Raw genomic sequence first — 71106 nt, 5'->3', positions numbered from 1 at the left:
AGGCAGGCCGTTCTCTTTGTTTATGCTGTCTTTGGCTCCTCGCTGATTCGGGTGATACTATAACATACTCTCTCACTCCGCTGAAAAATGAGATTATAGCCTTTACTCCTCACATACACCCAGCATCATCCACAGAGGAGACCGCACCATGAACTCTTCACCCGGCCACGGCACGGTGGCGAGACGACGCACGAAGGAGGAATATCAGAGCAGGCAGACGGGTAAGACAGGACGCGGCTGCGCGCCCCCTGGAGCTCCAGGCGCGCTCCCTCCACTCCTGCAAGAATTATCCATTCAAGTGTGCCATCTACCGGCGGAAAAACGTAACAACACTGTGACACATGCCTGTTCACAACATTCCTATAACATACAGGGTTCATAAAAAAATAAGATTCATACATGCCAGTATCCCAATAATGCAAATATTACGTCATATTATTGTGCATATATAGTATTGAGCATAGATAGATAGATAGATAGATAGATAGATAGATAGACAGATAGATAGATAGATAGATAGATAGATAGATAGATAGATAGATAGATAGATAGATAGATAGACAGATAGATAGGTAGATAGATAGAGAGATAGAGAGATAGAGATAGATAGAGAGATAGAGATAGAGATAGAGATAGATAGATAGATAGATAGATAGAGAGATAGAGAGAGATAGAGATAGATAGATAGATAGATAGATAGATAGATAGATAGATAGATAGATAGATAGATGATAGATAGATAGATAGATAGATGATAGATAGATAGATAGATGATAGATAGATAGATGATAGATAGATAGATAGATGATAGATAGATAGATAGATAGATAGATAGATAGATAGATAGATGGATAGATAGATAGATAGATAGATGATAGATAGATAGATAGATAGATAGATAGATAGATAGATAGATAGATTGATTACGCTACATACACAGGAAAGAAAGTGCTGCAGCAGGAAAGGGAGAGACAGAGGGCCATTTTATTGGGCTGGTTTTATTGCTCTCACTCAGGACTCATATCCTGAGTTTAACAGGGCTGAAGGCAAAAGGTTTTAAGTGTGTGTGCCTGTGTCTGGGGGTGGCTGCCTATGGGGGGGGGGGGGGGGGGGGGGACACATTTGGACCAAGGCCACTTTATGTTAGCCTGAGTTGAGGTATGTTTCATAACAAATGAGCAACAATCCCTCACACTATCAGTTGTATTCACATTGCAAATGAAAAGACTGGCTGGACAACATTCATGAATTAATCTGGCTTTGCTCAAAATCTGTTTGACATGAGCTTTTCCAACAGCTCCGATAGCCTCATATTTACATGTTGTGTTATTAGCGCGAGGGACAGTGTTTCCCAGATGGCCTGACATGCATCTTGCGCCGGATCATTTGTTTATAAGTCAAGCAAACAACATATTCGTCTGTGTTATTCAGTCTGTCGGAGGATGATCAGAATCACTCTGGAAATTAAGCTGCATAAACTCATTGCATCGTTTCATCCTGAAGTAATGAGGGTTGTGTCAGTGGAGCAGAGGATGGGCTCTTTTGGAGGTCCTGAGTAAATCTAGATGCAGTTTCAATGCTCGAATTTGATGTTAACACGTCTAACTGGTGGAGCCTTTGCCTACATTTAGGTTCACTCTTGCTGCTTCCATGAGGTCAAAGTGCACATTAAACACAGGAAAACACCCAGAGCTCATCAATCATTAATGAATAAGGTTTGACTTTGTGCAGCAGGGAATAAACAAATATCATAGCTGTGGTGATGAAGGTGTAGCTAACTTGCAACTTGACAGACCTCATGTAGGTTCTTTTCTGAAAGATTCTGTTTGAACCCAAACATTGATTTAATTAAAATATCCTATTGCTGATATTTGTGTTTATTTATTTATTTTTGGCTTATTGTCAGCAATGGCAGCATGGCTCAGAGGTAGGGTGGCCGTCTAGCAAACGAAAGGTTGCTAGACATGGTCATGCGACAGACCGGCGACCCATCCAGGGTGAACCCCGCCTCTCACCATACGTCAGCTGGGAAAGGCTACAGCTGCCCCCCCCCCACCACCACCATGCCCCTAATGGATAAACGGTATAGAAATGTGTGTAATGTGTAGAAATAACAATGTTCGCATAATTCATGGAATTTTACCCAAAAAATCTAATTACTTTTTCAAATTAACAATGTTTACATGTCTTTTTCAGTGAACATCATATTATATCATGATTATACAGATTATAAATATAGGCTACATCAGTTCAGACATAAAGATATAAAAAAAATACAGTATCATTCATCCCTTTTTATGACGATGATGCTGAGTCATCTCTTTCTCTTTTGTTCTTTTCCTCTTTTTCATACCAGCATTAAAAACAAGAATGGGTGTCACTGGTGAGAGTAAGAATACAAAGTAAAAGAGAGGCCACGGATTACAACAAAGAAAGAGAAGTGAAACAGATAATAAGAGTGGGTGCACCTCAAAAATTCAAAAGCTGATAGAAATAAGAGAGCAGACAAAAATAGAGAGAAAAAAGTTTTTCAAACATGGATTTATTTATAACAGCAATTCCACAGCACAGACAATTCCACAAGTTAGATGACACCAATATGCTGTAAGGTTCATGATTAAAACAGCAAACAAAGAGGTCAGAGAACAGTCTATACCACCACAGTTGGGTCAAAATGCAGAAGGTAAAAAAATTGAGCCATTCGTGTAACCCTCCAGTGGTGGTAGTACCTCTGCCTGGCCTGTAGATGGCAGTAGAAGACAGTCAATCGCTGCTTCACGCATTCAACCAACCAGGAGGCCGCGTGTGTGTTGTGAAGTTCTCAGCGCGCTTTAATTGTGCCATAATGTCTCATTTAGGTTCGTGAAAACCAACACATGGACCCCGAGATCACATTTATAGAGATTCCACACCGAATAACCAGCGCAGGTAATGTTTTGATAGCCTAGATAAAACTTCCATTACTAGCCCTGCTTTAATAGGCATGCATCATTGATTTCCCATATAGGTGCACACAAAGGACCTGCATACGGCGTCATTTTCCAAGTGTGAATTGTTTACTCGTCGTAAATGCACCTCGTTTGTTGATGATAAAATTAATAACAATCTCTGCCTCGCTTTGGCTTTCAAATTGATTCCGTCTAATTCTATTACAAGCCTGCATCCGTGATCATCTCGCCTCAACATAAAACTGTAATTGACAATCTTCTTGTCTGTCGTCATATTAGGGTGAATTAAATGCAACGTCGAGGCGCGCTTCGGGCGCACTATAATTAATATGAACTGTTTACTGCGTCGACGGGGCCACGATGGTTAATGGTGTTGTTTATTGTGTTCCAGGAGCCACGCGTTTCCGGTGCATCAATCCTCGTGTCAGTGCCTGGGCCCCGGTGTCGCCGAGGAGTGATGGCCGTGCGGTGATTATAACGGAATAAAAGGACGTAATGAAGTGCTTTCCGCCCCGTTATTCTCGTGCTGCGGCTGCTGTCAGCCACCTCCACGCTGCCATGATGCTGCACTCCTCCCCCTCACCATCTCTCACCCCATCACACTCTTGCCCCCCCCCCCCTTTCATTCGGGTCACCTAAAGTTTCATTATTTAAAATGCTAATAAGTAGACAGGGGGCCGCAGTGTGTCAGTGTCATTACCACATCTACTAGTATTCTTCATGTTTCTGTATCTGATGCGTCCACGTAGCTGTATAGGCTGAGCACACCAGAGAGGAAGGGAGAGACTAATGGAACAGGTTGGTGGTGATTAATTGAAGAAATAGAGAGTTGATTGTAGTAATTAAACAAAACAAGGTAAAGCAAACGACTGGGCTGCCATCTGGGCCCGCAGGCTGAGAGCACACGCATTTACCCACTGCCAAGCACGCCATTTATTTATCCATGCAAAGATGCTAGGGGACCGTCTGGGGCCCACTGGGCTTCCGTGTGTGTGTGTGTGTGTGTGTGTGTGTGTGTGTGTGTGTGTGTGTGTGTGTGTGTGTGTGAGAGAGAGAGAGAGAGAGAATAGTTCTGAGGACATATTTGGCTTCTGAATAGACCTTCAGAGGCTTGGTTTTAGATCTCAGTTTAGGTTCAGGTTCAGTGTAAAGAGTTGGGTTTAGGACTGAGCAAAGTGGACTAATCAGATTCACAATAGATTTATCCAAATACTTAGATATCGATGTTGTGACGGTGTTGTAGAGACGACTATTGGTGCTTTCACAGTGAGACTTTTGACAAATAATTAGCGATGCACGGCACCGGACCTTTTTTTTTTTCAGTCATTAGTAACGTGGATATGACAGCGAAGTGGGTTTTACATGTTAGAGCAGTCTGTAAAGTTAAGAAGTCATCGATCAATGCAGAGTTTAAAACCTGGAAAAGACAAAACTTCTGTTATGTTACAGTATTAACAATATCCGAAATCTACCACAATCTCTCATCCCATATCAGGCTATGAATGTATTACTCAGCCCCAGTCAGGGCGGGTTTAGTTTTCAATCAAACCCTTACAGGAATAAATAAATCCTAAAACCTGAAAATGAGTTTGCATTTTCCAACGTCCGGTTCCCTCGTCTCAAAGTCAGTGAGGTTTTGGTTAAATAACTAACATAAAATCTGAGTGTAAGGTATTTCTTTTTTTAGTTCCATGGCATTAAGTGTTTCTATAAATACCACAAACTCACATTTTGAAGCATTTATGCATCTTAATATCAGACGTTGCTAACAAGCAGCCAAACAAGACTGTAGAGCTTGTTTTTGAACTTTATTGCACAGAAAAAGAGAGGCGTCATCACTCCGGTGCTCCACATGTCAGTGAATGTTTCTTCCAAGTACATGAATATGAAGATGTTTGTCGGACAGAACGTTTTACTTATAAGGCAGCATTTTGTGATCGAAGAGAGTGTTTGTCTCACAAGATAGCGATGTTTGTCCCATGTTTATAGGTAATTGGATGTGTGATGGGAGACGTTCATCCGGCGTCACTCTGCTGATCATCCTGGCTGCTTTGGTGGATAAACACCACAATCGAGTGATGCTGTGATAAAGAGTAAATGTGTATAGATGCATAACAGAAACACAGATGGAGCCAAAATAATTAACACACGCATTCAAAAACAAAACGCGCAGATTCAAATGCTTAGACGCACACAAAAAACAGGCAGATTCTCTCTCTCTTGCGCGTGCACGCGCGCACACACACATACACACACACACACACACACACACACACACACACACACAGGCTGTGTGTTATTTTTTAAGTCAGTCAAGCATTGGGTAAATCTGGTCTCTTCATTTTTGCCGGCCGCTTCAGAGGGAAAGCTGTGAGGAGTGGTGTGCGCATATGAAATTGCTTACATTATATGCTGCAATGTTTTTCCAATGGGCTGGAACATATTAAGCTGAAAATGAATAGCAGGTCTTCTCGACACCATGTTGCGCGGTGGCTTAGCCTTCACTTCCCCTTCTCTGAGTGCTCCATCATAACGACAGCTGTCACTTTTATAGTGTGTGTACGTGTCTGCCTGTGTGCACATAGTGTGTTTGCACCATATGTTTGAATGTGTCTGCATTTATGTGTGTGCCAGCTACTGTAGAGAGAGGGTGTGCACTGGCCCTCTCCGGCAGGTCATGTGTTGAGACAAAGAATCACATCTGCCTGAGTCCCTGTGGAAGGGAAGCCGTGCACATCTATTTGTTTTAATGTTGCTTGCACAAAGCAGGGAGACGCTCAAATGATGTGCATACAGATGATTATCATAAATATGACATCTTTTATATTCCCCAGCAGGTACATACGGTATGCATCTGAGCTTATACATGTGTTTGTGTGTGATCTCGGTGTGTTCATATTTATGCCTGCATGTGTGTGTGTGTGTCAGACAGTGGCTCATTGGTATGCTGAGTGTCTCCAGTTCCCCCGTGGTGCTGGGTGGGATAGGAAGCATCTGTCACCTCTGCAGAGATCCAGCATGCTGCCGACTTAACCCTTAAAGTGCTGCATCACCTGAGGGCTTGATGGAGAGAGAGAGAGAGAGAGAGAGAGAGAAAGTGAGAGAGAGAAAGTGAGAGTGCAACAGAGAGAGAGAGATTTCCATTGGTTGATCAACCCAAATGGGAGGGTCTTCTGTCAAGATTCTGCTTTGATCGATTCCTTCAGGGGAGGAGCAAATGCAGACAGGCATGGCCTATCACAGCGGGAGGCGGAGCACGGTTGCCGCAGCAACCCAACACCTTGACAACCTATTGGAGGGCCAAGAAAATTGCTGACATATAGCCCTGTCTCTCTTGCACTCTTTTCTTACCCCTGTATATATCCTTTTGCCTCTCACTCTCTCCATCACTATGTTTTTTATCTGTGTGTGTATGTGTGTGTGTGTGTGTGTGTGTGTGTGTGTTTTTGTTAGGGATGTTTGACACAATTGGTTACATACAGGTCACACTCACTTCGCTGTGGGAGCACATAGTCAAATGATGTTCTTGTGTTTGTGAAGTGTAACAGTAGGAGAAGACACGGACAGGTGAAGGAAACTATTTTATTCTAACTTGCCATCAGTCACAGCAGAGACATCATGGAGGTAATTTAGTTAGCATGTCATTGTGTGACGTAGCTGACAGGAGCTAATCATGCGAGGGAAATAATTCATTTCCTACCAAAGAAGTGGTAGAGTGCTAGCATTCTCACCAAGTATTTGTTTTTAGAGGTTTGGTTGGCATGCAGGACTCAGTGGTAGACTGCTAACAAGTTTGTCAGCTGTTAATATCGCCATTTTAATCGAACAGGTGGAGAGGGGTTCTTGCCAACATATCCAAAAATCATTGTGTTTCCATTTTATTGTTGAGGAAATTTTAAGCGAACATTGGAATAGTCACAAAAAAGAAAATGTAATTTGTGCGCATTCCAATTGGTTTGGAGAAAATAAACTAGGAGTACAGGGTGTGTATGTGTTTAGTGTGTAATTTAAGTTAGTGGTATAGGCCATGTTATGTGAGGCCATTACAGATTAGTAGAAGAAGGAGCAGGGAAACTGTAGAGAAGTCAGTAACTTTAATGCTAGCATGTTGCGTGTTACATGTTGTCTGGAGACAAAGTCAGCTTTGGGAATATCCAGAGAGACCGGAACAGCAGAAACAGCTGGTCTTTCACCTGAGGTACGTTTGTCCAGTCGGTGATGCGAATGTCGTCTTCTTCCTCTAAACCAATAGACTCCGTCTCAAAGGATTTTGTGACAAAGGTCAGGAAAGATGAACTAGTAAAAGAATCTAGCATTATATACCGTCTATCCATCCATCCATCCATCTTCTACCACTTAGCCTATGTACAGCCTTCTGGCGAGAGGCGGGGTTCACCCTGGACAGGTCACCAGTCCATCACAGGACCAACACATAGAGACAGACAACCATTCACACTCACAGTCACACCTACAGTCAATTTAGAGTATCAATCAGCCTCGTCCCCTCTTGATGTCTTTGGACTGTGGGAGGAAGCTGGAGTACCAGAGAGAACCCACACAGGAACAGGGAGAACATGGAGACTCACACAGAAAGATCCCGTGCTGGAGCTGGGGCTCAAACCTGGAACCTTCTTGCTGTGAGGTGACAGTGCTGACCACTGCACCACCGTTTTGCCGCATTATATACCAATATTACCAATTAATACTACTATCAGTATGACCAGACCTTAGCAATTAACCCTTTTAATGACAGACGCACCACAGTGTGTGTGTTTTGTTTAGTTTTTTAAACCATAAACAGCGTTACACATTCAGGCAAATTATCAATATTTTAGATACACTCAGTAAAGGAAAAGACACTCTTTCAGTCTTTCTTTTTCCTGGGTTCAATCGTGTGTGTGTGTGTGTGTGTGTGAGTGAGAGAGAGAGAGAGAGAGAGAGATTGAGAGAGAGAGGGAGAGTGAATGTCCTCTGGGTGTCATTGAGCTCTGGTATAAATCAGCTGGGTGTGCGAGCGTTGGGCTGCTGTAAATTAGCCAGGTTTTAATTGTGTCTATAATAGATGACTATAATTAGTCAAGGCTCTTCCTCAGCCACTGCTACCCTGACATAATCATCTTCTAACCAAACCACACATCCCTTCATCTCTCTATACTTCATCCAACTGTAGCCTGGAGGGACAGGAGGGATCTTCTCCTCCTCTCAGGATCCCCCCTCTGATAACTTCTCTGAAAAACCCACCAGAGAAAGACCCTCGTCTTTTGTCAGTCTTAAGTGCTCGCTTGCCTTTGCTGCACGCCTCATTTAGAAACCCTGTTCCCAGAAAAATACTTCAAGTTGTTTGCGTTAGTTTTTGCTCGTTGATCTCAAGAACACACAAGCACATCAGTCTGTATGGTCAGTATTCTATAATTGCCACTGGTAGTTAGAATTAATATTGCATTCATATTTAGGATCAACTAATGTTGGACAGTCAGTATGGCCCCCAAACACATTTGATCCCCAAAGCCCAGTAGCACGTGCACTTGCACAAACATGGACAGGGAATACGGACATGAGCTCATGATAAAAAGGATCACATCCAGTTGTGTGGCTTTGTCATCAAAATAATTAATCTTAAACCAAGAAGAGAAACTGTAGTTTTTGAGTTCAATTCAGGAATGCCATCTGCTCCGCCAGGCAGCACTACAGGGACCATCAGGGACTCCACTGTCCTCTTGAGCCCCATCCACACTGGCCAAAAACCAACACTTGCATTCTCCCAGTTTTTATTGCAATGGGAAAAGTTTTAATCAGCATTCGCTCCCGGGTCAAATGACCCTGCTGTAGTCTCGGGTATTTATCGGCTTGGCTCCAGTTGGCGTCAATGCGAACACAAAATTTGCAGCTGGCTTCTGCCGCTTCCAATCTTGAGCGCACATTCAACAAGCAGTTGGAGCACAACTATCAATAATGTAAATGGAGAAATGAAAGCTTGTCCAGCTTCCATAATGTTGTTTTGTCTTCACTGGTAACTTTCTGTCATTTTGTCCTAATTCAACCTTCCTTTGTTCAATCAGTACTTCTTTAACACCGTTCAGTCTGTGTTTAGTGTCAAGAAAAAAAATGGAGTAAAATATCAAACTGAAACACCGTCACTGTTCTCCATGCTGCTTTTACTGCAGCTACCAAAGATTACACACCAACTCAAGATGCATCACTCTGGTGCTATTTTGACACCTTTCACTTCTTTCCAGTGCAGCGACTGTATTTGTTAACATCAAACGTGATGCACTAAAAATAGGGATCAACTGGTTTATGATCACATCAACTGGATTTTAAAAACAGCTTAAAGAGCTTTATATGCCTCAGTCCTGTAGAAGTCTACAGGACAAATAAACACTGTTCTCCCAAAAGGTTTGAGATGTATATGAAGGCCATAATTGACATAATTCCCATAGGTGGAGCTCCATTTATTGTTTTTTTTTTTATTTGTCCTGCAAACATTAGTCAAGATTTGTTCAGAATGACCTGAACAGTCAAAAGATCATAACCACAATGACAGTCTTGTATCGGAGTGTGTACACACATGTAAATTTACACACAAACAGCCACCGTTTGATAATCTGTAATGCACCGACTCACTAACGGGTGTGAGTGACAGAGAGGACGGACCAATGAGATCTGACATGGCTGACGAGCTGCACCTGATAAGGCAGGACAAAACTGAAAAATGTTGCTGCAGGAGGATCCATGCGCTGATTAGGCTGGCGTTCGATTCCTCTGAGTGCCGATTCATCAGTGTCCACCGGCAAGCGTTTCCCGGGTTCTTGGGTGTCAGCGTGGTCACATAGCTGCCGGGACCTCGCCAATCTCTGTCGCACAGAATTAACATTGGAGAGAGTAGGAGCTCACCCCTGCTCCATTTAACACACACACAAATGCAACAGAGTGAGTCATAGCAACAAACATGATAAACTGTGTACACGGACCCTTTATGTACACTAAGAGGCCACACACAACTTCAGTTGAAACTGATCACACACAAGTCCGCTTTGAGACCCCCCCTACACACACACACACACACACACACACACACAGAAGTGCCTTGGTCACCAATCAGGACCACTTTGTCAAGGCACAGGTAACCGTGACGACTCTAATCCCTCGGCAATCGGCCGGTCATTCATCACCACTGAGGGAAGGAGAGAGAGAGAGAGAGAGAGGGAGGAAAGAAAGGGGGGAGGGTGACAAAGACAGGGGCAACAGAGCAGACAAATGGCCCCAAAAATTCAGTATTAATCAGCAACTGATTTGCTGCCCCTTTAAAGCCAATACCACTTAACAACTAGAAAGAGGGAGGAAGGGAGAGAAGGAGGAGAGATGATCGTTGGAGACAAAACAAGAGGAGGGATAAAGATGAAAACAAGAGAAGGAATGATGGAGAGAACGTTGGAAAGAGAAATCTACTGAAAATCTACTGTTGCATGATATGTTTGGTTTGTAACATAGTAAAACGCTGTGTAAGGTGGTTCCCTCACAACACACACACACACACACATACACACACGTTGCCCCCTGCTGATTTGTCGCAGGAGTTGATCAATAGCTGTGATGGAAACAGAATCAGCTCAGATGGATTAAATGTCCCAGTGGCTCTGACGTTATTTTCCCATTAAGAGAAGGCTAATCATTACACAAACACACACACACACACACACACGGAACAAAGCAAACAAGTACATAAACTCTCTCTCTCTCTCTCTTACACACACACACACACACACACACACATGCATATGTTTCCATCACTTTAAGCTCAGTTACCAACATAAACATTCCTTTTATACACATAACATTGTGTCTGAAAACACACACACACACACATCTAAAGCCTGTTAAAGAAGCTGTGACTTAAGCGCTAACAGTGTGACTGTATTGATCCCAGCTTGTTTCCCTTGACAACACACACTTTGGCCTGAAACAAACCCCTAAGTATCACTAAATGTGACAAGAGTGTTTTAAGAAATAGATTGGACTATTATTTTTCTAGATTACTGCCACATGGAAACATTTATGTGATGTAGTGATGATTAGAATTGGGAACGAATAAACATAAAAGATTAAACGGAACTACAATCAATAAGTAAATAACAGAAAATGGAAACTTCACACAAACCTGCAGTGATTGCTAAGAGTGCATATAGGTTTATGTCCAATTTTTGAGACATCCATCTAGAATATAAAAAAAACTGTTGTACGAAATTTGCATGTATATAATAAAGTGTTTGTTGGGGATTTAACTAGATTTGCTGATAGTGGTGATGGTGATGTGAGACCCAAATCTTGTTAAGATGATTTTTTAAAAATCCAACATAAAAAAAAATGTATTTTGTGTTGAGTTAAAGACAAACAGCAACAACTAACAGCTCAAATCAAGAGTTTGATGACTGGACATTTATTCAGCTGGAGAAAGAAAATCTGGTGATGCGCTTGAAATTTTGTAAACAGACATTTTTTGGGCAGTGTAGCGGTTGTTAGCCATCGACGTCTGTCAGCTCTTTCTGCTTTCTGGAGTCACAAAGAAGTGATGCATGGCAGCGGGGGGGCATCTTGTTGATCTCCACACACTCATTTGTGTGTACTTAAAAGGCAAAATGCTCTTTTGGGGTGAAGTATCGCATTAAGCAAACAGAACTCCAGCAGGAATAAACAGTGCCTCTGTCAGTTTCATCCATGGATTAATGCACATTCATGAAGGACCAACAATCAGTGTGTGTGGGAGAGACTGAACATAAAATACAGTGGCCTTGTTCATCATAATGGAGGAACATATCACCCAGTGCAGGAGTGTGACTCTGAGGTGTGTTTTTAATGGCTTTTGGATGCCAGCAGAGGTTCTTTCACAAATGAATTAGTTAAGTGAGACTTTATCTACAAAGGCAACCGTGTTGGTTTTGGACTTTTCATGAGCTTTTTCCTTTCGTGGCAAGAAAAGCTCAAATATACACGCGGGGGCATGAGAGCTGGAATATTAAATGTGAGCATCTTAAATAAAGTTTTACAAAACCTTGGCAACAGAAGCCAGTCATTTCAGGTAAGTGTGTGAGATCATAAATAAAGCAGTGTACATAACCAAGGACGCTGAGGTGAGATGATACATTATACAGAGTGATGCAGGAGAGAACACGAGGTAGGAGAGCAGAGAGAAAGAGGAGGAGAGTGATTGCTCTGCAGGGAGGGAGTGTGCGACCATCTGCTGTTGGCTACCTGCTGTTTTCTCTCTCTCTCTCCGCTCACCTTCCCTCTCCTCTTTCTCCCCATTTCCCCACCACTCTATGAGGGTAGTCAGTCAGTTCGGGTCTGGACACTGGTGCACACACCAGGGACTCCACACACCAAGCGAGCAGCACAAGTTTAACTTCATTTGTGACTGTACTTTTAAAGTTACTCCTTTACTGGTATATAACAGTTACTCCTCTAGAGCTCAGCACACCTGCCACCTCTTCTCTCTGTCATACACACACGCATACGCAGCAAACACCACCTACAGCCCCTGTGAGAGGGTCTCTCTAATGGATTCTGAAGATTCCAATTTCCCCTCTGCCACCAAAGACAGAAAACCCTCTGAGCTCAATTACCCTTGTCTCTCTCACACATACACATACACATACACACACACGCACAAACACACACACTTGGATGCATCTTCACTTGTAATCATGCGCACACACATATCCATGCACACCTTAAACCAGTGTGACATGTTGAGAATCACACAATCAGCAAACAAAGTGAGAGGAGTATTTGTCTAAGGTAGATTTTATGTGATGGGAGAGAGTGGGTTGAGGGAGATGAAGGGGGCGGGCATACACGAAAAGAAATGATGATGATGTGAGAGAAGAGTTGGGAGGATAGGATGAAGTTAAAGATGCGTAGACAAATATGGGAACTTGCAGAAGCAAAGCTAGATGTTGAGGAGCATGGTGGAGAGGAGGTGCTCACCTCTGGCTTATATAGAATCCACTCTTCCAGAAACCTTATTAAATTCTACAATTAGCCGAATGTCTCAGACTATAAATAGGCTCACTTTTCCCATTCCGTGATGTCAGTCAGCGCGGCAGGCTTCGGCTGTGGGGGGAAACAAAACAATTTAAATTATAGCGAGGCTCTCTCTTTGTCTGGCCACCCTTTTAACGGGATAATTACTAGTCTATTCATTCGCGCTCTGCCGGGGCGATATATCACCTCACTGCGCAGCAGCCTCGCTTTCTGTGATAAACGTCCTTTACTGGGGGGAGTAGGGAAGAAATGGGGGGGGGGGGGGTTAACGTGTGCCCATTGATATCAGCTCACTGTCTGTGACATAGGGTTTCACCAAAAGCCTGTGCGCTAGATTGAATAGCCTCCTGCCAGAATCTGGAGAGCACCAGGAGTGCTGCACCTTGGTTCCTAGAGTGACACAGACACCTTCCCATGGGGCCTGACAATGAAGAAACAAGCAAGAAAGAGAATAAAAGGGGGAAGGCGAAAGGCATCTATTATTCAGCACAGCCCTGACCCCTGCATACGCGCACCATTAAAAATAGGAAATCCATAGCGGAGACAAATGGTTTCCAAATGAAGCGCTACAGGAGGAGAGCGGAGATAGGAACCCCTGTCACATGTGCTTTAATTGTCTCCCGGGGCGATAAGGGGGATTTATCAAATTCATCGTGCCAGTACGGGCTGTTAGGTCTATGAGAGCGACTGGTTGAAGAAACAGCACAGCAGCACGTGTTTGTTCGTTCAAAGAAACGCGCCATGAGACGGAAGCGGTGAGCAATTAGCGGTCATAAATTGTGCCAAACTAAAACAACAGCGGCAACTGATTGTTGGATAAATGAAAGTGGGTGCGTGGGCGGGTCCGCTGTAAATATAAACACAAGAGCATTCAATGCACACAGAGCAACACATGCTGATCAAAGTAAGTGCTGGTGACGTCATGAAGCGTACCTTCAGCGCAAGTGTTATTGTCTTGATCGACAGCACAAATATGGCCTTGTCATCCGCCTCAGAGAGGACTGAGGGAGTTTGAGGTGCTCACCTGCAGATGTCAGAGTCCGTTTGCTATGTGACATCAATAGTTTTTATAAGTAATGGCAGAAGATACAAGGTTAAACTCAGCACCCACAAAATGCTTCAAATAGCAGAGAACCAGAGTTATGAAGCGGTAAGTGTTTCAGGGCTGTTTCACATATGGCTGGTATTATTTTCACCTTGAGAGTCTCCGTGTGTGTGTGTGTGTGTGTGTGTGTGTGTGTGTGTGTGTTGTCATCAATATGGTCCTGTCCTACAGCCACAGTTTTGATTACTTTGGCAGGTGTTTACTTATCTTTTTGACAGTTTTTTTTTTTGATTAAAATGTAATCTTTTAAACAGCAGCTTCAGGTCTTAGTTAGCACTCAGATCACATGATGGTCGAGGCACACAGTTTTTCTTAGCTTGTCTATTTATTGTCAGATACAACTTTTAAAAAATCACAAGTAAATAAATAATCACGTATGATTCTTGATTATGTGTTGCATTTATCAAAAATATGATTATTCCCAACTGTCATAGATCTAAATCTATAAAACAATCAGAAACACACAGAAGTAAACATCCATAATGTTTGCATTTCTTCATCTTTCCTTAAATGTTCGTGCACAAGGTTTTTAGTTGCGTGTGTTGATCATCACCCGACGACATACAGTACACATCGTTCTGTTGACATTATAAATGACCCCATTAAAATTAATGACAAAAATAATTAGATTTTAATTAGGAGATGAACACTTTTAATGATTGCTACAATTAACCCTAACTGATGTTACAACTGACCCTTTGGTGGAGTAGCGTTTAGCAGTATACCCCACCGCCGCCACCATCACCATCAACGCCGCCACCATCACTGCTTTGGATACCAAAACTATTCTCTCGTGAGATTTCACAGGATGCTTTGAATCCGCTGGATATGTGTGCTCAGTATTAAAGCTGATGTCTCAGGGTGAAATAACTAGGGATTAATGGGGTAATAAACCAAATATGTTTATTACACAGCGATTTTTGCTCCCATTCAGACGTGAATCTGGAAGGTAATTACTTCTCTGTAAAATAGGCTCACTTTTGTGACAGTTATGGTGGAAGTGACAGACAGACAGTACAGGAGAGAAAGCAAACAGGAAGATAAAAAGTGATAAGAAGTGTAGATTAAGGGAGTAAAAAGCATGTAGATTCACTTTGATTCCAGGTTGGTGTTTACGTGAATAACCTTGGGCTCAGATGGACTTCTTTGTAGGGCCAAAATGCTGGTCCCCACCAGGTGACATGGTGGTATGAGGGTTAAGATTTAAGTTCAAGGTTAGCGTTAGGTCCCATGAAACTGTCAACACCTTTTCCACAGTTTTAATCTTGTGTTATTGCTGTCTGGTCAATATCCCCAATCATATGTGAAATGTCCAGTTATCTGCTCAATCGTATTTTAACATCAAAATCTTCATCTTTGCTCCTCCCGTAAAAAGGACCCATCCTGCATCCAGGGGCGTGTAGTAATTATGCATCCAATGACAAGGCTCTCTTGGATTTTGGCGATGCACCGTGGGCTAAGACTTATATTGTGGAAAAAAATGGTGTAAAAATGGTAGCCAGCAAATTGATTCAATCGCCATTGATCCATCTGGTCTGACAACATCCCCTACAGAGCTGCACAATTACGTTATTTGTCCACATTCAAGTTAGCAGAGGGCAAAAACAAACGTGACTGCCTCTGCTGTCACGCCCAAACTTTCTAATGTTGTGGATATGCAGTCGAATGAATTATACTGTGTCACACAGGCCAGGATAAAAGATTCATTTCACTGACGAAGTTTGATCTATTTGGTCTGACAAAATTTGGAAAGTCTGAAGGGGATTCATTCATATTAGTTAGCAGAGGGCTAACCAGAATGAAAGGATCCACATGCTTTACTGTGTGTGTGTGTGTGTGTGTGTGGGGGGGGGGGGGGTCGTTACACACGTTCAGCAGTATTTGCTAATGTAAAGAGGAATCAATATCCTCAACAAGTCCCTCCCTATCTTCATGATTTTACTGGAAACACGTAAATTTATGGAAACAAATAACACTCTGGCATCAGGTTCAAAGCCCTTTAAGGTGAGAGATTTGTGTGTGCGTGTGTGTGTGTGTGTGCGCGTGTGTGTGTGTGTGCTGTCTTTTGTGATGGATGAATGACAGTAAGCATGGCAGCTCATCTCCTCTCAGGCGGCTGGGTGACAGAGAGAGATGTTACAGCGCAGAGACAGCACAACCACCATACTGGCAGGCAGGTCTCTCTCTCTCTCTGTCTCTCTCTCTCTCTCACTCACTTTCTCTCTCTCTCTGGCTTTCTCTCTCTCTCACTCACTTTCTCTCTCTCACTCACTTTCTCTCTGTCTCTCTCTCTCACTCACTTTCTCTCTCTCTCTCTCTCACTCACTCACTCACTCACTCACTCACTCACACACACACACACACACACACACACACACACACACACACACACACACACACACACACACACACACACACACACAGGCATTTGCATGCAACATTAAGACCCCCTCTTCCCTGTCTGGATTTCACCTGCCTCCCATCTCACAACCTCTGTCCACCACCTCTGTCTGCCCGCCTCCTCCACCCCGTCCATGTTCCCTGTAAGTGAGCTGTCTCTTGGTAGGTGGCAGCCGCCTTGTCTTCCTCACAGCCTGAGACCTGAGCCTGTCAACCCCACCCCACCGCCACCACCCCACTTTCACCAGTGCCTCCCATTCCAATCAATGCGAGCGCCATGAATATTTCACACACCTCAGGCAGCCATGAGGCAAACAGGAGGAGGAGTGTCCCAGTCGCCTGGGGGGGAGGAGAAATAGAGGAATGGGGGATGGAGGGTTTGGGAAGGAAGGAAGGTGATTTAGGCTGTCAGGGCGCCAGTGTGGTAGAGAGATGGGGCTTCTCTTCCTGAGTCAGACAGGGCCAATAACTCATTAGAGAGAGGGAGATGTAGAGGTGGAGATGTGACAGAGAGGAAGTGAGGAGAAGTGGGAGATGAAAGGAGAGCTCCTCAAAACAAAAGATTTTTATTTGGTTTCTTCTCATTTTGCCTCTCTCAACCCATTTTCCCCTTCCTTCCTATCTCTTCTTCTTTCGTTCCTCTGACCCTATCCTCCTCATATGTCCTTTTTATTACCCCTCCCTCAACACTCTCTCTCACACACACGCGCACACACACACACACACACACACACACACACACACTCAACACCCCTTCTTTCCCTCGGCATCTCCCACTCACCCCTCTCTCCTCCTTCCTCCTCCCCCCACTCCTCCCTCTTTCCATCTGTCTTTCTTGCTGCAGTGCCCATGCTGCCAGGCAGTATAAATCACATCTCTGGGCTTGGCTGCAATGGGCCTGAAAATAAAAAGGCATAAAAATGTCAGGATGAGCTACGGGCTGGGGGGGAGAATTCCTTTATGATAGGTCTAAATCCTCCTCCACACACACACACACACACACACACACACACACACACACACACACACACACACACACACACACACACACACACACACAGATTGCTTGTAGATGCATACACATGCACAACATATGCCTCTATGTTGCACAAATGCCCCCCCCCCCCAAACAGCAGTAGTTTGGGTCTCTCTGTCTCATGGACAACTCCCAAAACACTCTGCCACACATCATATGAAGCTCTTTGTTGGTCGTGATCAGAATGGAGACATCTTTCCAACACACACACACACACACACACACACACACACACACACACACACACACACACACACACACACACACACACACACACACACCTTGTGTTTCATCTTTAAAGAGACACTCCAACCAAAGCTACAGCGGTTGTGGATGTATCCCTGACTGTCATCTGCCCTTGCTTCTCTTAAATTTTTTTGGTGACCCCCACCACCTCATCCCGAGATAAACTGCCCCTCTTTTTTACACGATGTTCAGGATGAAAGGAATGTTTACTGACTGGTACCATTTTTTCATAATTTATTTAAATGTGTGTACTGAAAGAAGAGCTGGAATAGTCGTCTGATCACTTATAACTATGATCCAAACATGTGTTTTGTTCTTGAACTTAGAAGGTGATAAAAGGATAATGCTCGTGCTGAAAGATATTTTCACATTTTGGGGCGTCAAATACTAAATTCTGTCAACAAATTTGGCACACAGAGTTTGTCTATGCTTTATTCTTGTATCAATGAGGGTTAAATGCAACGCACGAGAGTAAATGGGTTGAAATCCATCCTCCCTTTACTGTCTAAGATGGATTTGACAAAGATTTCCCCCCCTGGATTATTGCACAAAGGAGAGTCACTTCCCTGTGTATAATGGTAATTGTGGACAATTTACGATCTCTTTCGTCTCCATCTATGTATTGTTCTGAGTAAATAAACCCATAAAAATGACTGAGGTGGCCCATAACATATTGAAATGAACCTGCAGGCAGAGATGTATGGTAAAGGTTGTCTAAATGATGATGGGAATGAAGATGGAGGTGAGCGAGAGTGAATGGGCGAGTCCATCACCTGCTAATACCAACCTATAGCTCTCCTGTAATCTACGTCCCGATGTGCACTTTGTCAATTCTATTAGATCACGCTGTGTGTGGTAGGAAGACACACACGCACAAACACACACGGATGATGATAATGGTGAGTGCCTCCCCAGGTGAAGCCTATTCGCGCACAGAGGGCGCCATCTTCGATCTAATTATGCTTGGTTTGGTGTTTTAAATGTATTGATCAAGATGCTGAAACAAAAAAGAAATGCTTATCAAGCTCAAAAAGAGGAGCCCCTAGGAGTTGGTTTGTGTGTGTGTGTGTGTGTGTGTGTGTGTGTGCGCCTGCATGCCACAGACAGTGAGTAAGAGTGATGGCACAGGTCTGAGAGAGGATGAGATATTTGCAGGTATGAAAAAAATGGCATCTACTAGCTTTGAGTTATTATTTACAGCCTCCCCTCCTTCACCACCTTTCTCCAGCCATACTGCTACTCACTCACATGCAAGCGCAACCACTTATTCCTGCACATATATGTTCACACACCAGGACATGTACACACAAATTAGCTCGTCCATACCGGCACTAAGCGTACAATATCCTGCTCTGATGAGCAAGCTCCCTTCGACCTTGGAACTCTCTGGAAAGACAATGCGAGGGGAGCCATGCTGTGAGGAGAGGAGGAGGAGGAGGAGGTGGGGGGGGGGTAGAAGTAGATAAGGTGGAGGGAGGGATGGGGAGAAGAGGGGGGACAACAGATGAGAGGGAGGGAGAGAGTAAGTGCTGGGTATAGGGCAGGAGGGCAGCGCACCCCTCCCTCTCTCCATCTCAGCTCATCTTGAATGCAAATTTGGTTTCTATACAGTTCCTTTGTGCCGCCTGTAACTGCTCCAGAGAGAAGCAATTACGACTGCTCCATTCACTCAGAGAGAGAAAGACACGCATGGATAGAGAAGGGTAATTAATAAGGAGATAGGAGGGATGAAGGAGGAGGAGAGAGCGTATCTGTAGAGGCTCCTCAAGTAGGACTGAAGCGACGTATCGATCGTTGAGGCAGCTTTGCTATTGACACGCACAGAAATTGACGTGGAACGCTGACCCGGGCCATAACGTCTGACCTATCTCTCTATGAAAGGTCAAAGGTGAGAGGCCATTACGTCAGAAATGTAGAGTGTCATATATTTGAAATATTATAAACAAACACACACACACACACACACACACACACACACACACACACACACACACACACAGCCTCAGGATTTATTGAATCAGAAGATCCAGATATGACATCACTCTGCTCCTCTGTGAACAGATAGCTGCAGAGCTATTTCCTATTGCAGTCACAGCGCAGGTGGCGCTGCAAGGTATGGTGGGAGTTTTTATGGCAGTCATTTAGGCTGCTAATATGTCATCTCCATTAGCCGACTTTTAACACTCGCAGATAGATGGCCCCGTGACATTTATCTGTGCACGGGTCATATTTTAGCAGTTAAATGGCTGGCGATGTGCGAAGTGCGTACAAAATGTGTGTTTTAGGCGTGCCATGGCGAGGGAGGGGGGGGGGGGGGGGGAGGGAGCGGGAGATGCATTGACTTTTAATGATACCCTATGCAATAGCACTTTAGAGGTAATAATCGCAAATACAATGCAAGCCGTCACCTTTGACCCCCACTCGCCCATCTCGAAAGAGACAGTAGGGGCTGCGTGGTCTCCCTCCTCAACAGTTAGACAGCTGAGGTATGGTAAGACAGACCTAGACCATCGGCAGAGAAAGAAAAAAAAACACCAAACCACCAAAGAGAATATTTAATTAGTAGACCATGGAGAGAGAAGGAGGGAGCAGAGAAAGCGAGGAAAGAGTGATGGCATGATGCAGGGCCCGGGTGAGAGTTAGCTTAATTGCATGTATGGATTTTGCCATTGTTGACTTTAGTAGGGTCAAGGAGGTGAAGCCATTCCCTGTGGTGGCTTCGGGTGAAAGTCAAAATGAGCTAATAATTCACACTCATAAACTAAAACTAATATATATATATATAGAGATATATATATATATATAGAGAGAGAGAGAGAGAGAGAGAGAGAGAGAGAGAGAGAGAGAGAGAGAGAGAGAGAGAATTTGAAAAACAGTTAGAAAAAGTCCCTCCATCAAACAGCTGTAAATCAGTCATTAACTCATCACACAGAGCAGAACCCTTCCTCTGCTGTATCAAAAACTGAGCCCCTGTCATTTTATGTGTTGCCTATAAGAGTTCGGTCACCTATCCAGGGGCACTGAAGTTGACTAATGTGACAGAAAATTAACAATTAAAAATATCACACAGGCCCAGAGCCACTGGTCCCTTCACAACTCAGTGGACACCCTAATTGCTTTGAAATACAATTGGGTTGGAGCTTTGTTTGGTGTTTTGGAGGTATGACGCGCATCAGTGCACACTGGAAATTGAGTTATAAATTACCAAGCTGAAATAGACATGTACCGTGAATACTCAATATCCAAATGCTAGATGCCTGTATACCCACACACACACAAACACACCACTTGCAGATGCATTTCATTTTGTCAGAAAATTGACTGGCGCTGAACCCAACAGTCTGGGTGTGTATGTGTCATGTTGAATGTGTGTCATAAGGCACGTTGATAAGGTCAACCTTAACAACAAACAGAGATGGAGAGTTCCAAACCAGTGGGACTCGGGGAAATGACAGAGGATGAAGACGAGAGAGAATGATCATTCATCCACAGCTTTCCCACCAGTGAGTGTGTGTGTGTGTGTGTCTTCACAGCTGTCAGTGTGTTTTCAGACACGTTGCCACTGTGTGCTCCATGTTTGCAGTGTGAATAAAGTTCAGTGGCTGGTGTGTGTGAAGTCAGTGACAGCTTCATTATGGCTTGTGCGCACAGGGAGACAGCACCATCCAGGGGAAGCAGAGGAAGAGGACAGAGACACAGGACAGGCCGGGTTTACTGTCGGGCCAGCCCACATCAGTCCAGCAGTTGAAGGGAGGGGTGCTGTCTCCTTTAATGAGCCTTTGCTTATGTTATCAGCTTTCAATTTACAGAGCTGTCTGGCACTTCTGCACCACCCCTCATCCCTGCCTCCCCCTCACTCACATGCAGTTTGCTGCCTCTAGTCTGTAAAGAGTTAATTTGCCGTCTTCTCCAAATTAGGCCATCTCACCGGGGAAGGCTGTGACAGGGGGGCTGTCATACGGCCAACACAAGACAGTGTCCCAAAACTGCAGCTAAACAACAGACATCATACAATTTGTAGATGGATGCTTCATACCTAAAACAAGGATACATACCAGCTGCAAGTTCATTTGCCAGCTAAAGCAGTGTAATTTAACGCATCAGCATCCTAAATTCAGGAAAGGCATTTAATGCAAGATGCTGATTAAAATTTGACTTATAATTGAATAAAGCTCTCAAGCAGTGCCGATCAAAATCCAAATCACACACCATACAATTTATAGTTTAAGAAAAGGGAGTATTTGGGACACCATGTCTTTGCCTGTAGAGACATACCAGTCTGTCACTCCTGAACATTTTATCAAGCCCAGCAGTGCTGAAAAAAAATAAATAAATCAAAGCAAATACAAGTATGCTACTCACTATACATGAGTACTTCGTAAGTAGTTTGGCATCAGATCATATCTTGACATCCAAGGCAAGTCTCGGTACCTACTGTACTTCCCAGTACTGTAACAACCACAGTTAGGGGTCTGGTGATGTCTACACTCCCTCTACTGGGCCCTTACAACAGTGCAAGAATGCTGCTTAGCAAGAGATGTGCATCAGCAAGATGAGGGAAGAAAATCCACCTTGGTTCTCATGTATAAAGTCAATAGACCAGCTACATTTCCTCAAAAACAGTTTTATTTATCCATCAACAATTATTAAAAGTACTCAAATATTTTTTTCTAAAAAAAACACTCTCTACAAGTCAGAATACATTGCTAACCTCAATACAGCTTCAGTGCAGATAAAATATAAACTTAGGTAATAATAATTAAGAATGCACTGGTATAAATGTAGGTGTACAATACATTTTTTTAAAACATGAAATATATTTTTCTAAGTACACAGTAAATAGATACTGCTTTGAGAAAACAAAAAGCATATTATTAAAAAAAAAAAAAGAAGTCCCATGGGAAGTAAGGAGTCAGGTGAGGGTAAAAGAGAGCTTGTTTTTTGGGAGTTCTAAGGGGATCTCTGGAGTAGTAGGTTAATTTACAACATAACACAGGACTCAAGTGCCTCAGGGCTCAATGAGCTGCTCTTTGAGTGACTGAATGACTGCTTAACAACTCTGGATCAGACAACACAAAGGAGATGGGGCTTCCTTGCGTCGGAGTGTCCACATTTAGCCCCAAGCCTGACGACGACGACGACGAAGAGCTGCAGCATGAGGAAAGGAGATGGGATCAGTTCAGGGTTATTTTGTTTGTTTGTTTTTTTTTAAAATATAAAGCAGTGTCTCAGCCTACCTTTCACAGTCAGAGTCGCAGGAGGCCTTGTCGTCCATCCTGCTGATGTAGCCACTGTTGGAGCGCTGTATGGCCTCAGCCACCGTGTAACTACTCTTACCAAGTACACACCTCGCCATCTTTGAGATGCTGAGGTCTGACTGGAGGAACAGATGGAGTCGGCTGTCCGACAACAATAGTGGTGTTTGAAGAACACTAAAGAAAGGACATCTCATGAGACAACAGCCAAAAGTAAACTAAAACGGTTCAGAGTCAAATAAAATGGCGGGGGGGGGGGATGTCGGTCATCTCACATTTCCAAAAACTCCTGTAGGCCCTTCATCCTCTGGGTGACCTGCTCTGTGTTCCTCAGACTGAAGAATGGGTTCCAGGGTGGCAACTTTGGTATTTCTCTAGACAGAAAGGACTGTAAGCATCTGCTTATGTTTGTCCCAGTATTCAACGCTCAGCAGGTTGCTTGAATTAAAGCAGTAATCACAACAGCCATGAAAGGAATGACTGGGCTGTGAACGTACATGATCAGAGCGTTTTGTTCCAGACAATGACGCAGCCAAACAAATTCACTGTAGCGGCGCCTCACGCAGGACGTTTTCTTTCGGAAACACATGCTGTTGGTCTAAGGAGGAGAGACGTTCAAATGAAGGCAACACAGTGAGCTATTAGGAGCTCATCAGCCCTCATTAAGTGGCACTCACATGTAAGCAGATCTCGTAGTCGACGTGGGTGTACCAAAGGTCATCTTTCTGTAGCCTTGGATTTTGAACACAAATGCTGATAAACTCCTGGAAAAAGTTCAAATCGGAGATTCCTTCAAAAGCAATACATGCATGCTAATGTGAATAATGATGCATCTCATCTTGGCCTCTGCCAAGGAGGTTGTGTCACTGGTGACATTTGTCAGCAGGGTTATGTCAAAAAAATATGAAGCAGATTTTCAACAAACTTTGGTGTAGAATAAGTCTTAATGTGTCCTGCCGGGTGTGTGTGTCAGGCTAATCCATCCTAAATTTGGTCAGAATTCCCTAAATAATTTTGTGATCAGCATGTACAAGCTTAATTTGTAGTTGAGGGCATATTTCAGAGTTTCAGTTGTGTTGACGTCTCGCAAAGTACAGCAACATCAGTGTGCTCTCTAGTTCCAACTCGCGGATGCAGGAGCCGAATATTTATGGCACAGAGCACACAGTCTGCTTCAGGTTTCCCCTAACTCTCACAACACAACACACAGGTTCTCAGGAGTGTGAGGGCCCACTAATCACTGCTTGTAGCCTTGATCGACGTCCAAGCACCAAGGGCTTAAAGAGCATGAGGCACACTCACTGTCTTCCAGGTGCGACTGCATGAATTCAAGTCAAATAGGAGGAGGAGTATTCTTGACAACTCACAGTTTTGGAAAAAATGTCCAGCATACCATCCATCGTGGAAACCAAAAACCTGGAAGACAAAAGTTACATTAATCACAGCTCATCTTTTCTCACTCTTCAAAAGTCACAGCACAAAGTGCAGCAGCGTGTGTCGTTATAAATACAGAATATCAGCACTGAAACAAGCCGCAGATCATTTAGGCTCAACTATTGCATCACATCTGCACTCAGGGAGCAGAATATGAGGTTTCAATGCAACGTCTGTTGTGGAGGCAATTAATTCATGAGGGTCCAAACGCACAAACATTGGAGCTGATGTAGCATAAATGGGTACAAAGTGCAGAGGAGGTGGATTTAGCTTGTGGAGGTGGGTGGGGTGGGGGTCTCAGCTCTAATAGGAGCTCACTGACCAAAACAGGATTGGAAAGAAAGCCTCTTTTGCACACAATAAGCAGTAATACAGGTCAACCAGCTCCTTATTCACTCAATAAATGCAGCTATTATGGCATGAGGAGCTACATTTTCTAATTTGCTAAATAGCCCCTTAATATCAATGACGGACAAATTGGTGTTTCACTTCGAGTCGGTGTTATTTCACATGACATTTGGTATCTCAACACTTCGAGCTGCTGGATATCTGCTCTTTGACGTGTGTCACACCCCGAGTCCATGCAGAGCGGATCAATACGGCTACATCAGAGCTACTCCTGCTCTGCAAACGTCACATGAAGTCACACATTATGGAGGACTGTGATTGATAGAGCCTTAAGTGTGCCCCATCTTCCAGCTTGTGACAGCTTATGGTTGTTTGGTGCTGTACAGTGATTCAACAGATCACAGCTACTTCAGGAAATCAATAAATACCACACCATCTACTCCATCTAAATAGAGCTGGAAGGATTATGTAACAGAAATCACACTTTATCATAGGACCCCCCCCCCCCCCCCCCCACACACACACACACACACACACACACACACACACACACAGCCACCAATGAGGAGTGGCTCAGCACTCAGGGCTGCAATGAAGCCACTGATTTGGTTCCTCGAACATTTGCATAATTTCAAGAACATCATGCCCAATTTATGTTTTAAGAATTATATCCACAATACAAAACCTGAAAAAAAGAAACTAGAAATAAATTTCGAATCAAACAAAGTACATTAAAGTCTAAACCAGCATAAACTACTAGCAGGTCCTACCTTCTCCCACTTCACCTCAGCAGCGGTCCCGTGCTGGTGACCCGAAGCAGCTCACTAGACTGGCGGAAGTTCAGCTCCCCGCCCTGAACTACCCTTAATACGCCTGGTTCACGCCTTCCGGTCCCGGCGGGCGGCACGATTAAAATGTGTGAACACAAAATAAAATGTGGTATTTAAAAATAGTTATATGTATATATTTATATATTAGTGTTTACGTTGATTTATTGCGCTGCAAGGTGTGACAATTATCGAAGGTTCCGCCCGTGAACTACGTGTTACCTGTCCATCACGCGCACCCGCGGCCAATTAGTTTAATTGGTATCACCTGGTCTCAGGGGGCCTGATAGCGGGGTCCATAAATATGCCTGATATAATAATAAAGTCGTGAACTGTCAAACCATCAATATCATTGTCAGCCGAATCTAAAATATGATTATCAACTGCAGCAGGATTTCCATTTTTATACTGACATTATAATTAGACATATTAGTATGAAATTATTGTAAATTTTAAAAAAAAATCACTCTGTTTATTCCTATGAGAATTATTGGGACATGATTTTACAAGGAAGAAAAAAAACATGATTTTGTGAAAGTCAATATTGCTACTTTCCAAATTATATTTAATATCCATCTAAAGATTTTGAAGTCTCTGAGGTCATGGTGGAATACAGAGACATTTAAGCATATTTTGCTACGGCTCTGGTGTGGAGCATATAATGTACACCTGTTCCTTGTTTTATATCATATTTATACCAAATTGAAGAGTAAAATTCATATCCAGAACCATCTAAAAACAAATAGAGTAAATGTGATACAAGGAAAGCTTGTTTGCGATAACAAATAAGTCTAGTAAGTAACAAGAGTGAAGCTCAATTCATCTCCATTACAAATTGTTGGTGTTGGTGATAAAAAAATATTATTAAATATCATTTACCAAAAATAACAAGATGTAATTTGACACTGTAGCTGTGCGGGGACTGTCCTGGAGCTGGTTCAGGTATTGGTGTTGATGCATTATCATGAATTTAAGTCAAAGCCAGCATATCATTCACATTCACTCTCTAATTAGTGTTGAATCTTGAGCTTATTGTCTAAATTGGTCTTTAATTCCTTTACCCAAACAGATAAAAGTAACTCTCACCAAGGATTAAACACACAAAAACAACACACTCACAGCTGTCTTACCAAATGTCTCCGGCCTCTATTCGAAAATCCAGTCAACCGGAGAGAAGAGTTGACCTGGGGTCAGGTATTTAAGGTGTCCTATTTGCGTACAAAGGCTTGCTTTATCATGGGAGGAGTCAAGAGAGTGACAGCTCTTTGAAACTCTAAGGAAAATAACTACTGAGATTACGTGAACTGATTTGTGCATTACAAATTTATTGTTAAATGCAATTGTCTGTAGAGTATGACTTCCAGTTCATGATAATTATATAACCCATCAGTGTTAATTTCAGTCGGAAAAATAGACTAAAAATTCAAAAAAGAGAGAGATTAAGGCTCACCACAAAGAAATCAAGCTCAGTCGTCATCAACTACCGGTAAATCTAAACTTTATTAGTGGAGGTTTTCTGTCACCAAGACTAAAGTGCACAGACATCATCAAATAAACTTAACCTAACAGGAACCAGAATTAACTTGCAACACTGAGAATGTCCAGTTGGATTCTATTTGATTGGCCTGGTGTCTGAGGAAATTAGCATAGAAGTGATGTGAATGTGCTGCACTGATTAGACATTTGATTCAATCAAGTTGCGCTTTGATGAAAAAGATGGAAACCAAAGAACTTTTTTTTTAATACTTATTTTTTAAACTAGCTTTTCTTGCACTGTTCCTTCATCTTGGTTGAATATGAATTATATCTACCTTGATATGAATCATAACAATTTGTATTTTGATAACCAGGTGGTCTCCTGGAGAGATGCTTTTGCTAGTAAAGTAGCAGTTGCACCAGTTCAGACCAGCCAGCGTCATACACTCGTCACACATCTTCAAACTAAACACTTGCAATTGTTTTTCTTTCTCAAATAATGTCGATGCCGCAAAGAGAACCTGTTGTGGAACAGTTTTGCTACCGAAGAATTAGATTACAGTTTCAAAAGGATCATGGGCCATGAAGGACAGACAGCTAGGAACATTGTGTCTTGTAATCCATAAGAACATCCATGATGCCCACTGGCCCCTGAGATCAATACCACAAGTGATCAATAGTGACCTCAGCTCTCTGTTGTCTACATGATAGTGGAGAGCGTCATAACAGATTGTCAGGAGTGGAAATTACCTGTTCAGGTGAGTCGAAGTGAACTGGTGTCTGGTGGCTGGTGCTACGGGTGCTGTGGAGACCTGACCGCCTGGTCCAGCACACACACAGTTAACAGGAAAACTGTTGCTTTTATTCTTACTAAAATCATGTAGGCATGCTAGAGTTTACTTTTAATTCTTGACTTTTTTTTTGTGCTAATGTGTCCTTGTTTGAACATTATCACTGCATTGTATGATTTTTAAATGTTATGTTTCTATACAACTGTGAAACACTGTGAGTTACCTCGTGTCTGAATGTCGCACCAGATCTGTTACTGAAACCTCAATACAGTGAGATTGGAGTGTTAACTCCTACACCATTATTCCCACCTCATGCCCTCCGTGTCTCTTGCCTAAATAGTGTAGGACCATAAATGTAATTTATAAAGTTGATATTTAAAGGACATTTTGCTACTGGCTAATTTCCAGCTCCCGCAGTATAAAATAGAACCACAGTAATAATTTTAAATTCACTTAAAATATTCATGTACGATAAAAAAAGGAGGTAAAATGCAATCGGAAGAGGTGTGTGTTATCTATTCCAGGCGAGAAAATATTGAAACCCTCTCTAAGACCTTGTCAGTAGCAGAGGATCAATATGAAGGGAAAGCAGTGTGTATTTATTGAAGCCACACCCACTCGAGCTGTGCAGTCACACAGCCCGCCGTTGGACCCCATAACCTCCAACCACTAAGCTCCCAATACTGAACCCGATTCCACCGCAGAGGTTAATGACCAATTATAGGCAAAAGGTAAGTGAAGATGCATAGTCGTTGTTCTGGGTCTTTATAATATGGTGAAGATTAGAGGCAACAACAGCGGCAAAAAATATTTTTATGGTTAATTTCATAATAGCAGATTTGTTTAGGCAGAAATGGGTGTGGCTACATGGCATTAATCAAGGTCTTTAAGAGGTAGTTCACCCCAAATCAATTCAGTGTTCCCTGAGTAGACCAACAGTGGGTTTTTCAAAACAATTTCAGAAATCTTGGAGCAACTTTAGACAAGCGGTGTGGAGGGATTTTTTTTTTGGTTTACCTTATTTACTTTTTCTTGTGTTCAAAACTTAGACACCATTTAGTTCAGTTGTTTTATTGATTACTGGGTATTTGTTTTGTCCCGAGGCCTGAGGGTGAGGAGATTATGACCGAACATGCACTTGTACTTGGTTGAACTGTCTCTTTTATCTGCCACATGCTTCATCGTGAGCAGGAAGCCGTGAGAAAAAAATGGAAAATATCTGACCCTGAGATTGTGCTGCTGTAAACATGTTTGACACATGGCCATGAAATTTAAACTGTTAATTTTGGAAACGGGAACTTTCAATTGTTACTCCCATTGACATTACAATCTAATGTTTCATAACAAATTTAATAGTGGGATTCTCCTGAAGAAGTTGTACATTTTATATTGAAATGAAGTTATTTGACACACGGTGAACTACTTTACAATGAGCACGAGTGCTGCACTTTGGGCATGAATTTATTCTCGACTTTAAACCGTCCATGTTACGGCAGCTCCAACCAGTCAGCCGAAGTTAACAACCCAATAAAAGTTCCACTCCTCCCCTTTATTTTCCAGATTAAAGCAACCAATGTAACAGGAATCTGTTTGTTAGCTTAGCATAACCTGTACTGTTTCACGTAGGTCTGTTCATGTTCCAGGACAAAGACAAGGCCTTTTTAGTCGAAGTGTAACCTGTATTTTGGACATAAGTATAAATTAGCATAACTCTTCCTAAATACCCTGGGTTAAGGGTCCACTACGCGTTGCTGGCAGACGTCACTTCCACTGACGTTGGGTGTAAATACCAAACAAAAACATAGCGAGCTCAGCCCTCCCTGTGTTTCTGTAATTCATGAAAGCGCATTGACATGGAAAGAGGACCTGTGCTGCGCTAACGTCGCTAAGATGAGTGAGCGAACTCCCAACTGTTCAGTGAGTACGTTCATATTCTAAGTCTTTATACAATATCGGGTAGAGTAACAGCTGATATGTTTAAAATTATTTTGTTAGCTTATGAGTTACCACTGATATATTGAAAATTATTTTATGAGCTTACGCGAAAGAGACACTTGTAGAATTTGTCCTTCCTACAATCGATGCTAGTGCTAGTGTCTCCGCGACTATGGAACCCTTCCTTGACTGTTACCAATTCCTCAACACAATCCTTGAAAGTTTTGAAAGAAGGCAGCGAATTTGGTCACATAAAACCTTTATTAGAACTTGAAACAATATTTACAAAAATGAGTTTACAAAAGATTACCACTAGAGTGTAAACAACAACAAAGAACAGGGTTAAAGATCAAAAACTACTTTCTGAGACTGAGATGTTGAGACAGGCGATAGAGGAACACACCAAAAGGAGCCGTTCAGATTTTAATCAGGAATGAATATAGGCATCGAAGAGTATGGCTACGACCGCGGAAGACTGGTGTGACACCGTCACCTGCTCCCTCAACAACCCAGCTAATCATATGCGACACAGCGTTCCTTAACTGCAACTCAAGTGGAACATTGGGAGAAAAAAATCTAGGCCAGCTAAAACTAGAAGGCAAGCCAGAGGAGAAAATTCAGTCCTGAGCAAAAGGTGGTGGAGGAGCAGGTGGTGCAAGGAGCAACGAGGACCGGAGGGGTGTACTACTGAGCTTCGTCCTCTGGACACGAATGCCACGTTAGTCTCTCCTCGTAGAATGAAATGACCACCTGTGGGCACTTGGTGTTGGCCTCCCGGGCGGGGACCAAGTCCGCTTCATCCGAGTCTTTCCTGCAACAAAGAGGGAGATGTTACAGCAGCTGTGGACTCTTCTCCGCTTAAGCTCCACCCCCCTCCCGGTTGGTTGAAAAAGTCAGTTGAATATTGTGATAAAAATAAACAAATAGTATCAGAAATAAAGTTGGATTATCAAGAGCAAATCCCTGCTTTTCTTGAAATGTGTACTTTTTAACTCAAACTAGCCTTGAAAGTGCGAAGTTTTATCAAAGCTGCATGATAATGTTTGCTGCCCCCCCCACACACACACCCCCTGCCAAAAAAACAAAACAAAACTTGTGTGACATGAGATAAGATTATTTTAGAGTAATTTTCCACGTCACAATATCAGAAAGACAAGTTTACCCAGAAAAATGCTGTGATGTACAAAATGCCTCCCGTCTCTGCGGTGTACTCGCTAGTCTTCAGAGATTCTAAAATACACTCACAGGGTTGGACGCCGCCACATTCACAAACGAATATCAAAACAGGCCGACATCCAACTATAAAAACTTCTGGTGAAACTTTCAAATAACTTATGATAAAAAAAAAACCTTCTGTGTAGTAAAGTTCAAAATAACCAATTATATAATTGCAAAGGCAACAGACACTGAGATTGGGTTTTGAACAGTCGTGCAGCGGATGCATTACTCGCCATTTCATCAAGAACATCAGCTCCCCGCTGCTGTCCGTGGCACCGATGATCCTCTCTGGCTCGAGGTTCCTAGCAAAGCCCCGAGGCTTCTCCGGCTGCAGGCGGTGAAATGACAAAACAGGGGCATCAGAGACGTGGCTGATTCTTTTTCCAGAGCATTGGGAGATGATGACAGTTGTCTAGTCCTAGGATCAGTCTGCAGGGTGCTGTGCTTAGCCAGACCTACTATAGCAGTTCACCATCATTAAATGTGCGTGGGCAGAGCGACCAGATCATGGGACCATGTACTAGAAATGTCCGTGACATTTTCCACACCTTTGAGAAAAATGTATACGTGAAAATACACAGACATCCAAGTCAAAATGTGCTCGCGCCACCAAACAAAACGATATTCACCAAAAGACATATTTCTCTGTTGATCTTACTGAACCACTGACACCAATGTGCAGGTATTTGAGATGCAAATTTCTTAATTTTTCCAGGCCTTGTAAATGTCATTTTCAAATTCCAGGACCTTTCCAGGTGAACCCTGCAGTTATGTTTGTCTAAATTGGAGTATTCATCTTTCCGTGGTTCTCTCCGCTTAAATTTCTTAATCAGCACACTCACGGCGTCTTTCTTCTTGGCGTCTGATTCTGGCTCGTCTGTCGATGCCTTCCTCTTCACAGGAGCTGGCTTCTCCTTCACATTCTTCTGGGATTCCAGGAATGCTGAGATCAGCTCTGGGCAGTCCAGGTTCTCCTCTGGTTCCCAGGTGTTGTCGGCACTAGACGAGCAGGGACAGGATCAGAATCTGTATTTCTACAACCTCTTCAGGGATTCCCAACACATTCATGCAAGTCGACATTGTTAAAACTATGCTATGCAACACATTGACTACGGACAGAAGCACAGCACAACCCCATACCAGGGAAGCACTTCCAGCTCAGCGGGGAGTCGGGTGTCCCAGGCAACTCACTCTGTAAATCCTTTCCACTTTAGGAAGAACTCTACTTTCCCATTCACTAAACGTTGGTCCAGCACTTTCTCCACAACAAACTCCTCAGGCTCCTCTTGAGCTCCTGGTGCATCCTTCTTCGCCTTCGTATTCTGCTTCTTGCCCATGACGTGCGCTAGAACCGAGAGCAGATATTAGGACTTAAGTTGTTCGGCAAGTGTCTTCAATGCCACCGAAATAAACCTCAGTACCCATAAAGTTGCTGGTCTTATCCACAAAACGTTAAAAAGGAGATGAAAAATAACACCAACTCGTCCCAAATCTCCCTCCGATGAAGGAGCCTCACACCAGTTCGACGTGTTACTGTAATTGTGACAAGGGAAACGCTTAACTTACACATCATTACTACAATAACTTCATGCTTACCAAGTCAGCTAGTGTTAGGTGGAGTGCACAACATGTATCAAAGCTAGCACAAATGCATCACGCGACTACGTTGCGTCAGGTTAGTTTTGATAGCGTGCTAACAAATGCTAATTATTTCAGGCCTAACCTTGGCTTGCTTGACAAGACGACGCCTCCTGCTAACCTGATTCACTAACGTGATATGGGATAAAATGACCTGGATAATCTTGAGATACGTCAGATAAGCAACGTTAGCAAATTACGCTAAAAAGAGAGCGCGACTGATACGTAACGGCGCTCAGTGGCCTTTAAAGGGCCTAACGATACGACTCAATGCTACCCATTATTTTCCTTAGCTAACTAGCAACCTAATGTAAGCTAAACATTGTAAAACAACAAGATAGTTGCAATGTAGTCAAAGAGTGTTCGTGTTTACGGGGTTTAAATGTCCCACTCTCGCAGCAACTTGTAAATCACGGTGCACACGGAACGCTGCAGCTAAAATGAATTAAATAAGCAACAAAGCTAGCTTGTTTGTATGGAGCAACGTCTTCAACACAGAGAAGCCATTAATTGTAGATATTGCGACATACGTACCCTTTCAATGGGACTTAAAAACAGCGATTGCCTCACCGACGTCTCTTTACCACGCGGTCCGCCTCCTCTTTATCTTCACCACTGAGGGGTAGGCGCCAAAAGCTAAGGGCTGACCATCAACTGGCTACCGGAAGAGGAATGCGTTACGCTTTGCTGCCCGACGCAGGAAAGCTAATCGAGCGCAGAGTCAACAGCGTGTTTGAGTTTTGTTTTTCGGGATATGCCTGCATGTGTGTTGTTTCCTTAAATTCAGCTTGCGTCCAAATGGTCATCAGTGGGAGATGATGTTCATAAAGTTTTAGCCATCCATGCCTTTAAAGAGTTACACAAGAAAGACGCACAGCGAGTATATTTACGTTTTTAATCCGAAAGAATCAGGTCTGCAAGAGCATTTTAACTTCCCTAGACAAAATCATACTATGAAAATCCAAAAATCATCATGCATCAAAAACATCTGCCCAAAACAATAAAAAAAACATGTCAAATTTATACAAAAGGTAAAGTAAACTCTTGGTCACACCAGAAAATTAAATAAAAATTTGAGTGGGACTAGGAAAAAAATAACACTTTGAGACACCGTTAACTGCTTTGTACATCTCTCAATTGAACTCACTTATTCAGATGACTATAAAGCAAAGTGCCCATGAGATAACACGGCAACCCCCACTGAATACTCAAATCAACCTTTTTCATTTAATCTCAAATATATATATGCATATATATATATATATAAAAAAAAAAACATCCACACAACATTCTTTCCTATTAAATAGAGTTGATTGTATGTTGGTTTGTTTGTTTTTAATGTGATGTCCAAGGTCCATTTAGGGCACTTTTTGTATTGAGTGCACTTAAACTTCCCTAAAAGGGATTTTAATATTTTGCCAAAATGTTCAATATAAACTAAGGCATGAGGTAGAAGATCATGTTGCCAAACTAAAATGAAAGAATTAAGCAGAATTGTGCTTCAAGCCAATTACTCAATGTCAATTTAGACGAAATCAGCCTCTCAAACACATTTATGATATGGTAATGTGCATCTGTGGGTCACACACACAAAAAACCACAACAAAAACCCTTATAGAATGCAAATGAAGGCCCAGGCAATTCAGTCATTGGTATATTGTATGTCATCAAGACATAGAACATAGAATCAACTTTTCACTCCTCTCACTTTAGATTTCTACTTAACAGTACAGGCCATCAAACATCTGAAACCAATTTGTAAACGTTAGATGTGTAATGTCTCAGTGCTCTAATAACTTTGAGATAAAGTTGCCATTTTGGAAACAAAAGATACTGTCATAGACAGTCTCATAAGTATTTCAGGAACTTCACAAACTTTAATAAATACGAACTTTATCCTCCTTTTTGTACTGTATACGTACTTTGAGAGGCAAGGCTACATTAAAACCAAACAGAACTCTCCAATATTTTTATCTAGTAACTGTCACATCATTGGCCATGTTTATACACGTCTCTTTGTCTATGCTTTTTGGTAAAAATGAACTGATCTGTTTACTTTAGAATGATAGCAGGCACATAAAGAGAGTTCCCTTCAGCACCCAGGTGCCGTGTCCATCGCTAATAAGCAAAGAATGTCCAGTGTTTAAGCTACATTGTTCCCATAATATCTTTATTTACAGAGAATTAATTTTGTTTTTAATCTATTTTTGTTCCGAGTGTCTTTTTGTATTGATCTTTTGCAGTTTTTGTCTCCCAACAGCAATGAATCCAGGCAAGAGAAGATCCCACAACCAGAGTTGCTGGAGAGTTCGGACTTGTCAAGTAGAGGTAAGGTCTGAGCTGAAAATAGAGCATCACTGCTTTTTCCCCTTCTTTCTCTTCTCTGTTTTATTGCCAGCTGATGTGGAGACAGCAGGCCTTTGTACAGGCTGAACTACAACCCTCCCATTAGCCCCGCACTGTAGGGTGTATCTGTCTGGGTCCAGGGGCTGTCCTGAAGCATCCCTCATCCGGGCCAGGACGTCTCTGGTAAGCTGCTCTATCTGCTGCCCCACAGCACCCATTGTCTTGGCTGTGACCTGTTTCTCTCTCAGGAGCCTGTCCCTCTGAGCCTGTAACCTTTCCACTTCCTCTTGGAGCCCTGTGATGGCATCTAGTTTGCGCTTACGGCAATTTTGCGCTGCCAGTTTGTTCTTCCCTCGTCTGCGGATGTCCCTCAGAAGAGTCACTTGTTCTGGGGTGAAGCTGTGGCAGTCAACGACCTCCAGGAACTCCTCCACAGGCATGTTGACAATCTGTAGGGCAGAAAACGGGATGCACATGGCGCGAGCGCGCAGTTCATCCCGACTGAGCTCCCGCTCCTCCAAAATCTGCCCATCATCATCACTCAGAGGCTCCTCTTTGAGGCCTTTGTGGGGAAGTGTTACTGCTGTCTGGTCGAAGAAAGCCGGAGATGAGTAGCTGTGGTCGTGCCACACACTCTCACTAAGATCAACAGGTGACCACATTGTGGTGTAATCCGCAAAGCCTTTGGATGGGACTGAATCCACCTCGCTGCTGTAGCCCGTAGCTCCACACTCATCTTCACAGTATGAACTGGATGATGATGACATCTCAGATGAGCCTGGAGGAGAGACACATTTATTAGTATGAACACAAGCTAGTCCTGGAAAGACATTTACCTTCGGGTGTCATGAATATGAACCAACCTGGTGAGACTGGACCTCCGGAGCTGCTCTCTAGAGACAGACCGGAGTCCGAGTCCAAGTCCTCAAGGACTGCTGGGTTGATGCCCTCCAGACAGCCCATCAGCTGGTTGTCTATGGTGTCCAAGCCCTCTAAACCTAGTTGATTGATCCGGTCAAAAATGGCCTCATCCAGACAGCCACCCAGCGCACCATGCAATGACACGTCTCCAGTTAAATTACATACTGAGGCAAAGGGGAGCGCAGCCAGGCCCAGCGCCATCCCTGGTGAGGCGCCTGAGTGGGAGGAGCCAGTGGATTCAAGCCGGAAAAGGGACCTTTGCTGTTGGGTGACTGGCCTGGCATCAACCCTCTCTGCTGGCACACCAAAGGCTCCACCGCTGTTTACCATGGCGTCTTGCAAACTGACGTCTTGGCTGATGGCGCGAGTGATGTCTGTGTCGAGGTCTGACAGACGCCCAGTCCCAAGAAGATCCAAGTCCTGCACAGGGGACACAGACATGAGTCTACTGCAGGTCTTGTAACATACTTCATAGCATTAAACTCTCTATAATAACATAGTTGCAGTTCTTTCCAGGTTTTAGACACTTACCTCAAGGTCAGTGACGGACAGTGAGAGTAAATGGCTCCAATGTTGCTCAATGTCATTTATAGGTGGGGGGCGTTGGGCTGGATCAGTCAGTGCAGTGATGCCTTCCAGGAGACTCTAAAAAAGGCAAAAAGTGAGAGGTACGTTTTATTTCCACGTGATTAAAGTCAAGAGCGTCAGAGTCAACAACCTCTGCAGATACATTTAGCCACGTGAGAGCAACTTCAAATTTTTAAGACACATAAAAAGCTGCGACATTCATGGATGTGATATTTACTGATGTATTTTATGCCATTAAAAAAATTAAACTAAAATAGCTTAGATTTGTGTTCACAACAGAACTTCCTTCAGGCAGTGAATCAAAAACCTATTCAAAGAACAGATCGACTGTGAGACGAGGGAAATGAACTTTTGATGATGGTATCCTGTTTCAGGGCTCACGCTTGCACCACTCCACTGACTCACACATAGTACTCCACATTTGATGAGGACAACTGATCAACCTGGATCATACCTCTTGCTCCAGTGTGGAACTGTGAGCCAGCTGAGTGACTGGAACAGCCTCCTCTTCCTCTTTAATGTGAGCATCATCTTCCTGGCGGGACAAAGACAGACTGATGGTTAGGAAGGGACATATTGGTCAACAAGCCTGTTAGAGGATTCAAAATACCACATAGTAGCTGATATCCACGGACCTGTTTAAGTGGCCCTGAGCTATGATTACAGATAAACAGAGATCCAAAGCAACGGTGTCTGACAGAGCAAATGTTTGTTTTAACAGGCAGTTGTTGTAACTGTAGAAGGAAAAGGACCCCAGTGAACTAACTTGGCTCTGCATTCAACTGTTTTCATCGTCCTGCCAGCGGGGATCAAGACCATTTGGGTCGCACTGAGAGTGTGCGAGCAGGTGCATTAATGTATGAAGGTGGGATTTAAAAGCTTTCAACATAATTACAGTTAAAACCCTCAGAGGTGGTCTGATTCCGCTAGACCCGTCTAATACGCCACTGATGTAGATTAGCGGCTCATTCGTGGACACAATATCAAGGATATTGTGTCAACAGAGGATCTGTCAAAGTGCAACCACACGCTAGAAAAAAGCAAAATGGCTACACTAGCAAAATATCTTCAAACAATACAAACCACTTCATTCCACGCTTTATATAAACCTGTGGACTCCAACTGGTGCACTTCTGACTTGGCTCAATTGATTCAGTGGGTGATGATTCAGGTATTGATCGGCAAACATCAATGCTGTAGTCATCCCTTTTGACACACCCTGTGTACAAGCTCCAACCAGCTCGCCCAGCAAGCTGCTAAGCTATTACTTATTTGACAAGGGATGTGTTGAGGAACAAAAGATTATCCATGGGAACAAGAAGCCAAGGAGGAGACCACTGCTTTTGTGTCCAGAAAAAAAACAACAGTAAAATAAAACAAGTTGAGGGTCTAAGCCTCACATCTCCACCTCTCAAGGCCCACAGATGGTGAATAAGTCTGGAAAAAAAGGATATATGGTTACGCAATTGGCGACGTCAAATGCCCTCAAGACACAACATCCACCAAGCAGCTGTTTCTGAACTAGAAAGGACTCAGAATTGAATGTCAAGGTCTGGGAGTGATCACAGTTTTAAAAACTATAATGATAGTACAAGATTATATATGACAACGACATGGAATGTAAAACAGTGTTTGTTATTGATGAAGGGAAGACAGGCCACACCATTTGGCATGGTGACTTTACAGCTGTGTGGAGAGCTATTACACCAGTCCTGTTAGGGCCTCCTTAAAAGTTAATTCACACCATTCAGAGGCTTTAATGTGAAAAGTTCCTCACCAAAAAGTGACAGGTGCAGCAGACAGGTGGCTACAAACTGTGCATACAACATCTGTGATGCTGATCATCAAACAAGAGCCTTGTTGTTGACTGGTCATATGGAAGAGATGGCTATATAAACAGTAAGATTGTGTTTAGTAACTTAACTACATCCATGTCAACTCTATTAATAAGTGAGATTCCTTTTAAGACACAGGACTGATTGAGAAAGTGAAAATGCGGCCAACACATGGTTTTGTCCTTGTTTCCTTGTACATCAGGTCATGTTACAACATACTCCTCACAGCATGATAACACGTTGTTTTACAAGGATTAGTGCTGCTAGTTAGCTAATGATAGCATTAGCTGTTAACCACTGACGTTTTCAATCTTGTTCGTCACATTTTAGCTGTCCAAGCAACTTTCCTGCTCATACAGCTTACTTGCAGAGTCTGGAAAACTTAATCTTTCATTACAGACACACACACACACTTGCCTCTTTCAGTAACCCGCTGGCTCCAGCTATACAAGGCCCCTGTCCGGCTTGAGGGGATGTCTGGCACAGCTCTTGGCCGCTGTCATGCAGGTGGTCACTGTCAACACTAGCTTCGTACCCAGAGTTTTCCAGCCCCGGGTTGGTGTCAGTGCTGTTGCTGGTGGAAGGCTGCCCGCAGTCAGCCTTGTCAGTGGCGGACACTTGGTGCACCAGCCATGCGTTCAACTGTGTGGGAAACCTAGGGGAGCCCAGAGCCCTAACCTCGTCTAGAAGCCGGCGACTTGCAAAGAAATAATCCAACTCAGGACATTTTGGGTGCACGGTATATCCGTCAAGAGTGTCTCTCAGACTATGGAAAGGTGTCTGGGTGTAGGCTGAGCTAGGACCCAAGTTGATCTCAATCAGAGGCGTATAATAGCCGCTTAAGTAACTGTCGATATCCACACGAACTCCAATCAAACTGAGTAAGATCGTCAACTGAATCAGACCTTCTGTGAAGTATTTTTTCGCGACTTGCATTTTCTAAATACTCCTGAACTGCAGATAACTGCGAAAGCCTGGCCTAATGGTGCCTCCTTTCCGAACGGACAAAGGGAGAAGCCTAACAAAAGAGCACGCCTTCCCCTGTCAGACAAAGAGGTCCGCCTGTACCGGCGAACTCGTTGGACAGCTAACGCTGCTAGCTGTTAGCAACCAGCTTTAATCACCAATTAGCGGAAACCTAGAGGAACAAACATAGCGAAATGCCACCTTTTAATCCCGTGTTGTGTGTAGAGACTGTTGTCCTGTGGTATGTCGTTATTAATTCCACCTAACGTCGCCAATTAAACAGAAAACTAAATTACGCTAAAGCTAAATGTTGTCACTGTAGTGTGCTGCTAGAACTTCGACAAAAAAAATCTACATAACGGATGTACATTGGGTGACTACGTTCGCCCTAGCAACCTCTGATTGGTTAAAGATAGTGTCAGTTATTCTTTTGACCAATGAGAGTGAGAGACAGTTGATAAGTCCCGCCATCGCCCGTCCTTACCATAACTTAACTTCACACGTTATTTATATGAATTTGGCAAGAAATCACAAAGATATCACGTTAGAGCTGCAAGTGAAGAAACTACTTTAAATGATTTATTTATTTATTTCTCAAACCCGATACCCTGCTGATTCCGGGAGGATTTCTCGGCATGGCAAAGCTGCAGTTCCGGATGTTTGTGCTACTGACCTGCATTCGTCCCATGCAGCATGTTTACCCCACTGGTGAGTGTGAGAATTACAGTTTGGGGAATTGTGACTCCTATTTATGACCTCCTACCTGTCATATAATCCCAATTTACAATGGTAGAAGCCCATTATTAAAAAGCAAGTATCAGGTTAAGTATGTGCTTAGGATTGGACTGTGCAAAGTATAATTACTTCATTTTTTTGGAGGGAAATTCAATTTCCAACAGTGATAAAGGCAATTTCTCCTGAACTGATACTTTTCATCAAAGGTGCAACCTACTTTGCTGTAATTCTTAAAGAACCCTCATTAATTATACATTGATGTAGTTTTGTTGATACCAACTGCAATAAAGTAATATAATTTCAAGGAATACTATTTCCTCAATCTTTTTTCCCATCACAACGAAAGAGAAAACACATCCTCCAGTAATACACCAGCAATGTTGACAAAAAATACGATCCACTTCACTTTCTTTTCCAGTTTCGGCCTAAGTCAAAGAAGTTTATTTGAAAAATAATGAACAAGATTTACCTATATAATGACTTCTTATTCTTCAGAGGCTTCATTTAAATTAAAATGAATGTTTGATTGAATGATAAGATTTCAATTTCGAGCAAACAACCAAAGCTTTATGACTTCCCAACAGAGGGGAATCCCGACAGCAAACAAGCTCCGTGGCAAACACAAAACACATGATCAGATGACCAAAACAAATCAGGTTGTTCTTTATTCATAATTTGAGGTGGATGGTTTTATTCGAGTCTGCTGCTGTAAACTGCTTATGTGCAACTGTGAGGTCTTTCTACTCTCCTTAAGCCAATTATATAATTCCATCATCTTTCTTTTCTAACCTTCTTAACTACACTGAAGAAGTACAGTTTTTTTTTTCCCCCCGGGAATAAAATCAAAGAATAGCCATAAAAATACCTAAGGTTATACATTATAATAGATCATTTCTACATCAAGTAATTGATCGTGCAGTTATACTAATCGAGTTAAGTTGATATTATGATAATGTCGTAAAGAGAACCATCGCATGTATTAAGATCCCTCAAGTCATGTTTTGGTTTTGTGAGATTTTGAACTATTTATTATCAGTGAATATAGTACAATTCCAGAGGTGGATATATATATATATATATATATATATATATATATATATATATATATATATATATATATATATATATATATATATATATATATCCACCTCTGGATATATATCCACCTCTGGATATATATATATATATATATATTGACCATAGGTGTGTCTGTGAGTGTGAATGGTTGTCTGTCTATATGTGTGGATGCACTAGATATGCTGACTTGTATCAAACCCCTCAATTTCAGGCACATTTGACCCAGAAAGTCAGTATAAAATGTCAAAAAAAAAGATAAGATCCGCTCTGTCTGTGTGATACAGGATGGTACTGGAACCAATAAAAAGTACCACTACAATTCCCCTTGGATTGTAACTTTTTTAGGGAGATTGACCCATTATAACAACAAAAAAATGACTATGATGTTGATAGTAGTATCTGGAGGCCATGAAACAATCAATTGGATTGTTTTAGGGCTGTGTTGTCAGTGGTTTTATATCTCAGGATGTTCCACCAGTTTTCAATACACCTATGACTTCAGATTTAACTCCTCATTGATTACCTTTATCTCTCACTGTTCATGCTCATTTCCTTCCCCCTGAACCTTGTGAATGAAAGGGTAGTTAACTTTACATACACACACATACACTCTCTCTCTCTCTACATATATATATATATATATATATATATATATATATATATATATATATATATATATATATATATATGTGTGTGTGTATATGTATGTGTGTATGTATGTCTTCCTCAAGCTTGGGTCCTTCACCAGAGGCCTGGGAGTTTGGGGGTCCTGCAGTATCTTAGCTGATCCCAGGACTGTGCTTTTCTGGACAGAGACCTCAGATGTTGTACCTGGAATCTGCTGGAGCTACTCTCCCAGTTTGGGGGTCACATTCCCCAGTGCTCCAGTAACTTCTGGCACCACTGTTGCCTTTACTCTCTCCATCTTTTCTAGCTCCTCTTTTGGCCTTTAGATTTTATCAAGATTCTCATCCTCCTTCCTCTTGATGCTGCTGCCACTTGGGATCGGTGCATCTATCACAACTTCCTTCTTCTGTCGTTTGTTCATCAACACTATGTCAGGTTGGTTCACCATCACCAGTTTGTCAGTCTGGATCTGGAAGTCCCACAGGATCTTAGCTCGGTGGTTCCCCACCACCTCAGGAGGGATCTTCTATTCAGACCCTGGGACCAAGGATGACGCAGCCTTAAGTGACCTTGATGAGATTAAACCAGAGAACTGGCTGACAGAATGACGCGCAGGCACTCAGTCCGCCTTTAGAAAGCACATCCATTTATTGTCCAAGAATGCATTGAAAATATACATAATCAGTGTCAATGAGGCATATTCATTGGATTATAATTAAAACATTACAATGTGTAAACGCATTCAACATGAGACTTAATGTCTTTGGGGTAGTTTCATCTATCATTGCACAGCATTTAATAAACAGTCTTTCTTTGTGAGAGTTCGCTGCACCTGACAGCTGTCAGACATAAATAGAAGATATAATGTAGCAATGTACAAGTTTGATATTCAAGGAGAAAAGAAGTGAAGTATTTGGGTAAATGTACTGCAGTCCCCTTAATTGTATACGATGAAAATAAATTCCACCAAATCCCTGTCTTTTCTTTTAGTTGTTTTTTTTTTTTTTTTAATCATAGGAGCTATCAGATTCCACAACCCAGAGGTGACCTACTGGACTGGGACCGGCAGCGTCCTGGTGGCTCAACTGCGACACCTGCTGTCAAAAGTGGGTAACGTTAAAAGATGACCACACATTTCAACAATAGTTGCATTCACGTCCCTCTTTAGGCGATTGCACCTCAGTTGGACTATTTCATTTACAGCAAACTGACTATTGAATGAAGATATAATGGATGGAAGGCTGCCAAACTACATTTAAACTGATGGGCGACATTAAATTCACAGTTTTCTCTGTGGGTCGGTTGTAAAATAACACTTCCAGGCATACAGCTTAGAGATAATAATAATGATAAAATCATAAAAAAAGCTCAACATTATTTCCTAAAATAAATACACAAAGGGAGAAAAGAAAAGGCTGTCGATGACTCGTCCTCCGGGTCTAATTGATTGTAAAAGCATAAAAATAAAACATTTAAAACACAATGAATGTTGTATTTCTGTAAAATGATAATCCACCGCCAGACTTTACGATGTAAAAATGTTCTACAAAGTCATTAATGTGTACTATTGCCCCACCAGGAAGCCTAGAAAATCATATTTATGGAAGGTTTACTACAACAACTTGACGGTTTCTGTCAGTGTCGACGTCCTGCAGAGTTGGTGCAGCTCTGGGTGTAAAGCTGCTCTAATGCAGGCTAATATGGGCTGTATCGACTCAACTAGCCTATTTTGTCAATCATCCATCAACAGAAGAAATGTTGCGTCATAAAACCGTAAGGCGGCGTGAAGCGCGGCGTCAGTCTTTGACAAAAAACATGCAAATCCAGCGTCTAAAAGCTCCAAATCGCGTCGTTTAAAAATCTGCTCCGGTTGATGTGACGCCAGCCTGTAGGCACCTGATTAATCCACCACTATTTTCATAACGATGTGAAACACATTTAAATCAACTTTGTGAAGTTCTGACAGATTTATTGGGGGAGAGCTCTTAAATCAGACCCACACGCTCCTCCGAGGATGAAGCTGATTGGCCGAACAAAACGTGACGTATGACAGACCGGTGCGCATGTGCAACAAAGCTAAATAACCGCAAAGCTTCACGGGATACCAGAGGGAACTCGGGGTGACTTCCATGGGACTGTTTAGTCGGTGTTTACTTGAGGAATTACAATTTAAATTGGATATAATTGGCCTGTGGTGAAGTGACCTGAGTCCCATCTTATTACCACAATCCAAACCGGACATTTACACAATAGAAGAACTAATAATTCAGCCTCGTCAACTTAAATATTTTATTGTTATTCTTTACTATTATCAGACTTTGGGGGTCACAGTAACTGTTCTACTTTTTACATGAAATGTAGATGAAGAAATATGTTCCATGTTTGGAATGATTGTATTTATTGCGGCCACAGCAGCTGTTTTAATGTCCTACATGAAAACTACTGAAATTATAAATGACAATATTGTAATTTATAAATTAAGTTGAAAGATAGTTCAGTTTTATAAATGTGACTCTTTAATTGCTTGAGTTTTCAAGGTATTTCTTTTTGATGTTTTTTTTTAACACACACACACGTACATATTTTTTTTCTGAAATTAAAATAAACACTAAATGGAGGTTATTCCAAAGAATTTGTATGTAAAAATATCCAAGTGTGTTAATATTTAAAAATGTTTAAATACATCTGAAGATTAAAATCCCTGTTCATATTTATATGTTAAAAAAATGCCTCTGATCATCATTTTTTTCTGTACATTTAGTACAATTTCCTACTAATTCTTTTACTACAATTACTTTTCGAGGAGTTATTCATACTCATATATAAATGCAATATAGATTCATAGTAATTGTTTACTATTAGTAACTATAAACTGCCTGTACTTTTAATTAATAAACACACGGAGATTAAATATAGGAGAATATATTTAATTTTTAGATAAAGGCTGTAAATAGGCTGTTCTCTTGATATTTATTAGAATTTGATTATTTCCACAGAGCAGGCTAAATGTAGTGGTGTGTGTGTGTGTGTGTGCGTGTGTGTGTGTGCGTGTGTGTGTGTGAATCTGTGTGTGTGACAGAACGGACTCCTCCGTGGAGCTCCGTCCTCCAGAGAGCAAAACAACGCACTGGCCGCCCTCAGCTTGTGGACCCCGTCCCGGCTTTGATTGACATGCGTGATTAGCCAATCAAATACATCTTTACATTCTATTGGTTGACCGGTACAACCACAGCAGCCTGCTCCAGCCAATCACAAACGGTAAATCTCGGGGAAAAAAAACGGTCCTCTCCCGTAGATTTTTTTTGCGCCCTCAAGTGGAGGAAGACAGCATTACCTCGAGTTTGTTGTCTGCAAATTGAGTTATAAAGGTAGTTTTATATCGTTTCCTTTTCAATGCATGTTTTGTTTAATGCTGATGGACTGAGCAGACTGATATATTATGTGTCCCACTGGTGTGTCGGAACTGCTTTGTATTAGTGTGTCTGCTTTATTTCATCATCTTTTATTGACAGTAATATGGGACTGCTGCTTTACTACCACATTAAACCATGTAAGACACACACAAAAAAATCCCATATTATTCCTTTTTGTAATCCGGAACATGCGATTCTGTTTGCTGATTTGCCCCAGAAATGTGAGTGCCGTCATGGCCACCAGGGGGCACGACTGTCCACATTTTAGGGAGCCTATCACGATGAGAAGGTTCAACAGTTCTCACAGAACGCTAATTGAATGGATGCTTCTCCATGACACTGTGCTGTTTAACTGCATAGAGACATAATAATGACCAAGCACTCCAACATGAAAAGTCTTCAACCACATTACGAGCTCTCCAGAGTGCAGAGGCTGAGCAGCCAACAGCAGGGCGAGGTGCTGACAGGGCTTTTTTTTTTTTTTTTTTTGCACGAGAGGCATTCATGGTTTTGATGTCAGAACTGAGATGGCCGCCTTGATAAAGTTGGTCTGGCTCACCGAGACTGGCAGCCTTCTCCTCAGAAAAGAAAACAGAATGGTCCTAGATAAACAGAGGAAAAAGGCCTCGGCTGAAGAAAAACAGTCGTGCATGATGTGACCTGGTAACTTTGGACACACACACACACACACACACACACACACACACACACACACACACACACACACTGTGCATGCACACTTACATCCTAACTCAGAGGGCTTCCTCAGAAATGTGCATAAATGAAGATGGCAGTGAGGTACAAAAATCGTATAGATTTCTATGTGCGTACGGGGTGTTCTTGAGGGAAACCTCCCCTCTGTTCCTACTTCTATTGTGTCTGCTTCACTAATGGACTCTCACTCTATCTCCTTTTCCTCTCTCTTTCTGCCCCTCCTTTTTTTTCTTCTCCCATATCATATCCATGTATTCCCCCGAGGGCTGATTAAAAGGCTTTCTACCTGGGGTGAGGGGAGAAGATGAGAGCAGGGGTTGGGGGGATGGCAGTGAAGAAGAGTGGTCCTTATTACCCCATATGTCTGGACAGGAGAGGGTGGAGTGGAGGTCTTCTTCCAGTTAATCAATAGAGAGACAGTTCTTCTACACTTTTCCGTGTCTCTCTCCCTGTCTCCTCTCCCCTCTACGCCAGACTCTACCATTAGAGATAATGTGTCTGGTATTGACACTGTGAGGTCTGGCTACTATGACAGAAATACTGTTCAGCGCTGCGAGGCCAAGTTCCACGTCAAAACTCTGCGGTCAACAAAACGACCCGAGTCATCGACTTGCCGTTTAACCTGCTTGACCGAGCGTTACATCTTTTCCTTGTCCGCTGTTCGTTGTGAGATTTATCACTGAATCAACGTGATGGATTTCAAATTAATAGTAAAAACATAAAAGGATTAAAAGTGGAAACAAGTGTTTCATTGTACAAATGACTATTTTTATGATGCTCACAGGAAAATCATCAAAATATACAAAAAAAATAGATTGAGCCAACTTCCTGCGATGTTCAAGTATTTTGCAAGAGTGTGTAAACACTCTCCTCCCATGGTCACGCTCACTTTTTCCATATTTTCATCACAGTCATTCCGTCAAAACTGTGGTCGGCCTCACCAAACCCCTTTTGTGAAAGAGTATAAAATTAAAAAATGTCTGTCCATCATCTGTGCCATACCTCAGTACTCAAAATTTTATGGATCTGCAAAACTCAATGACCTGGCTGACTCAAGGTTGCAAGGTATGAAAAGTCAAACACCAAATATGTGGCATAAAATTACCCATTTAAGGCTTAGAAAACAGTCGAAACCAAAGCAAAACCTTGGTTAGCACAGCGGAGGCTTATTTCAGCTAAAAGTACAAGATGCTATCTTTTTTAGGGATGACTGAGGAGGGTAAGTAGCGGTCATGAGACAAGCTTTAAATACCAGCACTCCTGTGCTGTATTTAAGTTATTCTTGCCTCTATTTTACTGAGTCAGTTTTAAGTATGTGGAGTCTGTTACTACAATGTGAGATGAGCCAAATTAATTTCATCAAACGGGAATTGCAAGATTTCTTTGTTCTCTAAATTTTCTAAATGTTTTTAGTGAGATTTTTTTTTTATTTGAACATTGTTCCTGGGATAACAGTTTCTAAAAACACGCTAGCAACCTTCAAAAAAGACAAGAAAACATACCAGGAAATAACGAACATCCTTAAAACATATCCAAATGTTACATCAGAGCATTTCTTTTGGTATCATTAGAACTTGTATGTACTGTTAAGCTAAAGTTGTGGGAATGTTCCCTGCAACAGCCCATAGCTGACAGTGGAGCAGGCATGGAAGTCCCCCCGTCCTGTGAGCTTGGGTCCACAGCACCGGTGGGCTTCACTCACACAGCCTGAAACTTCTAAGAGATGCCTGGGGTAGCTGCAGGGAGAACAACCTCTAACCTCCCTGACTTGGTAACCCCCAGGGTCACAGAGGGAGGGGCCGGCGCTACAGGGGATAGGCTGTAATTGATGTGGCGAGGGGGGCCTGCAGAGGCTTGCTGGAAGCAGAGAGAGAGAGGGAGGGAGAGAGAGAGAGAGAGAGAGAGAGAGGAAGGCAGAGAGGGAGGGGAAACCTGAGGCCCCAGTGGGGTAGGAGTGAGAGAGCTGATGAGGGCTCTGGTCTGTGTCCACGGGTCTATGGTGCTGGTCTGGATCCCAGGGGGCACCGAGGGGCTAAGATGATGGCAGATCAGAGATTCTACTGTCCAAACCACAGAGACATCTTATAAACAGACTGGTTAACCAAACAGGAATGAAGAGCAACATCTATAATGATTCAGAGATATTTTTCTGTCTATAAGACAAAACAGCTTAAATTTCCTTGCTGGCAAATGCAGTTACAAAGCTTTTAACTTCAAATTGGTACACACAGTTTGGGGATGCAGACCTTTTGGCTTTCTTCTCCATGTATTTCAAGTATACAATCCATCTAAACAGCAAAATTGCCATATTGTGCTGTTATCACTCCCAGCTGTCCTCCAGTAATGTGGAGCTGCCTGGACTGTGAACCGTGCAAGTCTTGGAGTTATTCTAACACTAATTTACCCATATACAGACATGCAACTAAATCTGTCTCCCCTTTTGAGGCAGTTGTCAAAGAACTGAACTATGCTAGTTTTTGGCAGAAAGTCACAGTTACTCTTTCTTCAGCTGAAGGTCAAAGGGCACGTTGAATTGCTGGGGTCCGGGGGAGGAGGGGTGGATGAGGAAGGCAATGGCTGACAGATGTTTACAGAGGCCTGACTGCACTTCTGTGACTATAAGAAGGGAGCAGAACGTGAGTGTGTGTGTGTGTGTGTGTGTGTGTGTGTGTGTGAGTGTGTGTGTGTGTGTGTGTGTGTGTGTGTGTGTGCCACCACTACCAGCAGCAGCAGTCCACTCTACCTCCACTGTAGGAGACATGTGCTGAGTGCTGTGCCACAAACACCCACACACTGGGCTCTTCTGTCAGCCTGCTTGGCCCCAGCCCTGTCCAGATGGCTTGGGTCTGTCTCACCAGGGGTCCAGGCCCAATGAGTTCTGTGTGGGCCCCCTATACCATCGATTTCTAGCCGCCTCAGCGTGGGCTGGTTCCCTGACTGCATCTCTTTCACAGCCATAGGATTCCTCAGTGCTCCATGTCCTCGCAGGCTGCTCTCGAGTTACCGGCAACGCTGCACAGATCGTGTCAAAGCTGTTATTTTAAAGGGCCAGAGTGAGGAGAGGGAAAATGTGTACAATGTTTGTGAGGGAGAAAGATTCAAAGTTTCCTTTCCACATCATAGCACTTGAGGATTCTAGTCCTGTCAAACATAAATATGTCCTCCCAAAACTATAAACATACGCTCAAAGAAAACAGTTTAAAGGTGTATTGGTGAAAATCCTCCAGGCTGTTCTTCAGAATGCCGGTCATGCTTCAGAATTGTTCCAGGTTTTGTATACTTCAAGGAATTGAAATTTTACAACTTGTATTTGAGTCATCTTTCACTTGTCATTCCATGCATTTTCACTTTTTCCCTAGAAAACAGCGAGTTAAATCTATCCGGTGATAGATTCACAGACCCCTAAAAGCAGTTAATGTGGAGACTGTGCAGCGAGATTTAGCGAGCGCACATATTAATGGTGATGACCCCTGATTTGCCATGCTTGACTAGGAGAAAACAGATGGTGTTAGGAGGGAAAAACTATTTGGCTTGCAGGGCATGTTCTCCGCTCCAAGACCGCTGGTTTGTTAGGCCACTGAGACAGAATAGTTGCATGTTTCCAATCTCTGTATTTAAAGATGGAAAATAGCAAAACAATCAAGCAAACAAAACCTCACTGGAAAATGTAACCAGCCCGCTAGATCAGCTTAATCCAGGGCTTTCATTGCCATTTAGTGTCAAGCATTCAAATTAGATTTCATTTTTTTCCTCTCCCAGAGACGGTAAAACAGGACCCCACAGTAGGTGTTGTAAAATGAAATGAAGTGGAAAGAATGTTTTCCTCTTTCGTAGAAGGTGGTGAAATCTATGATGAAAATGAATCTAAATTATAATAAAAACTGGAGATGATTTAAATGCATAAAAATACGGAATGATACCTCACGTGCCGGCGCGTTTTCAAGTATTTGCCCTTCTTGGGCAGCTCCGTCACGATCTTTTACAAACCAATTGGAAACTAAAGGGCATTTGGAGAGCACGTACCTCCGCCAAGGCGAACTCAGCCAAACCAAATGTAAGAAATGACATTTTTCACCATGTGAAACGGATCTGCCCCATAATTTAACGGGTTGTTCTTTGGCTCATGCTACAACCCTCCACCAGGTTTTGGTGGAATTCGGTCCTCATAGTTGTTTGTTAGCTTGCAGTCAAAACAAACGCCACCAAAAACATTACGTCCTTGGCAGTTACGGCCAAAATGACGTTTGTTAGGTCAGGTTCACTTCCTATAATCACTAGGTGGTGCTATGACTAATTCAGCTTGTCAGGCCTGCACTTTTAACAAACGTGAGAAGTCTCGTGTTCAAGGGTGTAATACGCCAATTAAAGAAACTTCAGTCTTCACAGTCAATTCTTGTTGTTGTTGTTGTCCAGTTTCCGACCATATTTGACCTGGTCGAGGGATACGACTGAGTGTTTTAACGGATTCTTCCAGTGTGTTTGGTGAAAATTGCTCAGATAATTTTGCTCAATCCTGCCAACAGACAAATAAATCAGCAAATGCCACCGTATACATCATCTCCTCAGCAAGCACAGACCTCCACCAAAGGGATATGATGGCATCACATCCTTAGACCAACCCCAATATCTGACTGAATGCTCCCTGAACTCAATCCTATCATCCAACCAGATTTGAGTTATCCTATCCTTATCGCCGGTGATCACATGACCTCTTCGGCAGCGGTACTGAATATAATAAATTGAGTCAAAACAAAGGTGTTCATCTGGAGTTGTTACATGATCAGCTACAAAAGAACAGCCGCCCTCTCATGTAAAACGCAACTGATCCCCGTAGCTAATGCCCCTGATGGAGCGCTCCTTGTGTCTCTTCCTGCGTGTCCTCCATGAGTGACACCACTGTTGACGGGGAGGAGGGGTGTGGGCGGTGGTGACCCGGTGCTGGTTTCACAAGACTGTGACCAGTGGAGTGTAACGCCGATGAAGACTTCATCCAATCTGTTGTGTTCATGATGGGGTAGCAGAGGGAGTGACCCGTATCCTCCCCGGACCTCTGGACCTCACCGCGCTATCTGTTTTCTTTGGTTTTCTTCTTTTGACTCGTGTTACTCGTCTTCTGCAACTCACATGAATACATACAGATAAAATATAAAACCCCTATCATGACTCCAAAGCTGCTCAAGCTGTGCCATCAGTAAAGCTTTTATTGTGTTTTTCTTAGATAATCAAATAAACATGAGATTTTCCTCCTTGACCAAGGGTAAAATTCTTACAAATACATATAGCACCATCTATTCCACCACCACTACCACCATCATCCTGGTGCATTAACACCATTGACGCTTGCATATACACACTCACACTACATGGAGTGTATTTCAGCCCGTCTTTGTTTGCAAATGGTAATAGAGGAACTCCTAAAGGGAGATGGAGGGGAATAAATGGAGGATTTTCAGCTTGTTAAACGGGGCATTAGAGGGCTTGTGACTGGGAGTTGTAGGCTATAAAAACCCAACCGTTCGGCTGCACTCATGTTTTAGTGCATTGGCTCACGGGCTGACAGCTTTGCTGGTGTCGTTTTGGGCCGTGCCTCGGGGCATGCTTTACGCTGCTCATTTGGCACAGGGGCACTTTCAGGACCCACCAGAGGCAGATTTAGGGAGAGGCCAAGCCCCACATGGAGACTTGCTCCCTTGCTCCAGCCAGAGAAATATAAAACATGGAGGACTGCAAAACATATATTTGCATTCATGCTATCGAGGCTGTTTAGCTCGTATTTTATTCTTTATCTATATGTTTCTAACCCAGATTAGAGCTTTTAAGGTTTCTTTGAAACAGACGTGTTGGAAATCTGCACAGTCTGTACATGCAGAGGCACACACGCACACGGGCGCGCGCGTGCACACACATGCGCGCACACACGTGAGACTTCATGCACACATTTCTATTTTTCTCCATGAGGCCTGGAGATAATTTTAGGAGTGTTTAAGTGATTGAGGCTGCCATAATGAAGTCCACATGCTGACATATTTTCATATTTTCAATGAAGTATTCCTCTTGCCTGCTCTTCATATAGCACAGAACCATCTGGAATAACAGCATCATTTTAAGCTTCAAGGAGGAACCAAGGAGGAAAAGCAGATGAGGGAAAGGAGAAGGAGCTTCATCGCTCTCAGCATATACACTCAGCAGTTCTTACAAGAAATTGCTAGTTTTTTGCTTGCGTTATATCATTTTTATGACTGCAATCAGTGCCAAAAGAGCCTGCTACTCCTTCAGCTGATACATCAGGGCATAACCTTAAGAAAAAATATGAGTCAATTATGAATAGCAGGATGTAAGTAGCGACCGCATCTAACTGTGAGCAACAATGTCCGGGCAACCGCTCTGGATCTTCTAAGCATCCGTGCAAGGCGTTCAAAGAATCTGTGGACTGTCACGTTGTATGAACGGCCTCTGAGCTGCTCTCGCCAATGAACAAAACACAGCACAGACAGAGACAAGAAACATTCAGCCGAGCAGCTTGATGTCCACAAAGAATGTCCCCATGCCTTTGTTTGATGGTGCAGACAAAAAAAGATCAGTGGGGTTTCAGAGAGACAATAAATATTTTCCCCCTAATGTCACCTGTGCAAATAAAAGAATTGGAAAACTAAGACCTCAAATCTGCGATCACAAGGCAGTGATAAAATAACGTAGAAATAGATGTTTAACATTTAGGCTTTCATCAGTATTACTGAATGAAAGTGTCTCTCTGCCGTCAATGGTTTTATTTTCTTCTTTGCAACCTCTGAAATGTCAACTTTTGACTCCGACACATGCAAAAATCCGAAGCAAGCCAGCGAGAGAGAGAATAATCAGACCCAAGAAGGCACAAGTAAGCAGAGAGAGGGATTTCCTCTCTGAGATGATACAGTCATCTGTCATAATAGCTGTCACAATGATACGGTTCAACAGTTCCCATTTCCCCATCTGCTGCTGTGTCTGCTTAAACACACACACACACACACACACACACACACACACACACACACACACACAGGCAAGAGCGTTGAATGTATATGTATACCAGCGTGCTCTCAAGGTAAACAGAAGTTTAAAAAACAAAAATACGGGGTACAATTTTATAAGGGATGGAAGACACTCAGTGTCAAGAGCATGATGTCACTAAAAGAATTCAAAAACATACAGTTTTTTCCTAGTTTTACTATAAAAGTGCGCAGGTGTGAGCAGCAAAATCTACTTAAAATATAAAAAATTCAGGCATACTGTTACATTTTTTTTGGATTATTAAAGCAATACTGAACCCACAAAGTGTATTTTGCCTTTCAAGTACTCACTCATGGACGTCTTGAGCTCACGAAGATGTTTTTTTTTAACTCCTGCATCACTTCTTTGTAACTCTAGAATGCAGAGAGGACCAGCCACATATATTTAGATTGGAGCTAATTGTGACTGACAGCTAACGACCGCTACAGCTCCAAAACAGCAGCAAAACTATTTTAAAATGTCCACTTACAAACTCTGATGTGCACCATCCGGTTTAATCCGCATCTACTTTATCCACCTGTGTGCTCAGTAATCACAAACACTTTGATTTGAGCTAAAAGCAAATAAACTAGAACACTACCACATGGGCTGTTTTACTGCTGTTTTACTGCCGCTGTAGCTGCTGCTGGCCATGCTATTGGCTTCAAGCTAAATACAGGTGGCTGGCTCTTTCTGCATTCTGGAGTCCCAAAAGGCTAAATACACCTTTGGGTGAAGTGCTTCTAAAAAACCTTTAACCTCAGTGTCACCTTGTCTCGAGTGACATTATGATGCTTATCAATTTATGTTAGAAAAAGCCAAGCCAAGCCAGCTGAGAAAGCCATGCTGGATGCAGTTGTTTCAGTTCACTTTCTTTCCTATCATTTTTTTGTTTTTGGATAACCTCATTTTGTCTTTTTGGAGTAAGACACGACTCCTCACATTGCTCAGCGGAGTTCCAGCATCAGCAGTCACTCGGCCAATTAACTGTGCTTAGAGATGATCCAGTGCAGGCATGGAGTGAACCATTTTATGCATCTTGTAAGAGGAGAAAGGTGATTCAGAGCTCCCTCTATTTTCTATGCAAAGATGGGTCTCACAGCTGATTTATTATCCAAACCAAACACTTCATTCCAGACTTTTTTCAGCCCTCCTTCCATCCGAGTCTTAGGAATCCCACTTGCTCTCCCACAACAACACCCCTGTCAGTCAGGGTAGAGCGTTAGGCACTGCCTTGCTAGTTGCACAGATTAAAATGATCAGTTCATATTTGATTTCAGAAGTCTGAATATGGAACAGGAAACTCATTTTACCTTTCAACATATAAACAATACACTGCAGTGATGTAGCCTAACAGCAGCAGGGATGATGTAGTTTTGAAGGCCAACTGGGAAGTGAGCATCTCCAAGGGTTTCCCTAAAAAACAATTTTTACATTTAGATTTTGGATAATTGCAGAACATAATCTCTACGGTCAACACAATTTTATGAGACTTACATGTTTTATTCAACATGGTATTCTTCACAAATGAGCACCACTGTTATCGTTTTTGAAGCGTTGTAGTAATCGCTTGATGTAAGAAAGGCAACAGCCTATAGAAATGAATTCACACAACCAGCTTGGCACATGTTTTGGTGTCCAACCCCTGTAATCTTGTTTACACATTTGTATCACATAAATGTATCGAAATGAAAGAGTGCTGCATTTGCTGATGCGTCTTATGCTGTAGAACAAAACAAACTCAGCAGTGATATTAGAACTCATTCCTGCGCTGATCCATTGGGACACAACCAGGACTATTAAAGAGAGATTAGTGTTGGTCGTGGTATCTCATGATCTTAGTTTGAGGGATTCTCGTGTGGGGGCACACATATTTGCAGGTATAGATAATATCCATACACTGCTGACCTTTTATTTCACTGCCATGTTACTGGTATATACAGTACATGAGAATGATATTCACTCTGGTTCATGCTATATGTTGCAATCACACAGTAATCCTGCTCCTCTCATGTCCCCAATTTATATATTTAGTCCCAACCTCATTTTGTAGTGTGAACCAATGCAGACAGGCTGAAATGTTCTCTCAAGACCTAAAAGTTGACAGTCGCTTCATCGTAATTCACAACACGGGCTTTTGTTTCCTTTGTCTTAGTGACCATGTTAAATTAGCTCAAAACAGATGGGCGCTGTCTCATTGCCAAGTGTCTCAGTGTGTGTGTCCTGTATGAGTGTGTGTAGATTAGCAAGGCAGGATTTATTCATGTACCGATCACCTTCTATGCTTGTGTGTGTACCTAATTATAGCTAAGATGTATGCACAAATCCACTTTTCCTCTTTGGTTGTCTAACTGTCCAGCTGTCATGTGCGCAGATGCATGAGTGTATTTGTGTGTATTCTCTGGTGTGCAGATGTCCTGGGCTTGTTGTCCTGCCAGTAACAAGGGCTTCGGGGGGGTAAAGTGGAGGGGAGGACAGGCATGGGATTGGCAAGGCCTTGAGGTGCAATCCACAGGGAGTCAAGTTGTATGACTGAATGTCTGTACGTTCACGTTTGTGTTGTTGGGCAGCAAAAGGTGTTGATGGTTTGTTATTTCCATTGTCTGAATTTCCAAACTGAAGTGGTGTACGCGTGAATGTTCTCTGTCACATATGCAGTTTGTGCGTGTTGCTAACCTGATCTTGGATGATGTCATGTGCAGCTGTTGCGTGGCTGACAGACAGTTTCCGCACCACAACATGGGGCCCTATGGTCTGCCTGTCAGGGCGATTGACAGGTGAATGACACCAATGAGAGCCAGCCGTCCCTCCGCCCAGGAGCCGGGCACTGAGTGACAGCCAGTAAGCAGCCAGAAAGAGTGTCTCTGAACCTGAAAGTAATTTCTTTAACTTTCTTTTTCTCTCCTCTTTTTTACTGCATTGCTCCTCTTTCTTCCTCCTCCCTTTCCTGCTGCCTCTCTTTGGCTAACTCCTGTCTTCTCAGGATCTTTTCAAACAAGTCTCTATTTTTCAGTGTTTCACCCTGGGTATTTTTCTCCTCCACTGAGGGCCTCTGTCAGTTTTTTACCCCGTTCTCCTCCTCCTCCTCCTCCCCTCTCCCTTTCACTCAGTCTGTCACTGCTCAGTGCTGTTTTTTATCACTGTGTCACAGCATTTTAAGGAGCAGCTTAACGGTCTCTCGGCTCTGCCCCTCAGTCAAAACTGACAAGAAAAGTGTTTTCAACTGAAAAGAGGACAGTGTGTGTGTGTGTGTGTGTGTGTGTGTGTGTGTGTGTGTGTGTGTGTGTGTGTGTGTGTGTGTGTGTGTGTGTGTTGGGGCAACTTTCAGATACACAAACCACACTCAAGAGCAGTTTATTGGTTTATTCCGCTGCCTGACCCTGCCTCATCCTCCATAGAGGCCAAAATGACCAGACCCGCACACATTACCCCCCAAAGTCTGGTCGTTTGTTGTCCCTTGTAAATAATGTATACAGCATGATTTAAAAGACCATCTCAAGTAATTAAATGAGGTTGAAGTTCTCATGAGAAAAGAAGTTGGGGCCAGTTGTATAGAACTGAACCAAAGTGATGGTTAAAAAAGAAAACGGGTCCAAGATTAAAAATCCAGATTATGTATAAAACGGTGCACAGACAGTCGAGAGTCGTCTGTGGAACACAGCACCCCTGCTGCCCCTCAGGTTCAGCCAGCACCCCTCCCTGTCCTACAAATCAGCAGCTCTAATACTTCATCCTGGCCATTTGTTGCCACAAGTATTATCACATAAGTATACATTTTAGACATCCATATCATCAAGCAGTTAGAAATGAATACACCTCGTTTGTTACCACAAGAATTTACTTAGTTTACTTAATTATTAATACTGTGATTATTCCAGTTTCTTAAGTTGCAGTCATTACTTGCTTGTCATTTTATGTGATTATTTCATTATTGACAGAACTTAATTTAATATTCATTTATGATGTAACATTTCAGTTGCTCACCTTGTCCAACACCTTCACAAATGGAATGCCTCACAGTCCCAGTGTATGTTCCAAAGCATGCATGGTGAGCGTGTGCATATGCCCCAAAATGGAGAGTGTGTGTTCGTGTGTGTTGCAACGGTTGGTTTTCCTCATGTCAAACTTTTTACTGTGGGCATAAATCTGTCCGTGCCTTGTCTTCTCTTCTCTTCTGTTTTCTTTTCTTCTTTTGTCTTTACTTCTTTACCTTCACCCTTCATCCATACCCCGTCTCCCATAACAGAGCCCACCCAAGTGCCTTTCAGCCTGGCATACTGCCCGAGGCCCACACACCCAACTGACCCCCGTAGCCATAGACCCATTGCACTGTTACCCTCTGCACCCGCTGACCCCTCACCCATTGACCCACTGTCCCACGCTCCCTTGGGCTTTTTTGCCACCTCAGCCAACCACGACTATCCACACTGGATTTTGCAAACCTGAAGTTTGTTTAGCACATGAGGCCTGAATATATTTGTGTGCTGACTCTTTATGTTGTGTGTGAGTGTGTTGCCCTGTGAGAGTCTCTAGAATTGGCCACTGAGGCAGGATAGCATGTTCCACTCTGTATCTTATTCGCTCTTCAGCTCTGCCTCTCAAACTCTTTATCTCCGTATGTTTCTGTCTCATTTGTCCATCACATCCTTTCAATCCATCTCCATCTGAGTGGCGTCTCACTCGTTCAGTCAGTCAATCTCTATGCCTCGCTAATGTTGATGTGTCTCCCGGTGAGTCTCTTGCTGTCTGCTTCTGTCTTTTTCTTTGTTGTGTTTTTCTATGTGCTTTCCTTTTTGCCTTGTGAGAAACTCTTAAGGGTCTTTGTTATGAGCTTGAGTCACTTCCATGGCGACCACTATTGACTGACAGCCCTTAAAGAGGTCTCTTCATGGCAGGGGCCAGGGAAGGAATGAAGGAATGTGTGTGTGTAAAATAGAGTGAGCCTATGTGTTTGTGGGCACATTTTACGTCGAAGTATGTACACATGTACATGCGTGAGCGGTTTCTGCTCACCAGCACGAGCGTTCATCCTCTCATGGGTTCATTTTTCTTGTCGAAAGGGTTACTGTGATGTTTATCTCAGTGACATAGACAAATAAACCAGAGCAGAGTCAATCTAAGCTGGGCAATCAGTGCTGAGCCTTCCACGATTGTGCAAGTCTGTTTGCTTATCCTCCATGTTTCCTTTGAACCCCCACCCCAAACACACACACACACGCACACACACACACACACACACACACACACACACACACACACACACACACACACACACACACACACACACACACATTGGACTTATATAACTCATGAAGGAAGAGAGTTAAATCTAAGTGTGACAGACAAAAAGGGACTATGTGGAGAAAGACTGATGACTGTTAAAAAGGGACCAGTGACGGGGTTCATCCAAAGTTAGGAGACTTTGTAGTTTAATTTTGCTTGTGTCTGAGGTTATTCCAGTCCTGCTCGGCTCCTATTCAAAGAGAAAACCTGCAGGCACTATCTTGGAAATCTAAGTGAAGCAGAAGGAAGCTTTTATGTGAGAATTTTGTCGTAATTATTTCAATCTTCAAAATGCTCAAAATAGCAAAAGACTATGCTCTGCACTTTATACACTTTATCTTGGCTGGACGTTTTCTGGAACAGGCCTCATTATTCCCCGTCAGCCATTAGAGTTGAATATCTAAGCAGCAATTTTAATCAAAACGATAACATCAATTGCTCTGTGGAATGGAAAACAGAATTGCCCAGAGAAACAGCTATCACTACCTTAAGTGAAGTGAATGATAACAAAAAGCCGGGCAGTAAGTGGTCAGAGGTTGACCTTTTGACTGACAGCAGCCCCACCGCTTGACAGACAAACCTGATGATTGGCCTGTTCAGCTTGAAAACGTCCGCACGAATTTAAACCGAAGAACTATTTCGTTTTCCACATTTCTCCATGTCTGTGAAATGTCGAAGAGATGGAAATATGTATGTGAATAACTCGTATCAACCCAAGACAAACATCAACACCCTGGCAGTCCGAAACTCAAAGCCATACAATAACACAGCTCATAGACATTCCATAGCACCCAGCGAGCGGGCTTGAACTGTTGCAAAAACATTCACCATATAGGCAGAGCACAGAAAACACAGGAGTTCTGCATTTGATATTGTAAAGAACATTACTCTAGAAATGATCTGGAAAGGGGGAAAAATTGGATTTTGCAAAACAGCATTACTAAAATATCCAACTTGATTTGTGGTGAATGGCTGACAATCAATATGTCGAAAAGCAGTCATGAACACAGCAGATCGGTGGTTCCAGTTGTCAGTGGGAACCTCCATAATTTGAAAGTAATTACGGGCAGATGGGATGTTATTTATACTTTTAAATTGCCGTATTACTGTGAAGTCGTTTTTGAAGTTTGCCTGAAAAGTTGCAGCTCTGTGTTTTGGACAGTGATTGAGTGAGAGGCACAGAGAGAGAAAAAATACGATGAGTGTCACAGTTTCTTGAAAGTGACAGTCTACTGCCCCATCTCCCAGAGCTATCAATCTCCGGGGCATTCTAATTATCCCTAATTGGTCATAATTTGATTTAATTGGCTTTGATTGGCTGTAATTTGGGTGGTGGGCTAATCTGATTCAAGATCACAGGGCCGGGGGTCCTGTGTGGTTTGAGTGAATATTCCCTCGCCCCTTTGCTGACCCAAGATGTACACATCAAAGTATTTGTTTGTAACAGAGCTGATTGCTGCGATATTTTGGAGGACAACTGCAAAACAGGATTTGATGTGTTTATGTTGTGTTTATGTTGTTTGTGTGTGTGTGTGTGTGTGTGTGTGTTTGTGTTAATTGATAGAAATTCAAAAAAGAAACTTTCTTTATAAATATAATGATTCTTGTGAGGGCATTCATCCAAACATACTGTAAATACACACACACACACACACACACACACACACACACACACACACACACTAAAACAGGATGGCCCCAAAGAGGAGGATGCAATATGGCAGGAGAGACCATAAGTAAACAGTAATGTAATACAGCACTAACTTGAATCACATTTTCTTTCACAGACCTGCTGAATTCCTAATTGTGCATGAAGCTGTCCAGAAGTCATTCTAAATTATAATAACCCTGACAGAAGGAGAAAAGTGACTCTGCAGCATTCTGATTTGGTTTGACGAGGGACTTTAAGAATTGGAGAGGGGAGGGTACAGAAGTGTTTGTATTGGAGAGAAAAATCCCTCCTGCCCTCTATTTCTTTCTCCATCTCACCGTCTTTTGTTCCTGATCTCGGTCTACCCGGTGGCTTGACAGGCAGATGGAAGCGATTATACCGTAATAATAAACCATGGGAGGAAACCATGGGAGAGACGGAGAGATGACAGAGGAGGAGGAGAAGGAGAGATCTGTTGAGCGCTCACGGGCCAGCACACGTGTCGATCGGGCCTGCAGATCAGCGCCTGTGCTCATTTCCATCACCTTGACGGCTCAGACCTACATCACACCACAGGGGAAGAAATCAGGAACATAGCCGCCTACCCAAGATATGCAATGGCTTTCCCAGGGATCTTTGATCACAGCTGGATTACATTTAATTCAGCGTGCACTATGTTTCACACTTTGAGGCCTGGTCCTGAAAGATGAACTCATTCTCTTTAAAGAAACAATTTCTCTCTCCATCCTTTTGTGCACTGTGGCAGGTGCTTTTTTTCAATTTTACGCTGTCGTCAGACTCTGACAGTAGCCATGTCTCACGCTCTGCCTCCCCTCGGTCACAGAGTTTGCACATGTTGCACCTTCATGATGGGCCGTGAAGGGAATACACAGGGCCCGCTCACAATGTCCGATCCACATCATGGCCAGGCGCGATTTTCCCCTAAAGTCCACGTTATTTGACTAGTGTGATCACTCTGGACTGCACCCTGACATGGTACACTTTCTTGGCCCTTGCACAGTCGGAGGAAGTGGGCTTCTACAGTACGGTACAGTTGCACGTGCACAAGCATGGCAACAAAATGTGGACATGACATAATCTGGCAGCTCAGTGGACCAAAGGATAAACTCCAGTGGTACAATGCTGTTGACAAAATAATCATTCTGAAGCCAAGTTGTGGACTTGTTGGAGACCAGTTCTTGCTATAGAGGTCAGGAGACCTCGTCAAGCACTGAGCCCTTATGGACGACTATTGCGGACTGCAATCTAGTCACCCTCCGGTACAGTTTGTGTGACAGTGTGTACAACTCAGTTGTCATGCAAGTGTGATCAGAACAGGTATGGCCTGGAGCAATGTGAGCCCAGGCCAGCTTGAGGAGGGACACCCATGTTCCAAAATGGTACAAAGCACCCAGACCAAGTGTGAATGTGCCCTTAAACATCCTTTACCTTCAGCATGGGATCACCATCAAATGAAAAACTGTTGACAACAAGCCGTCAGCCACCATTAAGAGAGTGAGAACGAGAGAGAGAGAGAGCAGCAGACTGGGTAAATGTCAAACCATGCCGCAGGACAGATCTGGCAAAGTCATGAAGCACCTGCATGGAAAAAAAGGGTGAATAATGCTGGCATCAAACAGTGAAAAGTCTTTGTTCAAAACAGGGAGAAGTGATTGGAGCTTGGGGGGACAGAGGTTGAGTGGGTTAATGTGGAGAGTGTGCTTACGCATGAATGTCAGCATATGTGTGTATGTGTGTATTCGTCAGGGGCAGCTGGTCTACGGATGAGGGAGAGAGCCGTCATCTCAAGCCCCCCCCCCCCCCCCCACAGCTCTAACCTCTCACCCTTCACCCCAACAGCAGCATAATACGTCTGTTGAGGGATCTGAGTAGGAAAGGTTGCTTTCTGCTCACATCAGCATCCTCTCTGTCCTCCAAATTGCCTTTGAAAGCATTGAGTGTCGGGGGGGGGGGGGGCAGGACTGTTTTGTCCTCTTGTCTATGGTTGCTGTATTAGCATGGCTAATATACCCACATTGATTACATGACATATAGAACCAGCCATGTAATCGTACTGATATCTTGTAATCTGCTAACTGGAAAGCAAATCCTAGAACTGAACACTTATTTTATTGTTTTGCTAAAAACAAAGAGTAAGTGGATTACTGAACATACAGCCGTATAAAGAAGGATTGTGGATTATACAGAGTGATGCACTTGAAAGACATTTTTGCTAATTTTTACTGTTGTTTTGTCGCTGTAGCAGCTGTTAGCAGTCAATTGTTGCTAGCTTCAAGCTAAATATATGTGGCTGGCTCTTTCTTCATGACAAAGAAATAAGGCAAGCGACAAAAAAACATCTTTGTGAGCTCAAGATAACTATTTGTGAGAACTTAAAAGGCAGAAAATTACACCCATAGATTTCAACAAGAACTATGATCACTAAAGACCTGTGTGCTGCAAGAAACTAGTTCATATGATGAGGCATCCAACCATGCAGGTGTTTAAAGGTGTTTAATGTGGCCATATTCAGAAGTAGAGCAAGAAACATGCCGTCAGGTAGGCAATACATACAGGGCATTTATGGTGATGTACGAGTGTGGTAATTTCAGAACCATATTCAGCAGTCGTGTTAAAACTGAAAAAGTTCAAATCCTTCCAACTTTAGCAGAGATAAAGAGTGTGCATATTTCTCGCTGTTGGGTTGAGAAAGTCAGAGTTTGTCAGAAGCAGCCTTCCAAATTTCAAAACTGGAAATATTTGGTGGTTCAAAAAGATGCAGCCCCTTTGTGGCGATGCAAAACAGATCATTTTGACATCCAATCAGAAAAAAACTTGTGTACATGCTTGCATTAATAAAGGGACCCGTAGGTCCATCCATAATGTGAGCTGAGTGACAGTAGTTGCAGTCAGTAATCACTTGGAGCGTCTTCCACGACTCGTTCATGGCGTGAGAAACACCACAGAGAAACGCCATAGAACCAAATCCGCTTGTGCTGCAGGCTGGGTAGAGCAAACAGGGACAGTGTTGCAGCTGAATGTTATGACGTTATGCATTGTGGACAGACCCAGTGTATTTCAGGCATAAGCCATGTCACAATGCCAGAGCCCTGGCACACCAAAACGATGCACAGTCACACTACTGTTAATATTTCCACATGTGCTTTTCCTGCTTTGACAAGTCAAAATAACTGCTGAAAAAAAGGGACAAATGGAATTACTCTTTGTTAGTAAGAAAGGAATGCACTAGTGTGTCAAAATGAAGCTGAACTCTTGCCCTATCCTGATCTGCTTTGTCTCCCAGGAGTCATTGCAGTCATCACGGTAAAACAACCGTGATTTCAGCCAGTGTCCCTGTCATGTTTCAACATGCCGTTTATTAAAAAACCCTCAGCCATCCAGCAACCGCACTGCAGACTCTCCACCACGGCGCCCAGAAATACACAACCTTCACCTCCAATCTCTGTCTTTTTCCGTCTTTTCATACTCCGACTCTTATTTTCCCCCTCGCTGTCCCAGTGGTGGTTTCACTAAGTATGACATCATCACTCAGCGCCTGTGTGAGGGCTCCGTGGCCCATGGTGCACTTCAAATGCAACCCAAGTCCGATTTTTTTTTTTTTTTAAAGGAACATTCTTTGAAAATTTCACGCATGAGTGTTGAGTCATGGACTGTAACCGGTGTGCATTTCTGTCACATCTATCAACAAGATGCCAATCACTGAGCTGAAAACAAACAAAGAAGACCCCACCTCCGATTCAGGGCAGGATTCTACAGTCAGATTTAGGAATGACCAAGGATGGGAATGGCAGTTTTCCTTTTCCTCAGATGAATAGATTACAGATTGGCAGTGAGGCCACGGCGAGGCCAGCTGCACAGTATCAGACAGGCACCTCCTGGACCAGGGTTTCCTTCCGGCCTTGACAGGGGCCTCGGCTCTGATTAAAGAGCAGCAGGACAAGGGACACCTGAAAGAAACAGCAGCTAATCAGACAGAAGACATGCACGCACAACACACACAATCAAGCTCATACGCAGGGAAAGTTAGCATGTCTCTACAGGCTGACAACCCCAGGAACGAGACATGTCATCAGCAGCAACACAAGCCTACAGCCTTTAATCAAGATGGTTTCTGCTCTTGCCAAATGTTTTTCAAGTAAAAAACACCCCGCTGCCTCTATTGTCTGTTTCCCAAAGCATTCCCAACCTCTCCCAACGCTTGATTAGCAGCTTGCCTGATTGCGTGATGCTCGCTTGACTGTCAGAGTTTCCCCATGTCTACAAAAACACATGTTGCTGAAACAACACAAGATCAGAGCCTTGGAGCAACATGAGCATGAGAAAAATCTGGGATTACCGAGTGGGAAGAGCACGCTTAGCTAGAAGTGGATACAGATTGTTTGCATTTGCACAATTTCAGTGATGCAGGAGCAGGCACGCACTATCTCACACATGCCCTCATGTGGGCATTGACGCTGTCTCGGTGTATGCTTTGTATAGATTGCCTAGCAACTGTGTGCCTGTCTAACAAATGTGAGCCTTTTTGAGGCTCTATGGGATACTGGACTGATGGAAAAGTTTGGACTCTGTCTGCGCTCTATTTATCCATCATGGTTAGGGCTTTTCTTCATCTTTACACCTCTTACCTTCAACTTTCAATTGTCTCATCCTGCCAGCCATCTGTTCCCCACTGCGCTGAGTTCGCTACTAACAACCCACAGCTGGGTTCACATCAATTTTTATTTGGATTGCCAGCAGCGACTGATCCCAAAGTTCTAACAAATGCTCATCTAGAGGGTTGGAGTGGCAACGGGAAATGTTGTCCCGGCATTACTTATCACCTGATGTTTGTGTAATGGCAGAGGGTCACAGTGGGGTAAACCAGAGGGGACAGGAGCACTGCTGATCTGCAGAAAATAGAACAGACATTGTTGTAGCCAGGAAGAGAAGAGAACATACAGCAGGTCTCTTCGGTCGTGAGCCGAGATCCGAACCCTGGTTCCTTCTCCTGTCATGAGAAAGAGCCTGGACACTGTCAGCCACCGGAGGCACACACAAACACATGTGCGCGCACAGTTTATTTTAGCTTACAGAGTCCTTGTTGGAGCCCTTTCACACCTTTCAGTGCCATTTCCCCAGATCCAAATCTAACATGTCATGAGGCCAGAGGATTAATTGTTAATCTTAACAGCCGTCATTATCTGGGATCGTTCTACATTCTTTCATTCTCGCCTGTCCCGCACATGTGGCCAGTCCGTTTGACTGCTGAGGAGAACCAGAACACTTTCCTCCTCCCTAAACTTCACCCCTTTTCTTTCACTCTCAGTTTTTCCCTTTTCTTTTTGTCTCTCTTTAGGACTCTCTCTCCCTCCTCTTGCTTCCTGGAGCTAATTTTCAGAATGATTTCATGGCCGCAGAATGTCCTAATTGCAGAGAGCTGGTCTCCTACGCTGCAGGGCTACTTTTTAGGCCTGGTATTTCAGTGTGTGTGTGTGTGTGTGTGTGTGTGTGTGTGTGTGTGTGTGTGTGTGTGTGTTTGTGCAAAAAGGAGGGAAACTAGGTTTGGGGGTAGGTCTGGGAGTTTTAAGGCTGGGGTACCTGTCACTTTGATGGACGTCTGAGGGACCTGACTGCCCTTGCGCCCCTGACCTCCTTCTCCAGGCCTCCACTGTGCCAACATCTCACTCTGTCAGACAGTTAAACCCAGGTGGGGGGACAAGATGTGTGTTTCTGTGTGTGTGAGACTGTGTATATGTGCCAAAGGGTGACATAGAACAGGAGCTCCTTTAGAGAGAAACCCCAAAAGGACAAAATAACACACTTAAACTCTGCTAAGAGTGTCTCCATGAATGCCATAAGACTTCTCTTTGCATGTTTTGCACAATGCACTGAACTCCTGCCTGCAAAAATCAAATATGAAGAATTTCCACTATCATCAGTGGTTTGTAATTATGTCATTTTGAGGCTTTGCTTTGCTTTCTGTTCACTTTTTCCCTGTGCTCAGTTTGAGGGTAATGACTTTTGTCTTATGGGTTATGCAATATTGTACGTGTGTTCATCAGAGTTTGTTCATGTGTGTTCTCGGTGTTACACGGCATCATTTACACACGCTCTTTTTAATTTCACACTTCACACACTTTCTGTCATCGGCAAGAAATACAAAAATGAAGGAAAAAACAGGCTGCAGCGGTTGATGAAAGTGAAATTGAAAAATGAAAAGAGGGTGGGGAAGGAGGGAGCGCTGTCGATGGTTTAGCCCTCGGATTCGTGATGGAAACCAATCACCGTGAAAACAGCACGAATCAGCAGACCACATCGGAACCCTCTCGCAAACACACACATTCAGTAGAGCACACCAACACACATGCAATGGCGCGGTAACTTCAGCATTGCATGAGATCTGTAGCGTTAAATGAACATGATGGGTTTCCCCAGCTGCTCAAATGTTCCATTAAACACACAGTCAGTCTAACACACAAACCAACACACCGCAAGAACCGCTCACTGTACATGAGGCCTACCATGTATCTCCCTGAGCACTGTTCTTTGGCTGCCTTTTCTCCTTCTCAGCCTCAAATCTGCTTGAATTAGTCTCTCATTTTCAACTTCACTTTCCTCTCTATTGTCCCCCTCCTCCTTCTTACCCAGTATATCCATGTCAGATGGTTGTGGCAGGGACTAGTGGCCTAGCAGTGGGAGTCCTGTGGTGAGGGGAGAGTGGGGCGGGTTGGCTGTCCATGTCTGTGCCTGACAGGAGCGGGGCTGCCTTTACACTGTCCAAACGGGGCGAGCCGTCACTCCTGATTAGCCCTCGTGCTGCACAGAGCCAGGGAGTCGGGGGTCTCTGGAAGCCATTACTCAGCGAGTGAGTGAGTACCCTGTCCCCTCCTCTAACCCTTCCACCACCCGCCCCTCCGGCTCAACTTAATCACTCACAGCTGAAGGGAGCTGGAGGAGGAGGAAGATGGAGAAGAGTTAGGAGAGCAGGGTGAAGGAGTTGAGACTCAATCAGCAACAAGTGCCATTGATTCACTGGTGAAACGTGCATATTTGCAAATAGTTACGACATGATCATTTAATTGCACTACTGTCATTCAAGAGTAAAGAACAACCATGGAAACTCTATTTATCGAGAGAAGTATGTCCAGGGCGTTGAGTAGCGTATCCTCCTTACAGCTTGTTGTAATCTGACTTGATTCTGATTCACTGTTTGGGTGACATACCAAATGACAGCATCACTGTCAAACGGTGGACTGAAATTACAGTTTATCAAAGAAAAACTGATCATTTACAGAAGGGTACATTCCTCTGTGTTTTTGCACTGGCACCTGTCATTGTGACACCTCGCTTGTCTGTCCACCGTTTGACTTCAAGGAACATTCACAGAACCTAGACCCATTTTGGGGTCTGGCTGAAGCATATAAATTCCTGAGAAGATCATTCCCTGACCGCACTAATATGTTAATCTCTATTACAGAGTTTGACTTATACGAATTTTTGACAAACGAATGTCTTCACGAGGATTTTTAAAGTCCAGTTTTAGACTAACATCATGTGAACATAGTGGGTTTACACGCACAGCTACAGTCAAGCTAATAACTTGATCAGGTAATTTAATTTGTCTCCTGAATAGCCCCAGTATACATGAACAGTATACTTCATTCATTGATGGGTGCATGTCCTGTCCAGATCAATCAGCGGTGGTTTGCCTATTCAAAACCGAGTGCGATCCGACTTTCCTCCGATACACCTTTTGCATCACACACTAACCTTTATAGACAACATCGTCCCTGTTGAACATCACAATGAATTATACAGAGTTAAAGAAAAACAGACAGTGCCTTAAGCTGAGACATCATAAATTTTGTCCTCAAAGACTCAGTTTTTTGCTGTAGTGGTGATGTAGTTCTGACTTTCAGGTGAAATACAACAGCAGGACCGAGGGAACATGCAGAGAACACCCCTCCATGAGGGCAAATCGATCTATACACCTACCAGAATAATTCAATTCCCAGTTGCAGTTTCTGGGTATGTCAGTCCAAATTCAAAAAGGGCAATTTCAGTCGACTTATATGTTTACTGTATTTCTAAAATCTAGATTTCGTTGGACTTATACAACAAATCCACTTTTTTAAGGTTTCAGGTTTCTTTATTGTCATTGGACATTTCTGTACAATTAAATTTAGTTGGACACAGTCTGTCACACAGCAGCATAAATAGATAAATAAGAACAGAAAATAACTAACAGGGTAGAAAAAGAATAAAGGATAGCATCACTTAAACGTACTAACAGTGTTCAGACTCACATTGGCCCCTGATGGCGAGTTGCCATGTTCTGTGAAAGGCTGTCTCTCTCACAAGAGCAGGAAATGAAGTAGTAGACTCATATACCGGCTGCCTTGTGTCATTGTGGGTATCAGTATACACACATGCACGCACGCGCGCACACACACACACACACACACACACACACACACACACACACACAGCAGGTTATGTCCACCCTCAGCTGGAGCTTGTTATAAACGAGACTGCTGGGCCAGCTTGTATTTGTCAGAATTCTGATGTCACATACAAGCTGATGGCTGGGAAATTCGTGTGTGTGTGTGTGTGTGTGTGTGTGTATCTGTGTGTGAAAGAGAGCGAGAGAGAGAGAGAGTGTGTGTGTGTGTGTGTGTGTGTGTGTGCAAAAAGGCCAATGGACGCTGAGTGATGGTGACACATGACCCTGGGCCTCCTTGTTTTCCCACCATCCCTCTCTTCCGCTAGCAGCTGCCCACCATGCCTGCCGGGTGGGCACGAGCCAGTGTGAGAAACCAAAGCTTTCATCAAACATTCACTAATCAGCCACACACACACACACACACACACACACACACACACACACACACACACACACACACACACAAGCCCCAGTTTAAAGTGGATCGACGCAAATAGCAAACGTGGCTCTGTGTCTCTCAGGCTAGCAAGAAACTACAGGTGAAAATGTAATTAGCTGCTGTTTGGGCTTCATACGTCTCATCTGTGATTAAGAGTGAAAGTGTTTCCAGAGCTGCTGCTGAGGCTCCAGTCTGCTTTGATTCAGTGACACCCCACAGGAATGAGGAGGGATTGAGGCACAGAGGCCCAAAAGGAACCCTCCTCTGTTGATTGATCGTATTTCCCACTCTCTTCCACCTCTCATCTCTTGTCTTCTGCTGTCTCTCTCCTTTCATCTTTAAAGTAGGCGGGAAAAGTGTGCCTGTTATAGACATACACACTCACGCACACGTGTACGTACACACACAAACACACACACACACTCACACACACACACACACACACAGGGAGGCAGAGAGTTGAATGAAAACATTCCTCACCTGTCGGTGGAGGAGCATGGTTCAGCTGACAGCTTATAAAGTGTGACCGCAGATCAGTTTGTTGCTCTTGGGGGGTAATGGTTCAGCAGTCAAAGAACTGCGAGCTATAAACCTCTGAGAGGGAGGCGTCCGGGCACGGAGATTGAAAGAGAAGGAGGGTAACAGATGAAGGAGTTGGAGTTCCAGAGATGGAAGAGCAGATAAAGTGAGATTGTCTATCTCCCAGTTCCAATTATTGAAAAACCACACTTGCATCACGAGCTTTTATGTGTTACACTTCATTTTCTTTAGTATCTGGACACATTCGAATCATTTACCTTCAAAATGTCTGAAAACACACTTTATCCTCTAATGTGAGTACGACAGCAAGACAAACAGTAGTGTAAAGTTGTTACGACGGGCCACGTTACCACACACACGAAGCCTATATTTTACCAGCAATGTGTTGAATTTTACAGTGGAATAAGGCCATTGTTTTCAAAAAAACTATCAATACCATGGCTAAAGCTTCTAAAACACTCAGGAGTGACTATAATTTACCCAGCTTGTTGCTCAGTCTGCACCCCCACCCTAACACCCTTTGTATATCTTCTACATTCAACTAAACTAAAAAAAACGAACTGAATAATGCTTATTATACATTACCTTAAAGCATCATCGGGATTATTCAGGAATCATCAATTTGTTGGCTAATTGTGAAAAAATACCCTTGAAAAGATAAAATTGGAATATATTCTATCAAATAATATGGAATATTGTTGATTATTGATTTTATATATCAAACAAAAAAAAGCAAATGGCACCTAGTTTGTTTGTTATTTTAAAAAATGTGTTTATCTTTGAATACAGGAGTATAATATGGTTACTCTTAAAATCAGTTCTCTGGTCCCCCGAGGGTCCAAGGTGCCACCACACTGCCTGAGCAGTATATATTTACACCCCTGCAGGTAAATGTTAAGTTCCTCACTCAGTACACACAAGAAAATGTAATTAAATTCAACGGTAAACTTTGCAGCAGCAGTAGACGGCTGTTTGATTCCCGTTTGACGGCACGAATAAAGGTTGCAAAAGTTGACCATTGTTTGTGTCGGTAAAATCTTGCGTGTTTTACACTGAAAGTCATCGTATTCTACCGCTTGTAAAGATGAAATTGGAGTGTTCGCTGAGGTGGCGAGAGTACACTCAATAGTGATGGGGAAAAAAAGTGCAGAAATTCCTCTAAAGTACTGCTTCCCCATATTTTTCAAGTAAAAGTAAAGTTGTACATGCTCTTAAATGCACTCAAATAAACATAATTCAAGTATTTTATTCTGGTCTGCTTGCTGTGTGAGCTTCTATTTCCACGCTACTACTTCACCACACGAGACACAATTCCTTAATCCGTTTCTCTACTTATTTTTAACGAGTAAAGACGTCCTCTCTGAGCTTCTGATGGATGTTTTCACCTTCTGTACCTGCACTTACGTTGGAGACTCCACGTGTTGTCTGGCCCCTTAAACAAAACTCTCTCATCACTTTTTTCAGTCAGAAAAATAAGTATGAGCATGCAAAGTACAGATACCTGAAAAATGAAGATCAACAAAGTATTGGTACTACATCTGCTACCGTTTGCGACATGTGTTTTTAACCAGACAGGAAGCTGTGGAAGAGAGGACCGCTGTCCTTTCCTGGTTCCAGTTATCATTTCAAACAAGCTACCAGTTGGTTCTCCAACCAAATGTTTTGTTACCCAGTCAGACCTTAACTGTGTCACATGAGGAAACACTGCTGTGGCTTCTATCAGAAGCAGCCTAAATACACCTATGAATCAAACGAATGCAGCGTCAGAAATCATCCCTGGAAGAAATACGAATTATTTGAATAT

At 43.0% G+C, this 71106-nt stretch overlaps 3 protein-coding genes and 1 pseudogene across 7 annotated transcripts; 1 reads left to right on the top strand and 3 right to left on the bottom strand.

Moving 5' to 3' along the window:
* Positions 1–22632: 22632 nt before the first annotated feature.
* Positions 22633–26848, bottom strand: snx10a (sorting nexin 10a). 3 transcript variants are annotated; one of them, XM_086193034.1, is made up of 8 exons: positions 25863–25899; positions 25584–25697; positions 24399–24447; positions 23709–23795; positions 23529–23629; positions 23307–23405; positions 23014–23208; positions 22633–22924 (listed from the first exon to the last, which is right to left on the bottom strand). In XM_086193034.1, exons 3-8 carry the CDS (start codon positions 24429–24431, stop codon positions 22792–22794), a joined length of 648 nt encoding a protein of 215 aa, XP_086049160.1. In that variant the 5' UTR covers positions 24432–24447; positions 25584–25697; positions 25863–25899; the 3' UTR covers positions 22633–22791. The 3 variants fall into 3 exon arrangements, with proteins under 3 accessions (XP_086049160.1, XP_086049161.1, XP_086049159.1); XM_086193035.1 differs by lacking the exons at positions 25584–25697; positions 25863–25899 and adding an exon at positions 26771–26848; XM_086193033.1 differs by lacking the exon at positions 25863–25899 and having other exon boundaries at positions 25584–25854.
* Positions 26849–30090: 3242 nt separating this feature from the next.
* Positions 30091–33372, bottom strand: cbx3a (chromobox homolog 3a (HP1 gamma homolog, Drosophila)). Of its 3 annotated transcripts, XM_086192949.1 has the most exons (6): positions 33233–33271; positions 32482–32593; positions 32252–32405; positions 31903–32059; positions 31294–31388; positions 30091–30653 (listed from the first exon to the last, which is right to left on the bottom strand). In XM_086192949.1, exons 2-6 carry the CDS (start codon positions 32483–32485, stop codon positions 30527–30529), a joined length of 537 nt encoding a protein of 178 aa, XP_086049075.1. In that variant the 5' UTR covers positions 32486–32593; positions 33233–33271; the 3' UTR covers positions 30091–30526. The 3 variants fall into 3 exon arrangements, with proteins under 3 accessions (XP_086049075.1, XP_086049076.1, XP_086049077.1); XM_086192950.1 differs by lacking the exon at positions 32482–32593 and having other exon boundaries at positions 33233–33372; XM_086192951.1 differs by lacking the exon at positions 32482–32593 and having other exon boundaries at positions 33269–33293.
* nfe2l3 (nfe2 like bZIP transcription factor 3) lies at positions 32497–39709 on the bottom strand. The gene is made up of 6 exons (XM_086192948.1): positions 38802–39709; positions 37008–37084; positions 36497–36610; positions 35908–36385; positions 33233–35822; positions 32497–32593 (listed from the first exon to the last, which is right to left on the bottom strand). Exons 1-5 carry the CDS (start codon positions 39322–39324, stop codon positions 35053–35055), a joined length of 1962 nt encoding a protein of 653 aa, XP_086049074.1. The 5' UTR covers positions 39325–39709; the 3' UTR covers positions 32497–32593; positions 33233–35052.
* A 1998-nt stretch (positions 39710–41707) lies between these two features.
* On the top strand, positions 41708–42401 carry LOC147240937 (uncharacterized; annotated as a pseudogene).
* Positions 42402–71106: the final 28705 nt, after the last annotated feature.

Source organism: Aulostomus chinensis, chromosome 22 (genome assembly GCF_037954235.1).
Source record: "Aulostomus chinensis isolate RoL2024-O1b breed Wild chromosome 22, RoL_Achi_v1.0, whole genome shotgun sequence".
Lineage (NCBI taxonomy): Eukaryota > Metazoa > Chordata > Actinopteri > Syngnathiformes > Aulostomidae > Aulostomus > Aulostomus chinensis.
This window is presented reverse-complemented; position numbering and strand designations above follow the sequence as displayed.

Bases quoted from the DNA above. Each gene is read 5' to 3' on its own strand.
- snx10a (XM_086193035.1), bottom strand. From the start codon at position 24,431: ATGGATGGTATGCTGGACATTTTTTCCAAAACT. The intron at 23,406-23,528 runs GTACGTTCACAG...CTTTCTGTCTAG, and splicing joins GAACAAAACGCTCTGATCAT to AGAAATACCAAAGTTGCCAC. The intron at 22,925-23,013 runs GTAGGCTGAGAC...CTCATGCTGCAG, and splicing joins TGCGACTCTGACTGTGAAAG to CTCTTCGTCGTCGTCGTCGT.
- cbx3a (XM_086192949.1), bottom strand. The intron at 32,060-32,251 runs GTGAGTTGCCTG...CTGCTCGTCTAG, and splicing joins AAGTGGAAAGGATTTACAGA to TGCCGACAACACCTGGGAAC. The intron at 31,389-31,902 runs GTGAGTGTGCTG...CACCGCCTGCAG, and splicing joins ACGCCAAGAAGAAAGACGCC to CCGGAGAAGCCTCGGGGCTT.
- nfe2l3 (XM_086192948.1), bottom strand. From the start codon at position 39,324: ATGCAAGTCGCGAAAAAATACTTCACAGAAGGTCTGATTCAGTTGACG. The intron at 36,386-36,496 runs GTAAGTGTCTAA...TCCCCTGTGCAG, and splicing joins TGTCCGTCACTGACCTTGAG to GACTTGGATCTTCTTGGGAC. The intron at 35,823-35,907 runs GTTGGTTCATAT...TCTCTCCTCCAG, and splicing joins CGGAGGTCCAGTCTCACCAG to GCTCATCTGAGATGTCATCA.